Source organism: Lactuca saligna, chromosome 5, assembly GCF_052625555.1.
Source record: "Lactuca saligna cultivar CGN05327 chromosome 5, ASM5262555v1, whole genome shotgun sequence".
NCBI classification, from domain to species: Eukaryota; Viridiplantae; Streptophyta; class Magnoliopsida; order Asterales; family Asteraceae; genus Lactuca; species Lactuca saligna.
The window spans coordinates 29,907,638-29,979,726 of record NC_136421.1 but is presented as its reverse complement, the minus strand read 5'-3'; the positions used below and the strand labels follow the sequence as shown (position 1 = coordinate 29,979,726).

General features: G+C 39.0%; 2 protein-coding genes and 1 non-coding gene across 3 annotated transcripts; 1 reads left to right on the top strand and 2 right to left on the bottom strand.

Annotated features, from left to right (window-relative positions):
* The first annotated feature begins 4,401 nt into the window (after positions 1-4,401).
* On the top strand, positions 4,402-6,767 carry DEL1 (DP-E2F-like 1). The gene is made up of 10 exons (XM_078994275.1): positions 4,402-4,694; positions 4,786-4,853; positions 4,964-5,016; positions 5,112-5,189; positions 5,279-5,329; positions 5,436-5,541; positions 5,649-5,716; positions 5,795-5,867; positions 5,958-6,368; positions 6,445-6,767. The coding sequence occupies exons 1-10, from the start codon at positions 4,591-4,593 to the stop codon at positions 6,531-6,533; spliced, it is 1,101 nt and encodes a 366-aa protein (XP_078850401.1). The 5' UTR covers positions 4,402-4,590; the 3' UTR covers positions 6,534-6,767.
* A 6,897-nt stretch (positions 6,768-13,664) lies between these two features.
* ALDH10A9 (aldehyde dehydrogenase 10A9) lies at positions 13,665-18,270 on the bottom strand. The gene is made up of 15 exons (XM_078956917.1): positions 17,994-18,270; positions 17,486-17,628; positions 17,326-17,406; positions 17,097-17,245; positions 16,913-17,005; positions 16,699-16,822; positions 16,548-16,613; positions 15,247-15,313; positions 15,066-15,142; positions 14,881-14,994; positions 14,720-14,797; positions 14,489-14,640; positions 14,354-14,414; positions 14,111-14,217; positions 13,665-13,983 (listed from the first exon to the last, which is right to left on the bottom strand). The coding sequence occupies exons 1-15, from the start codon at positions 18,100-18,102 to the stop codon at positions 13,896-13,898; spliced, it is 1,509 nt and encodes a 502-aa protein (XP_078813043.1). The 5' UTR covers positions 18,103-18,270; the 3' UTR covers positions 13,665-13,895.
* A 17-nt stretch (positions 18,271-18,287) lies between these two features.
* TRNAA-CGC (transfer RNA alanine (anticodon CGC)) lies at positions 18,288-18,360 on the bottom strand. The gene has a single exon. It is a non-coding gene; the product is annotated as a tRNA-Ala (tRNA).
* Between the last annotated feature and the right edge of the window lie 53,729 nt (positions 18,361-72,089).

Here is a 72,089-nt window from a genome sequence, read left to right as displayed (position 1 = left end):
TGCATTAAAGCTTGGAGAAGGAAGAAGGATCTTGGAGGTGCAAGTAGGGGCTATAGATCTGGGATTGGGAAGATATTTCTGAGCATTTGGAGGTAATAAAGTAGTTCTTGGACTCTTTTTCACCTAGATCTATGTGTGGGTGTTGGGGCTTTTTAGCCATAATGGTATCCATTTGAGTTAGAAGCTAGATATGAAGTTGCTACTTCGGATCTAAGCATATTATGGTCTTGAGAAGCATAAAGTATCTGCCCTTGAGTTGATTATGGAGCCTCTTTGCCTTAAACCCTAGTTTATGGTGTATTTTTCCTAGATCTGCTTCTCTACATGTAAAGTTTGCAACTTTACGTGAGGAATAGGCTTGGGAAGGGTAGATCTACAGTTTGGAGTCCATGCACGACTCAAAATTCCTCTGCATGTAAGGAGATATGAATGGACTCAGCGAGTCCTTTGAGTGGACTTGGCAAGTAGCATGAAGATTAGGAGCAACTCGATGAATGGGATGAACAGCTCGTCGAATCAAATGAAGATTGCCTTGTACTCGGCGAGTCTGCTCTTGGACTCGGCGAGTCAGGTCGCGAAACCCCAAACCCTTCGAATTGAGACTCGAATCAGTGAGTCGAGTGGAGACTCGGTGAGTTGGACAAGTCAAGACTCGGAAATTGGTATACTCGGCGAGTCGAGACGCGAATGGAAGGACTCTGAACATATGAACTCGGCGAGTTACTAGGGTGACTCGGCAAGTAGGGTTGACCTGGAAGGTTGACTTTGACCAGGACTTTGACTTTGACCAGAGTTGACTTGGTTGTCTCTTGGGGTCAGTTAGACTCGGTGTTGCTTTGATATTGGTAGTTTAGGGAGCAAGGGGAGCAGGAGTTCAGAAAGTTGCCGGGCAGCAGCTAGTGAGATCATCAGCAAGTTCAGCCAGTGCAGGTGAGTTTCCCTTTGTGTGAATGGGTCTAAGGCCACAATGCCGGCCCATGTAGTTATGAGTAGAAGGTCTGGGGGTTAGCCTTAGGCACAGTATGCTAGTATGATATTCAGGACGAGGTCCATTAATAGTGGGCGGGTGCCCAAGGATTTGTTTATATGATAGTTTATACTTGTTGTCTGTGTGATACATGTATGTGCCTGGTAGGGAGGTGAGTGTAGGCGAGGTCCCGTATCTCACCAATAGCAGAGTGTGGATGGTGTTCCACATCTCATTAGTAGCAAAACAGGGGCGAGGCCCAAGTTAGGGAAGGAGTGAGAGTGGCTAGGCCCGTATCTCACTACCAGTAGGAGTGTGGACGGGGTTCCATGAGTCATTAGTATCAGGACAAGGGCGAGGCCCAGGATAGGTGAGGCCTTAAGACAGGATCAGTCGTATGAGTTTAGCTTATGTGTTGTGATATGTTTATGTGTTATTATTTGATTGCGGGCGAGGCACTGTGACAGGCGAGTCCTAAGTGAAACAGATCTGTATCCGAGCGGGGCTCGAAGCCAGGCGGGGCCGTTGTAGCGGGCGAGGCCCGAGGCAGGGGGCGAGGCCCAAGATAACGGGCGTGGCCCAATATGTGCAGTATGTGGTGATGCATGGTATGAGGTAGGGTGGGGAACTCACTAAGCTTCGTGCTTACGGTTTTCAGTTTTGATTTCAGGTACTTCCGGTAGCGGAGGGAAGAGCTTTGGGTGATCGCATGTGCACAAACCATTGATTAGACAGCCTGGAAATGTTTTACTCTGATAACGAACATGTGTTTTGGAAATTAATACTTTGTTTATGTTTTGGATTGATAATTTTGCTTTAAGTAATGTTTTATTAAAAAAAAAATTGTCTTAAATTTTGGGACGTTACAGTTTTTAGAATATATCATATGTATAATTAAGGAGGTGGATAATTACCAGTTTTGAGATAATATTATTACATTCAGATTAGGGTTATCTAGAGCATCCCCGGTGCACTATATGGTAGCCTCTCCACCCTAGGATTTTCGGCTATTCTAAACCCTCAAAATATAGTCGAAAATCTCAATTCCTTTATCCTTTCTCCTATCTCATATTATTGCTAGTGTTGGGTGTAAACCATTAGAGGCACAACATTTGTGGTGCTTGCTCTCTAAGCTTAAACAACACAAAGGTTTATTGTTATCATTCAATAACAATCAAAGGTATGTTTTCTGACCGTGGATGCTAATTTCAAAAATAGTATAGGATTCCTAGGGTTTCCCAATTGATGTTCAAATGTTGTATGTCAAATTAGAGAAAACATAAATCTTCATTTAGGGTTGCATGCACACATAAGTTTTTTGTTTGTTATGCTAAAAAAACCCATCAACTTGTGCCTCTTGAAACGAAGTTTGAGCTTTCATCATTTTTTGTTCCACCCGAATCATAATCTCGGCCTTGTTCTCTTGAACTTGCACATATGGATCAAATTTCTCTCCAAAATGATTAATAACACTAGATCCCGTAGACGTCGAACCTAATTTTTTTCTTCATTTCTTCCAACGGGCCGACGAAGAGGTTGCTCGTTTTCAAGATCGAGTGGATCATCGTTGATGTCGATGTGTGTTCGTCTGCCCGATTATTGGGAAGTGACATTCATGTTTCTTGAACGCATTGAACCAGAATAGGTTTGTGAATCTCCTCCCGTTTGTTGTATCCATTTTGGAGCGTCTTTCAATTTCAACCACGCTTTCACATATAGAAAATATTTGCGGGTTGGCGTTGTTTTTTCAAATTGGTTGAAGGTGGCCTTGAAGACATCAAAATCGTTTGACCCGCTTTTGCGTATATTTTGGAGGTTGTTGTAAATTCCTCAAAATTTCGTGCATTTTAGTCAAATACCGCACCACTTGGAGCAATTTGATCGAGATTTCAAGATTCACTTCCCGTTAACACATAAAAAATGTTTCAAACTTTCTCCCAATAACAGTTAAAGGCTTGATTATCTTCTTCAATTAGGTATTGAGAAGTCGAAACCCACGCCTCCACTAGTTTTTTCTTCTTCCTCTTTTGTCCATGACACCCTTTCTCGGGTAGTAGTGGGTCGCGCCAATTTTTTGTCATTTCTTCTTTTTTTGGTTGAGATGGTGGTGAATGTTGTGTTTCCGAAATGAAATTCGGCGAATGAGGTGGTTGTGATTGTTGTGGTTGTGAAGATTATGGATTAATTGTTGTTGGAATTGATGGAATTGTTGTTGAAAGGCGGGGAAATGTTGATATTGTTGTTGAAAAAGTGATGTTTCTTGGATAGGAAAAGCAGTTTGAAACAAATTGACAAAACCACCTTGATGTGATTTCATGATCGGGAATTGGCGAGGAGTGGTATCTAACGCAAAAGCGTTGGCGGGTTTGTGATTTTTAAACTTTTTTTTTTGTGTGTGTGTGTGTGTGTGGTGGTGGTTGGGGGGGGGGGGGGGGGTATTTTGGTTCGAATCCATTTTTGATGGTTATGTGTATTTTATGTATAGAAAAAGAAAAGAATGGTATAAGAAAAGAGGGTTAAAAGTTTGATATTTATAGATATAAAATGTTTGTTAAAAAAATAGCCGTTAAACGGCTACATCCCATTCCAAATCGAAGGATAGGTCTGATTGACCGTTTGCGTTTGCGTTCGCCGTTCAGAACACAAGCCACAACAACCACACCTGGCCACAAATGGTCGAGGCAGTGTGCACAAGTCGTTTTTGTGGTCACGTATACCACGGTGGCTCTCGTCGTTGGTATACCGTTTGACCTTATATTGATATAGAAGTAGTTATAAAAGCTGATGTGACAAACAATGTTATAACAATTTTTTTTTTGGATAAGTACTATATATTATTTATAAAAAGATAGTTTAGGCTGGAGGGAGTGGTGTCGCACTTCCTTATGAAACCGCAGTGACACGTAGGTTCTACTTCACCATTTACTACAAAAGTGTGGTTTTATACTACACCTGAGTATTTTTTTTTTTATTATTTTTTAATAAATAAAAGAGACCAATCAGAAGGAGGTAAGAAAAAGGAACCAATTACATTGTTTGAAGGAGTGCTCCCTTGGAAGGCCGCACTGACTCTCTACAGGGCGGTGTTTGTGTTTATGTGGCAAGATGAGTGCTGTCCAAACCGCACCCACTCCCTCTAATCTTATTGGTTAATGTCAGGTTTGAATACGTAAATTTTTTATGTAATGTCTAAATTCGAGTAAAATATTTTTTCAAGATTTTTTAAATGTTTAATTTGTACTCACCCTCCTAGGCTCCTACTACAATATAATAAAATAATATTTAAATAACTAATTAACCATGTTCTTCAAATCGGAGCCGTAGATTAACAAATGACACGTGATATGATTGGGCATCCCACGTGATCCGAAGCCACCAATCAGGTTCAAATGAAAAGCAGGGGCAAAACCGTCCACTCAAAAGAGCAACTGAAATCGAAAGGAGTTCCCGCCTGCAACCAGAAACAAACCCTCCATCGACTTCAGCTAAATTTTCAAAAATTTCAAAACCCTAAAACCAAATCCCTCTCAAAATCCAACATCTTAAACCCCCATATCCCATCATTGTCAACCACCTTGCATCTCTCTGTGAGCCACACGCTAGATCTACATACTGTGCGAAACATGGCGATTCCTTCGCCTTCATATTCCTTAGCTACGAAAGAACCGGCCTCTGGATCTACTACCTATTGCCGGAAGCAGAAATCTCTCGGTCTTTTATGTTCCAAGTACTACCCTTGTTCTATTGCATGAAGCCTTCATTCCGATCTATGAGTTTATAATTTATAGCTAATCATGTTCACGTATTGCTGTGTATAGTTTCTTGAGCTTGTACAATCGAGATGGAGTTGAAACTGTTGGATTGGACGACGCAGCATCAAGACTAGGTACTTTCACGTTTAGGAATTGTACGCAGTAGATTTACTTTTACACCTTTTGTTGGTTCTTGTGAGAAATTTATAGATCTTACATCTGATATCAAAATACGGGATTTCAGGTGTGGAGAGACGACGGATTTACGATATTGTCAACGTTTTGGAAAGCGTTGGTGTATGATTTCTTCCCTTTTTTATAATTCTATAAAGTTTTATGACAAGAGTTTGAGTAAATTTCAGATCTGAGTTCTTGATGTTTCAATTGAATAGGTTCTTGTAAGAAAAGCCAAAAATACGTATTACTGGAAAGGACTTGGAGCAATCCCAAAGGCGTTAGAGGAGCTAAAGGTGATTAGTTTTTGTATTCGCATAATCTAATACAAAACCATATCTTTAATCGAACCTTTTCTTTATCGTTTTACCTAATTGCGTAACAGGAAGAAGGTCTCAGAAACAATGATGAATCCGTTGATTGTAAATCTGGAAAGGTAATTACACAATGAATTTACAATTTACTTACAGTCATCCTTTCCATAACCCAACTTCAAAGGAGAACTTGTGAAATGAAATTAGGGTTGTTATTTTTCCTTTAAGGTCTGGGAAGACGATGAAGATGAAAGATTCTCCAATTCTAGTGCTTCCTTCCAGGAAAAAGCAGATCCAGATTCCATGCATAAATCTCTCGGATTGTTCAAATCAGGTTATTCCATCTGTCATAAACTCCAATCATTACTATTACCCTTTAAACTTTCAACAAAAGATGGATATTTCAAGATTTTGAAACATGTTTGCATTTGTTTTTAACAGAAAACCGGAAGGAGAAATCTCTGGGACTTCTCACTAAGAACTTCCTCAAACTTTTCCTATGCACACCTGTAAGTAAATTCCACAATCACTCTTCCATTCTATAAAATCTTGACTACCCTTTAATTATTTCCTCAATGTTCTTTTAGTCTGATACACTTTCTCTCGAGGACGCTGCAAAAATATTGCTTGGAGATGCTCGAAATCCATCATTGACAAGAAGTAAAAACTCTTGACTATCCTTTCAATTCATTAACACGAAACAAAATTACTCACTGTAGCTGATGGCATTTTGGTAATTAATCATTGCAGCTAAAGTCAGACGGCTATATGACATCGCTAATGTGTTATCTTCCATGAACTTCATCGAGAAGATTCATCACCCAGAAACCCGAAAGCCAGCCTTTAGGTGGTTGGGTATGAGAAGTCAAAATCAAAGTCAAAGTCAAACAGATAGCAAAACAGGATTAGTTCATCCGGAATCCAAGAAAAGAGCATTTGGGACTGATCTTACAAATACAAACATTTCCTTCAAAAGAAACAAAATGGTTTTAGATGTGGGTGTGGACCAGAGTGTGAAACTGGGAGTTTCACACTCTGGGTCAGACCGGTTGGATCTGAAAGATCCAACTGGACTGGTTGATGGTGAGAGCAAGGAAGTAAAGAAGAGTCAAGATTGGGAAAGTTTGGCGTCGACTCATCGGCCACAATATCACAATCAAGGTAGATTTTATATTTTTAGTTGATATGATGAATGGTTGGTAATGTAGTTTGACTTATAGTTTGACTAATGATGCAGCGTTGAGAGATTTGTTTGTTCATTACATGGATGCGTGGAGTTCATGGTATTCTGAGGTTGCGGAAATGGATCCAATAGAAGCGGTTTAGAAGGGCAGATTAGTCAATTCATTGGATTGGAAATTGATGAGAAGAGATGGCTAGAAATGGCCATCCTCAAGAGTTGATATAGTACATTGCCATAACTAGTGAGAAAGAAAGAGAGGGAATGATTTCATGTGGTGTTGTACCTTGTAGTCCAAGCCCTATTTTGGTTTGGTAGTGTTGATACTTGATTGTAGCTTTTATTTTCTTTGAAATCTCAAAAGAAAATTTTATAAAGAAGGGATTTGAAGAATGTTGATAGGTGGCGTCACGATGGATCACAAATAAACAACCCTTATGTGATGGATTGAAATTGAATAATGAGTCAAAGGATAAATTTTGCAAATATTTGAAAAATTAAAGACAAATTATATAAACATCACTATACTTTCAAAATTTTTTTGGTAAAATCATTCAAATTTAGCCATTGAGATTTTGATTTGAGAAAATTTGACAAATAACCAAAGGGAATGGAGGGTTTGAAGATTTTGACAATAAAAAAATTGATTTTGGTAAATGACCATCACTTTTGTAGAGGGTGCTCTATGGAACTTTGTGGAAGGATTAATCCTTTTGAGAAAAGTGAACAGTTTTGTGGAAATGAGGTGGAAGGGGTAAAATGACAAAATCACACACAAAAAAAATTTGGATCTCACTTTGTTTGCTGTGGAAGTGATGAATTTTGGGGAGGTTGGGGCTTTGCTGTGAAATGAAGGGAAGAAGATGAAGAAGAGATGTCGACAAAAGGCAAGGATGGTGAGGCGATTCTGATTTTTGCCATGGTTAGCTGAAGAACAGTTCTTAGAGGTGTGCTAATGAAGAATCGATCCGTAGAGCCTTAACAACTTTTCTGCAGAGCCCCCTTTGTAGAAGTATGCAAAAAAATTGTTTTTTTTCCTTGTCTTCTTGATTCCTCGTTACTATTTACATTTTTTAGAAGGTAAAAGATTTTTGCAGATGAATTCCTTGGTCATTCTATAAAACTCAAATTTTTATAGTCAAAATGTTCGAACACCCTTTGTGAGTTCCTTGGTCATTCTGTAAAAGAGTTTTTCATGGTGATTTTATTAAATCCTAGAGCTTTGAACTCTATAAAAATCACTTTAATTTTGCACTTTTTTAGTTGGGATTAATACAGAAAAGTCTCATTATTTTGAGAATTTTTTTAACAAAGTTTTAAAAGTTTTTTTTTGAATAAAAAATTCTTGATTATTTAATATAATTTACCTAAATTAACAAAAAAAATTATTTTTTATATTTGAACGACAAATAACAGATTATGTGATTTTTTCAAAATAATGAGACTTTTCTGTTCAAAAATTTTCTTTTAGGACTTTTTGAAACTTTTCTAAAAAATTTAAGATTTTCTATAGATTTCCTTTTTTAGTTTAACCATCTCAGTTTTTTTTTTATGACTTTACCATTATAAGTGATAACTTTATTTCTTTTTCTTTTTTTAAGAAAAGTCACCTTAACTAGGTACAAGGGGTTCCCCTTTATTTTGATGATATGAAAAATTGTTTGATTACTATTATAATCAATTGATGTTTTTTGATTAAAGAGCTTTTGGCCTGATGGTATAAGAAGTTGCACAAAACTATAACAACAAAATGTTTCTGGAATATTGGAATCCAAATTGGAGCCTGTTATGTTGGTTCTTTTAAGAGTTTGAAACTGCTCCTAAAACCATTTATATGGTGCTGCGTTCCAATTTTTTTGCAAAAATTCCTAATTAAATAACGATTACAACCTTTAAAATTAGAAGACTGGAAACTACAAAAACAAAATCATTAAGAATTAATGACTACAAATGATAGATTTTAATCATTACAAACCGTAAAAACAAACCATTAAAAATTAATACAAAATGTTCCGCATTTGTTTTGTTAAAATCACAACTTCAAAATGGTAGTCTTGACATCTAAACTAATACATAGTGGTAGCCTTGACAATTTATTAGTGCTCATAGTGGATAATGGATATTGTCAACCAATCCAATTAATCTTGGTCAACCAAACTGAGCCAATAAAACATTCAATTGGATCGTTTTATTTCGATTGGATATTTACCATGGTCATTCAATATTTCAATGGATATCCACCTTTACACGCAATTACGCCCACCCAAAAATCATGTATAATTAAAAAAAAAACTTAGCACTTGAGAATATAAAATTTCAAAGATACAAATGCAAATTTATGAATTGACATTAGTTTGAAGCTGAAACGCATTTACTAGACGGTTGATAGAAAATACATTCTATATATACATACATGCAATAAAGAAATCAACACAGAGTAATATCAGAGCACCCGATACGGGCCATAAACATGGCGTTATTGCAGACGTGGCTATAAGAAAACGACAGTATAACGGGGAACAACGCCCCCTTCTCGTTATTAATGTGTTTTTCGTCTCCGGTGGTAACGTGCACGAGAGAAAACATGAAATTTGATTGGGCGTTTTTTTTTTTTTTTAAAATTGTTAAGTTACCGTTTGAAAATAAATAAAAAATTAATTAATTACTTTTTTACCTATTAATACCTACTATAATATCATATATATATTTTTTCACACAATTCCTCTCCTTTCTCTATACAATTTCAATTATCTTCAAAAAAAAAATATAGATCCTCTCGATTCGTCTGACGATGACGGTGACGATATATTCTTCACTATGATGTGTCAGTACTATACTAACGAGATGCTACAACCAGACACACGGAGCTGTTCACTATTCGGATAAAACCGAATTGTCCAGTTGGACAATTTTTTTTGGTTCAGATATTCAGATTTTTAGATTGATTTTCAACAAAACCGAATTATTATTTTAGATTTTGGTTTGGTTTTGGTTTATAAAATAAAAATCAAATAGTCCCAAAAAACAAACAAACATTTATTACTTATTTATTTTTAATATATATCTATAGTTATTTATTAATTTTATAATTTATTTTTTTAAATAGATCTAAAACGTTTCACCCAAAACATTATTATGCATTTTTTCTCAAAAGTTTTCTATCTATAAAATATTTAATTATAATATACCTTCTTAGCAGTTGTTTATAAATTTCAAATCTCAACTACGTTGTTTTTGCTTCTTGTGAATTGAATAATATTATAACTATATGTCATTTTAAATGTTTCGGTTTTTGAAAACCAGATTATAAAAACTGATCCAACCGAATTGCAATTGGATAGGATTAGATCAGATTTGAATTTAGTTTTACTATTCGGATCCATGTTTAGAAAAACGAAATAATTTTGGATTCATTTGATTGGACCAAATCAAGCCGATCCAGCCAAACAAACACCCCTATAGATATAACCCCTCTACTCACAAGACGTGCGATGTTAAATAGAAACTGAGGCTAGAGCCGAACGTCTATATCGAGATTAGTTTGCAAAAAATTGTGTGTACGGATCAGATGAGTTTGAAAGAAGATTTCGTTTGAGTAGGAGTGTGTTCCTACGTATCGCCATCATCTTGGAAAACATGTATATTTTATTTAACTTTAATACTTATTTATCACAAAATAAATACAAATTTTTTCATAATATAAATGTTAGGTATAAATTTTTTCAATTGAGATATGATGTTAGATGTAACGCCCGGGTTTTCAGGGCTAAGCATTTTTGTCAATGTAATAGTCTAGGTCAACTATTGTAACTCTTTTTGAAGTAATAAATATGAAATATTTGAGTATTATGTGAATTATGTGTGTTTATGTGTTTATTATTTAATTATAAAAGTATAATTAATAAAGAATAAAAATGAGCGTCAAAATTAAAGTGTGAGATAATCCCGATATCTCTTCATAAAGTTGTAGAATATGTCTCAAGGTTTCCGTACATATAAAGAATGCCGAAATCCGAGCTATAACGAATAAGTTATGGCCCGCCGAAGTTTTACGGCAAAACCGACACGGCACCGGGAGACGTAAATAGTGAATTTACGATAGAAGACTTTTTAGCCTTAGCAGTCTAAACAAAAGTCATAGAATATGTTCAACTAAGAACATCGATAAAAAGAACGCCCAAATCTGACTTCGTATGAAGAAGTTATGATTTTTCTAAGATTCGGCTTAGCAGTGCACAGCCCGAAACTCGAATTTTAGTTCGAGCGGTTTTTGGCTTACGCGACCTAAATGAGAGTTGAAGATCTCATTCATAGGAACTCAACGGTAAAAAGACAGACGAAAACGGAGTCCGTATGAAGGAGTTATGAACTCTTCGCGGTCATTTAACAGTCTAAACTCCTCCTATTGTTAAATTTGAGATCGGTCGAGAATTAGCCGACGGAGTCTAAACGAAAGTTGTAGATCTTGATTTTACCTACGCGTGGATATAAAGAACGTCGAAAACCGAGCTCGTATGCGAAAGTTATGATTTTTCTAAGTTTGAAGGCTGATACGCGATAGGGGGTGACGTGGCACCACCAGAATTGGACACGCGGCACCACCAGAAGGCCACCACATGGACCAACTCGACGAGTCATGACTCAGACTCGACGAGTCCAGCAGAATCCTCCCCTATAAATAGAGGTGTCGGGCTCCCTCATTTCCTCACCCCTCACCCATCTTCTTTCTCTCTCTAAACTCTCTCTCTAAGCTCCCTAACCCCCCTAAAAGCCTAGGTAAACCCCCTAGCACCCGAAGGAAGCCCCGAGGCTCCCGGAGTCCCGAGAAAAGAGCCTTTCGGCTCGGGAACGCTGCTCCAGCGAAGCCCGGTTTTCGAGAAAAACCCGTTGTAAGTGAGCTGTACCTATCCTATCTTTAGTTTAGCTTATGTTTTAATATAGGAATGTTATTAGGTCCTTAAAATAATTATTTGGGCTATTATTATGAGTTATATTAAGTGTTATTAACACTTATATAATAATAATAATAGTCAAACAATTAATTTGTCACGGTTATCATTAGACTAAACCCTAGTGGTATCGATACTAGGTTTTATCGAAGGAATATCATTTTGAGAGTAGCGAAGCGCTGTCCGAGTGCTGAGTCACCACCTAATCAGGTGAGTGCATAGTTACTTTCAACTTACACATAGATATGAAGTATTTTATATAAATTACGTGCTATGTGTGCATATTATCTGAATACTTGCTATCTATGCTAGATGAACGTTGTTATACATGTTTTCAATGATTTAAACTGTATATGTATTTTATATTTACGAAAATGTTGGGGTAAAACATGGGTAGATGTAATAGGTGATGTGTGATAAAATGATGAGAGACCTCGATGTTGTTGTTGTTGATCCAGTCATCTAGCGGAGTATAGATGACGACCACGGACTCTTCTAGACAGTCCAGTGGAACACTAGCAGGCTCGCAACCTGTAGGTGTTGTGAACGATGTGTTCACCGGTGTACTCCATCCCCCACATGGTTGCCTATTAGGACATTTATTGCTGAGGAATCCCCTTAGCAGTAGTGTCCGTCCCGATGATGATCCTTAGGCTAGGTCCCTTATGATAGGTGTTTAGGGACGTAAAGTGAGGATAACGGGAACGGGTAATCGGGTTATTGTTGATTGATGAAATTAATAAACTTATTTATTGTGGGTTGAAAACCCTATGTGCTCACCAGGCTCCCAAGCCTGACCCACTCAGTTTTATGTATTACAGGTAGTGGCGCATGAGCATACGTGTGATGTTTTGGACGAGGGATTACGGATATAGGACTGTAGATATGAAATAATGTAGTAAGGCTTATATTGTACTGTTTATACTTTTGATCTGTACGAACATGACATTCCGAGTCTTTTAATGAAATACATTTCTATGGAAATGCTTTTGATTTTGAAAGATAACTCTGATTTTGAAATAAAGTATAAACAAAACCGGTCTTTTCTGGCCGTGATTTTGGGGATGTCACATTAGAGGTAGACGAGAGTTTACAACGTTGCAAAAATGTTCTGCGGCGATTTGTTTGATGGCTATGGGGAAGTCACCCGATACCATGGACGATTATATGAGAATGTCCGAAAGAACTGCAATAGAGAGTTTGTATAGATTGTCAAGAGGTTGTTGAAACATTTGAAGATGTATATTTGTGGAAACATTCGTTGCATGATTTGAAAGAATTGTATGAGGCGTATGAAGAACGACATGGGTTTCCAAGAATGATTGGAAGCATTGATTGCACACATTGGAGATGGAAAAACTATCCAGTAGCATGGAAAAGGCAGTATGCAAGCAATCATCACGGGTCACATTCGTTGGTATTAGAGGCTGTTGCTTCCTAAGATTTATGGATTTGACATGCATTTTTTAAGGTTGCAAGTTCCAACAACGATGTCAATGTCATTGATCAGTCACTAATATTTGATGATCTTCTGTTAGGAAAGGTACTGGACGCTCATTTCACAGTGAATGGAAACAAACGCAACTTTGAGTATTATCTTACGGATGAAATATATCCTGCATATTCCACGTTCATCAAGGCATTTCGTCACCTGGTCGAACCAAGAGATAAATTTTTTAAAAGAAAACAAGGAACACGTAATGATATAGAACGTGCTTTTGGAAATCTTAAGGCGAAGCGACATAGCTGAACACGCGGGCACGTCCATTAAACTTATAAACACTGATATATTATGTATGCATGTATCATAATGCATAATATGGTCGTAGAAGATCTAGGATAAAATATTGCACACTATATCACAACAGAGCCCAAACACGTTCAATTTCAATCGGGAACAACAAAATATTTACATAAAATTGTTGATATTCAGGACGTACATATACACAAACAACTTCGAGAAAACTTGGCAGATCGTATATTTGACGGTAATGATGATGAATAGTATTGTTTAGGAAAATTGCATTATTATTATTATTATTATTATTATTATTATTAATTTGGATGTCATATCTAATTTTAGTGCTATGAATTTTCTAGTTTTTAAATATTATGTTTTATAAAAATATATTTGTTTTAATTTAAAAAAAACAACTCGAAAAAAATAAAAGAGAAATGATTACATGGATAATTAATAGGTATTATAACATGCTTTTAACACGGTGATCATTTCCTCACTTGATATCATAACACCATTGCTGATGTGTAATGTAAGATGACACCAATTTGGCAACACGAAGCATAATCACATGCAATGATGCAAATATCTGAATGCAAGAAGTAGTTATCACTTATCATATCAATATCATTCACATCTGATGAGAGAGAGAGAGAGAGAGACTTACAGTAAGGTTACAAAACTTCATCAACCGAACCAAAATCAATCAACTATTACAACACATCCCTACATTCTTAACCTTTTTAAGGTAAATTTCTTTCAAATAAACCAATCTCTCATGGTTTATTTCATTTGAAATATATCAAGAGAGCTCTTACAGGTTATTGAGATGGAGGTTTGTACCAACCCCACGGTTGGTCAGAAATATATCGTGTCACCTGCTTCACATTCTGGTAGTTCTCAAGACCCCTGAAAATACATACAAAAAAAAAAAAAAACAATTTTGTCTTTGATTGAATATAAAACGTTCTTTTTTTACAATTTATAAAAAAAAAATTAGTATTGAATGTATGAAAGAAGTTTCTAGAATCATCACCGTTCTCCTAGCTCACGACCAAACCCACTCCGCTTTTTCCCACCCCATGGAGCTTGAGAAAAGCATGGTTGCGAGCAGTTGATCCATACAATACCTGCCTCTAAACCCTGTACATATATACATATACTTCATAACTAAATATATATATATATATATATATATATATATATATATATATATATATATATATATATATATATATGTTGTTATTATTATTGAAAAACTAATGATTTATATTTACACCTTTGATACACGCTCACATCTTTCCAAATCTTTGGATATTACAGCAGCACCCAATCCATAACTGTAAATACATCCATCACAAAATAAGTTAACAAATATAATATAATGAACAATCCTTGAGTTGAGTTGACTCACTGAGTATCGTTTGCTAACTCAATGGCTTCTTCTTCTGTGGTGAATGTTTTTACACAAAGAACAGGTCCAAAAACTTCCTCTTTCCATATCTCCATGGATCTAGTAACATTAGTAATGATAGCTGGCTCCATATAGAATCCTTTTTTTAAATTCTGTAATTTTTTTTAAAAAAAAATAGAGCAATGTTATTTCATCTTATGTTTGGAGACAAATAAATATTCTTTAAAATACCTGAGGACGTTCTCCTCCACATAAAATGGTTGCACCTTCACTTTTGGCTGTTGATACAAATTTCAATACCTTTTCATACTGAAATATCAATTAATCAATTAATTCTTTTAATCTGTTTTCAAAAACATATAAAAGAAATATATATATATTTAAATTGTTACCTGTCCAGAACTAACTACAGGCCCAAGCCTACAACCTTCCTCCAAAGGGTCACAAATCTTTATGTTTTTAGCCCACTTAACAAGCTTCTCTAAAAACTCTTCACTAATACTTTCCTGAAACAAGTATCATAATTATTTTATTCCACTTACACTTTCAAAATTCAAATTATTTTTTTATGACTTACATGTATTAGAAGCCGAGATGTTGCACTGCATATTTGACCATTTGTCCAGAAGCAACCAAACAGTGTCCACTCAACAGCTGTTTGTATGCCAATCAAGAAAGAAAGAAAAAAAAAAGTTACTTTCTTTTTATCATTATAATAAAGTAATATCAAATTAACATAAAATCCAGAAACAAGAAACCTTTATCAATGTCCACATCATCAAACACCACTATTGGACTTTTCCCACCTAGTTCAAGTGTAACAGGCTGAAAAGTAACCATTACAAAAATAAAATAACAAGGAAAATCCAAGTTTAATATAATGTTCTTTTCTTGTCCATTTTCTCCTTAGGGAGGAGGGAGTCGTTCCCACCGAACCCACTGCCACATCAGCTTTTCTCTTTGATTTTTCTTCATCTTTCCGAACCCACAACACACGGAAATCCTATCTTTTTCAACCCACTCAATTAAAAAAAATACTAAACAACTAAGGTACAAGTCTTAAAACATATGGTACAAGAGAAAATGAGAGAGAGAGGATGAAGTGGGTTCGTGAAACCAATTAAACAACCTGTCAAAGAGGGAGTGGTAACGGCGGTAACTCTATTGCTAATTAAGATTTTACCTTGATTATTTTGTATATTTTTTTTAATTAAGTGGGTTGAGTGGGTTGAAAACATGGTTGCAGAAATCGGGATTAATCGTGGATTAATCATTTGGCGTTCTCCAACCGTCAAGGATTAGGGCGTTAATCGGAAATTTAGGATTAATCGGCCTTGGCGGGATTAATCGGTCAACAAAAGTCAAAAAAATCGAAAAAAACTCAAAAAATAAAAATTTAAAATTCAAAAAACCAACTTTCTTTTTTTACTTCAAAGTTTTCAAATTTTCAAAATTCCAAATATTATACCAAAATGTTCTTATTTTCGTATTTCCAAATTTCCAAATTACAATTTTTCTAATTTTCTAATTTTGAAGTATATTAATATTTAGTTAATTTTAATATTTTATTAATAATCTATGGTCCCCAATTAATCCTCGATTAATCCTCGCCAATACCGATTAATCCCTTAACACCAGTCGATCGTCAAGCTACCGTCAAACGATTTTTACAACCTTGGTTGAGAAAGATAGGATTTCCGTGTGTTGTGGGTTCGGAAAGATGAAAAAAAATCAAAGAGAAAAACTGATGTGGCAGTGGGTTCATTGGGTTCGGTGGGAACGACTCCCTCCTCCCTTATCCTTAAAAAATGAACTGAGGGGGTGTTTGGATTAGATTTTTAGCTTATTGCTTATAGCTTATTTGTGGTGGGAATAAGCAATAAGCAATAAGCATGAGGAGGGATGCTTATTAAAATTAGCTTATTTAGCCTAATAAGCTGGATTTTATCCAAACACTAAAATTAGCTTATTGTGGGAATAAGCAATAAGCACCTCTTTTTTTCCTATCCAAACACCCCCTGAAAGTCTGAAACAGAAATCATGGGAAATTGATTAATACCTTAACATTTTGAGCAGCAGCAGTCATGACCTTGCTTCCTGTGGCACTGCTTCCTGTGAATGCAATCTGTAAAAGAATCTTTTTTCATCATTTTAATATTTTGGCATAAAAGAGGTGAATAATATCATTTGAAGGAAACAAAGAACTAGACCTTGTCAACATTGGGGTGAGCTGCTAATGGAGCACCTGCTTCTTGACCTAATCCAGTCAGAATATTGAGAATACCAGGAGGGAGTCCCACCTCTCTGCATATTTCACCTAATTCCAGACAAGTACTGAAATCGAATAGCAACTCATATCATATACATAATAAGCAAGAGTAGATAAAATTATAAAATACAGAAGGAATTACTAATTTTACTTACAGAGATGCTAATTCTGATGGTTTGAGTATGGCAGCACATCCAGCTGCCATGGCAGGAGCAACTTTCCAGGTGGCCATCAGCAAAGGGTAATTCCTATAGGTGAAATGAAGGAGATGATTGTTTGAACTTTGAACTTTGGATTACACCTCACTGAATCAGAAGAGAGAGGAGGTATTAAGTATACCATGGAGTAATCAATCCAACAACACCAATAGGTTCTCTGATAAGATGACACTTAAATGTATCCATTGGAAGAGCAACAGATGCATTTTGATTTCTATCCAACTCTTCAGCAAGATCAGCATTGTACTCAAAGCATCCAGCAACATCATCCTAAATGATTAAATGTCATATGGATATACTATTAAGTTTGTTAATGAAGCTAGTTATGTCATTATATGCAATTAACATACCACATCCCAAGCTGCTTCTTCAAGTGGTTTGCCACAATCGATGGCTTCAAGTTTTGCCAATTCAGATTTTTTCTCCACTATCTGTATATAGAATTTATGAATTTGAGACAAAGAAGATGAAGTAACGGATAACCACACACACACACACACACACACACACCTTTGAAGCAATAGCACGCAAATACTTGGCACGATGAGCTCCTGATGCTGATGCCCACTCTTTCCCTCCATTACGTTTAAGAGCTTCGTGAGCAGCATCCACAGCAATGTTAACATCTTCTTCTGTAGCAGCTGGAATATCCCCTGAACACAATATTTCGAACATAATCAAGTTAACATACAAAAACCCTAACAACTTACACAGCCATGAAATCAATAACAGATGTGCAAATCGCAAAAACATAAACCGCAGCGTTCTAAGTTGTAATTATTTGGAGAAATGAGACCAGAAAAGAACATTTAGAAATCTGTGAGCTGCATACAATATGCACAATACTTACATATGCATAATCCGCGAATAAACCAGAAAAAACATCCAGAAGCAAGTGAATGTAAACTGCAATGATTGGAAAGCAGGATACATATCTATAATCTGACAACTTCCAGTGTGAGTGTTTGGAGTGACGGGACTAGGAACTAGGAAGAGGAGATTAGGTATACCAAATTACCAATGATCTGCTCGGTGGCCGGATTGATGACGGGGATGCGGTTCTTCCTAACAGGTTCTCTCCACTCGCCATCGATGAATAACTGACGTGATGGTATTAGGATCGACATGCCAGATATACGGCTGATCGGTTATAGTGTGTCGGAGAGTTCGACGACTGAGCTGTGGTTGAACGACAGTAGTTAACGGCGGAATAAAAACACAACGACAGATGTGAAGAAGGTCTTAAAAACGAGCAGGCAGAGTGTAAAAATCGACTGTGTTCCGATGCAAGTCCATAGTACACAAAAATGTATGGAGGTGCGGGGAATCGAACCCCGTGCCTCTCGCATGCGAAGCGAGCGCTCTACCATATGAGCTACACCCCCAATTTGTTAGTTATTTTCCCGTTATCTTTAATATATATATATTCCAACAATATTCATTTTTATCATCTACTTGTTTGTTGAATGTTATATAGTTATATAATTTAGAGATCGAGTTTTTTTAATGAATAACCGACCCGAAACTAGATCCTAACCAAATAAGTTTTTCGGTTCGATTTTTAGTTTTGTATTTTGGGCTTATTAGGTTATTGAGTATTTCGGTCCCGTTTACCTAAATAAATGCTTAATCGGCTCTAAATGAACCGACGGAATAATCTATCATAAGGTTTTTCAATTTACTCTTATTACAATGTATACATACTGAATAACGGAAATACAAATAATTATTATACACAATAAAAGTCGTTGTGTCGTTGCATCTTATGAACATAAAAAGGATATTGAACCGACTCCAAAACTAGGTGGTTTGTAGCCGAAGGGATTTGATGTTGCCGTTCTTATCTTCCGATGCATGTATTCCGGTTGTTGCAATAGCTTTTCTCCATCTATGTAACACATGCTTTTCTACAATAAACCCACATATGGAAAGTATCATCATACTTTCCATCTCTCTCTGTAACTGCTTCCCACTACCACCCATCAATGTTGTCGATGGTTTGCCGTGTACTTCGTAATCGACCGATATGAGCAACTTTTTCTTGGGGATTTATTGCATCAAACACACTATCTAAAAGTAGCGGAATAATAAAAAGATTTACCTAAGTGCATATGTATCCATGAGTCTAGGTTTTACTAGTTTAAGCAACATACTTTAAAACCAAACTAAAAGAATAGAACACTTACATCTTGATCGTTAGATCATGTGATTGAAATTTTTTTCAATGGATAGAGAGCCCAAAGTAGAACTCCTTTAATGTAGTCAAACCCAAGACTCCAGAAGCAAACTCTATTAGGGTTTATGCGAAAGTCACCACCCCTATGAGAGAGTTATGAATTTTGTCCATTTTGAGAGAGAGAGAGAGAGAGAGAGAGAGAGAGAGAAGGGGGGGGGGGGGGGGAGAAAAACAAAAATTTAAAGAAAAGTACTTCTTGGATTGACCTCTAACATCCTATTTGTAGGTAACAGATAAATCCTCAAGAGATTCAAACTCTTAGGGTTTATCATTTCCTTATTTGAAAGGTGCTTTATCCCTATCTGGGATGTAGTTATAATTAGGCCTGGCAATCGGGTGGGGTTTGGGTTGACAGGTCACGGGTTTACGGGTTGGCGAGTCAGAAAACAAAAACTCAACCCAACCCATATAATATATAGGTTGGCAGGTCACATGTTGGTGGGTTGGAAACCTCAACCCAACCTAACCCATATAAATCGTTTAATTATATGGATTCGCGGGTTTACAAGTTAGCGGGTCTAATCCAACCCATATAACCCGTTTAATAAATAAGCAACAGACTTTAAAAAATGATGAGTTTTTTTAACATAAAGTCATAAAGTGATTAAAGTAATTAACATAACAAAATGTTTTCAACATAAATTCATAAAGTCATTAACATCTAAATAAAATTGAAAAACAAGAATATTCATACAAAGTAGATGCGTTCTTCATTCATGACTTGTGAGTATCTAATAATGATGACATGTGTTTTTTCTTTTTGATTAGGGCACTGCAAACATAGACTAGACACATACACATATGGAAGGAATACAATGATACGAAATATTACGAATACGAAAGGAAATCAAATTTCATTAATAATTAAATATATCTATTTTTTTGAAATGTAATATATATATATATATATATATATATATATATATATATATATATATATATATATATATATATATATATATATATATAGTTGACCCGTGAACCCAAACAGGTAACCCTATCCAACCCATAAAATAAACGAGTTAGTGGGTTGGCGGGTCAAAAATATCAACCTAAACCCATCTAATATTAGGTTGGATCAGTGTCGAGTTACGGGTTGGATCAATAGTTGTCACCCTTAGTTAAAATCATTCACCTCCTTTTTCTAGATGGTTCTAGAAAATTTCAGATAATTCCAAAGATTTAATTAATATTCAACCCATTTAATTAATTAGAACTATTTAATTAATTACCAAAATAATTTCTAGTTAATTTATTAATTCATTAAAAAATTAACAACTTATTTTCTCCATTTACTTAATGTTATTTGTGTCATGAAGCCAACCCAAAAGGACTTTATTATTATCTAGAAATATTACCAACTATTTAATGACTTAGACACTATTTCCAACAGTCTCACACGTAAATAAGTCGTTAACTTTGTAGGGTCTTAATACTTCTCAAATAACTAACAGAGAGTTAATTATCTAATGCAACTGCGAAACACTTAATCCTAATTAGGTTTAGACCTTAGATAAGGGATCGATTATTCCTTTTTCTAGATATCCGTATGAACTTGAGACATGGATAATGTATAATCTTTAGAGTTCAAAAATTTGCTTCCCGATAAAGATTTCTGACAATCACATCTGATTTCTAAATTGAACAAATCAATTTAGTCAGGACCCAACCAGGTACATCCGATGTCGGTACTAAATCATCATGGGGCCCAAGGATATCTCTTCTCCTGTTAAGGAAGAAGTAACAAATAAGCTTTGACTACATAGTTTTTGTCTACGAGTCTAACCATACATGGACATACCCTTTATGACTACGGGTTACAGATAGCGTTGGAGTACACTTATGCACAATAGATTTTGTAAGCAAAACCCCATATGCATCTTGGTTTGAAGATAAATGATGTTATCTTCTTAGAATTACGCGTAACAAGATCCATGAAATAATCTCTAAGTGTGGGTTGTTCCAATACTTAAAATCCTCATTTCAAGTACTCATGCAGTGTTAGCGTAATTTCTTATGCAATGTCCAATCTCGTATGGTCCAGTCAACAAACACTTATGTTGAAGATTATTATGTTGCGTCTTGGGCCCTTATGTTTTACAGCCGGATTGGGCTTGTCAATCCGTGTTTATCTAGATTAGCCTTCTTTTTCTTAGATAAACCGTTAGGGTTTTATTATAAATATATGCATGCATGTATGCGTATAGTGGTGGTCGTCACTCTCATTGATTATTGTAAACCCTAAAATCCTCTACAGTTGATGTTATTTATCGAGCTCTTCTGAGGATTGTTTATTAAATCATTCGACACCTTTTGATCCATTAGCTTGTTCTTAATTGTTTATCTGATTGTTTCTCTACCTGTTTCATAGATCTAATCGATCTTCAAGTTTGTTTCTTAACTTATCAATTGGTATCAGAGCAGGAGGCTGTGTAATCGATACACTTCTTTTCTGTGAAAAAGCTTCGATTAGGGTTATTCCGCATTCATTGATATTTATTGAGCCGTCATCTCATAATTGACGTATCTCAATATTTATTGTTTTTGCCCTAATTCGATATATTACAAGTCTGATCTTTGAACAGGTTATTCGATCAATTATGGACGAGTCGCAATCCAATCCCATCAATATTTCAAACAGCATTGGATCAACAACGAAGATTCCCATCCTGTACACCCATGATTATGAAGTCTGGGCGAATCACTTTGAAGATTATGTCATAGGATCTGAGGATAATGGATACCTCATCTGGGAAGCAATAATCTCTGGACCGTTTTCTCATTCAGCAACTTCAAGGATTATTAAAACTCAAAATGAGTATAACGATCTTCTGAAAGATGTTAAAGATGTAGCACAAGACGAAAAAGTTAAATTTCAGTGCAATATCAAAGCGCTAAGATTGATTAGATTTGCTCTTCAATCCGATACTTTTAGGCTGGTAAGTTCATGCACGACTGCTAAAGAGATATGGGACATGCTACGTGAATTATACTCTACAGACGAAGATCTTGAACACTCCATTCAAACCTTACTCTTGTTTGAGTTTGGTGAGTTCAAGCAAGGAGCAGAAGAAACGGTGACTCAAACGTTTGATCGTTTCAATCATCTTCTTAGCAAGATGATCAAACATGACATCGAAAGGAAGCTTATTGAACAGAAAGTCACGTTTTTGAACGAAATCAGGTCTGAATGGAGAGCAATCGTGTCCACTGTAAAAGCGCACGAGCAATTCAAATCCTATTCTTTGGCGAAACTGGTGGGCATCCTTAAATCTCAAGAAAAGATCGTATTACAGGAGAAAACCATGACTTCAAGTCTAGGTTCGTTGGCCCTCCTATCAAAAAGCAAAGCCGTGATAGAGGAAGAAGATCTCAACTTGGATGATTATGATCTCACGTCTGAGGACTATGCTATGATGGTTTCAAACCCTAAGAGATTCATCAAGAAGAGATTCCCCACCAACAGGAACCGAAACTGGCAAGGAAGCTATAGCTCTGAAAAGGTCAAGGATGAACCGAAAGATGAAGAATCAAAGAAGGAACCGAAGGCAGAAGGAGATTCTGGAGTAAGCTGCTATTATTGTGGAGGAAAGAATCACTATGCAAAAGATTGCGTCCTCAAAAAGATGGCAGAAAAGGATGAAGAAAATGATGAAGAGGTCGTGTTGATGAAAAAGCTTGATGAGTTAAGGAAGAAGAAATCTGCTGCTAACCCTTCCATGAATGCTTTAATTGTGCAGGGTTCGATAGCTGATGATGAGTTCGGTGGCGTGGAGGTCTGGTCAACCGACTCCGAAGATGATGAAGTGAGGAAGCCTTCACATGGAAAGGCTTATGTGGCGAAAGAAGAGAGCAGTGGAGGAAGATGCTTGATGGTGTCCGACGTTTCTCAGATGAGGGGATACAACACTGATGGTGGGAATGATGACAAGGAACAACAAAATCTGTGCTTTATTGCCAAACCACTCAGCGTGCAGTTCAGCGAACTTGATGAACTGATCAAGAAGGTACAATTAGTTTTTGTCTCATTTAAAGTCCCACAATGCTCATATGGAAAGGAATTAAAAAATGTTAATTCAAGAATCTCTCATCTAGATAGTAGTTTAACTCAAACTCGGGTCACCAATTCTAACCTAACTGATCAATTAAGCAGGGTGTCTTCGAAGAGTGAGGAACGGCGGATGTGGATCGAACTGAAGGAGTCGGAGTTAATCAAAATAAAAGATGATAACATTTATTTGCAAAGAGACAATTTAAAGCTTTTGAAACAGCGAAATGTTTTTTGTCTAATTGCCAAACGTCTTTATTCTAATATTACTCAGCTTCATTTGAATTGTGAAATAGGGCAAAAGATTCATCGCATGATTTTACCCTTTCTTGAGTTTAAGGAAGATGAAATTGATGCTGATGCATATAATTGTGAGAGTATTATTTCGTCTGAAGATGTTAATCCTACATATTTGTATGGACTGGACAAAATAGAATCTTTCATAAAATCCAAGGACCACAAGAACATGCTCAAAAATCTTTTGGATGAAAATGATAAAATGAAGCTAAGAACCGAAACCATACAAAAATTTGACTCACTGAATGTCAACTTAAGCTCAGAAAATAAGATTGATGTTGAAAATGCATCTGAGCTTAATGAAGACGATAATATGAGTGAAATTTCTGTAGAGGACACAGTTGATTGTTCAACATTTGTCAAGAATGAACCCGAGAACCACAAAAATCTTATTTCAGAAAATTCTGTGGAGTTCGCTCGGTTGTCCCAACAAAAGTCCCCGATTCTTGTAAAGAAGGCAGTCATATACCAAAAGGTTAGAACCACTCCGAATCAGGTGTACAAAGTCACAGGTGTAACCGAACATCAGACTGCTGAACTAACAGCTATTGTGAACGAAAACAATGCTGATGGCTATGACGAGTTCTTCTGGTCAGCTCCCATTGATAATGCTGATGAAACGGTAGGTCTGTCTGAAAGGACTTCATGGAAAAGCAAAGGCAGATACATACCAGAACCTTTAAATAAACCTAATGGTTTCAACGTGGCAAGTACCAGTGGAACTAAAGATGTCCCTCAAGAGAAAGAAATTCCTGCAAAAGAAGTCACATCTCCAAGTGAAACTACATCAGTTAAGAGTGAATCAGCCAATGAAAATCAAAAACATAAAGCTAATATCCATCATCAACCAAAGCAGATGAGAAATAAAAAACGAGAAAGGAATCAGAGATACAGGAAGAATATTTCAGAGAGAAAACAATTTTGGCAATCGCAAAATGCCTATTTCTCACATCAAGACAGGAATTTGAAACCAGCAAAAAATCCTGTTGGATCGACGAAGAGTAACAACAACCGAAAGCAGAGTCTCGGTTCTGAGCGAAACAATAACCGAAAGCAGAGTCTCGGTTCTGAGCGAAACAATAACCGAAAGCAGAGTCTCGGTTCTGAGCAAAACAACAACCGAAAGCAGAGTCTCGTTCTAAGCAAAACAACAACCGAACGCATAGATTCGGTTCAGAAAAAGATTTCAACCGAAAGCACAGGTTCGGTTCGGAGAGCAAAAGAGACCAAAAGTCTAGGTTCGGTTCCACTGATAATCAAAACCGAAAGAGTTACCTAGAATATCAAATCAAGAAATCATCTGAGTCTAAATTCTCTCATTCTAATTCTTCCAATCATTCTTCTTCTCAATCTCATTCTAATTCTTCCAATCATTCCTCTTCTCAATCTCATTCTAATTCTCCAATTGACCTGAAAGGAAAATCAGAGGTTTCGTCAGTTAAATCAGAGACTAAACCAAAATCTCTAGATCCCACAAAGATTAAGGTTTACACCATCAAAAAGAAAAACGAAACAACTTTATTAAAAAGAACATTTTTTGTTGACATCTCTTTTTCTGCTCCTGTTTCTGTGAAAGGCTCATGTGGACCCAAGAAAATTTGGGTTCCTAAATCTGTTTAATTTGTGCAGGTTATCAGTGACGAGCAGTTTGACGAAGAATGGTACATTGATAGTGGCTGCTCGCGTCACATGACAGGAAGGAAGGAAGAGCTAAGGGAATTCAGATCTCTTTCAAATGGTGGAAACGTCAAATTTGGGAACAACTCCTTCGGAACCATCAAAGGATACGGGATGATTACAAACGGTGATTTCTCAATCAGGAAAGTTGCATATGTAGAGGGACTACAACATAATCTCATCAGTGTATCTCAGCTTGTTGGAGGTACTGGTCTCAAGGTCTCATTCGATGATGAAGGTTCGGAAATTATTGAGAAGAAGACGAACAAAGTTATTCTTAAATCAGAGCGCAAAGGTGAAATGTTTCCCCTAAATCTCAAACCAATCAAAGGCAACCCAGCCATCTTCTTGTTATCCAAAGCACAATCTGACGAAAGCTGGCTATGGCACCGAAGACTTTCTCATCTCAACTTCAAAGATATCAACAAACTTGTCACTGGAGGTCACTTTAGAGGTCTTCCATTGCTCAAGTATGATAGAGATCATCTATGTACTGCATGTGAAATGGGAAGCAGAGTCATCAAAGTCATTCATCTATAATAAACACTAAAGTTGTTGAACCACTAGAATTACTTCATATTGATTTATGTGGTCCATCTTCTATAGAAAGCATTGGTGGTAACAAGTATATTCTTGTTATTGTTGATGACTTTTCACGTTTTACATGGGTGTTCTTTCTGAAGCTTAAATCTGAAGCGACTCACAAGCTAAAAGTATTCATCAGGCAGATTGAAGTACAACTGAAGAAGGTCGTTCGTAATATCAGAAGCGACAATGGGTTGGAGTTCAAAAATAAAGAATTTGAAGAATTCCTGGAAGAAAAGGGAATCAGTCACAACTTCTCAGCTCCCTACACACCTCAACAGAACATGATTGTCGAAAGACGAAACCGATCTTTATGTGAAGCTGCCCGAACAATGCTAAGTTTTTCTTCCTTACCTTTATATTTTTGGGCTGATGCTATTTCTGCTGCTTGTTTTACACAGAACAGATCTTATCTTAACAAGTGCTTCTCTCTCACTCCTTATGAGATCATCAACAACAGGAAGCCGAACGTGAAGTTTTTCCATGTGTTTGGTTCCAGATGTTTCATTTTCAATTCCAAAGAACACCGCAACAAGTTTGATGTCAAAGCCGACGAAGGGATATTTCTGGGTTATTCTCTTACTTCCATAGCGTACAGGGTGTTGAACAAGCGTTCAAGGAAAATAGAAGAAACCTACTACGTGACTTTTGATGATAGATATGTTAAAAAGCTAAAGGCTAACGAAGACACAGCTGGAGAAATCTTTACTCAAACTGGCCAAGTCACAGCCTCGATAGCTAATCTATTCGAGAAATTCATGGAGCTTTTTGATGAACCAGAGAAGGCCACTCTTTCTGAAGCCAGTGCAGCAGACAACAGGGTAGATCACTTGAAGCAACTTATTTACGATGCTGCATGAAGGATGAATGAAGAAGAATCAGGTTCACAAGACCCTCCCCAACACAATGCGTCAGTCGAGGGGGAGCGTTCACCATCAGTCGAGGGGGAGTGTCCACAATCAGTCGAGGGGGAGGATCCACCTTCATCCCAGCCAAGTTCACAAGTTGAGGGGGAGCTAAGGTCTCAACCTTCAACCAAAAGTGCTTCACCAACCGAAAGTGTCTCACCAACCGAACGTGTGTCACCATCTGAAAGGGCCTCACCAACCGAAGGTGCCTCAACGCCTAAATGCTCAACACCTCAAGAAACCACTATAGCTCAAGACTCACAAGACATTCCTGTAAGATCATATGTCGAGGAGGAGCATGCTGATATGTCATACGACTTCGACAGTCTGTCCGAACCAGAAGAAATGATAAATGCTGAATTAGATCCATCTGTTGATCCAAACTTCCCTCTTCTCACCAAATGGACCAGAGATCATCCTATCACTCAAGTTGTTGGTAATATCTCTGAAATAGTTCTGACTCGATCGCAACTCAAGGCAAAACAAGCATCCTTGTTCTCAAAAGTCGAATTCTGCATGTTTAACTCATTCGTATCAAAAGTTGAACCAAAGGCAGTTAACACTGCTCTTGATCACTCCGATTGGGTTCAAGCTATCCAAGACGAACTGAATGAATTTGAAAGAAATAAAGTCTGGCGTCTTATTCCAACTCCTCCAGATGCCTCGGTTGTTGGTCTCAAATGGGTCTGTAGGAACAAACTTGACAAGGAAGGGAACGTTATAAGAAACAAAGCACGTCTGGTCGTAAAAGGATACTGTCAGGAGGAAGGCATTGACTATGAAGAGACTTTCGCTCCTGTAGCTAGGCGTGAGTCAGTAAGAATATTTCTTGCCTATGCTGCTCACAAAAACTTTGAGGTCTTTCAAATGGACGTCAAGTGTGCATTTCTTAATGGCGATCTCGAAGAAACTGTGTATGTGGAGCAACCTCCTGGATTCGTGAATGAAAAGTATCCCAATCATTGTTACATTTTGGATAAAGCCGTGTATGGTCTAAAACAAGCACCGAGAGCCTGGTATGACACGCTGACTAAATTTTTAAAGATGTCCAAATTCAAACAAGGTTCGGTTGACCCAACCTTCTTTCGCAAAAAGGACGGTAACCACCTTATGATCGTTCAAATTTATGTCGATGATATCATCTTTGGCTCCACGAATCCTAGCCTAACAGCTGAATTCAGGAAGCTGATGGAGACTAAATTTGAAATGAGCTCGATGGGTCCCATTAACTTTTTCCTTGGTTTAAATATTAGACAGGGACCTGAAGGCATCTTTATCAACCAGGAATCTTACACAAAGACTCTCTTAGCAAAGTTTGGCATGATGGGAGATTCAAAGGTTAAAGTCCCAATGGTGTTCGGCACTAAGCTCACCCCATCCCTGGATAAACCGGCTGTTGATATTACACTATATCGTCAAATGATAGGCTCTCTAATGTATCTTACTGCTAGCAGGCCTGATATAATATTTTCTGTTTGTTACTGTGCTCGGTTTCAGGCAAATCCACGAGAGCCTCACATGCTTGCAGTGAAGAACATATTACATTATCGCAAAAGAACTACCTCTTTAGGTTTGTGGTACCCTTCTAACTCAGGCTTCTTTGTTCAAGCCTACTCAGATGCAGACCTTGGTGGTTGTGGTCTCTACAGAAAAAGCACCACTGGCGGCTGCCAATTCCTCGATGGGAAGTTGGTTAGCTGGCAGTCAAAGAAACAAACGTGCGTGTCTCTGTCCACTGCTGAAGCAGAATACATCGCCGCTGCTTCCTGTACCTCTCAAGTGATTTGGATCCAGAGTCAACTCCGAGACTATGGACTCAATATGAAAAAGATCCCACTATATTGTGACTCTGAAAGTGCAATTAGGATTTGTCATAACCCAGTGCAACACTCCAAGACCAAGCACATCGCACTGAGGTATCACTTCATCAAAGATCACGTGGAAGATGGAAACGTTGAAGTACACTTTGTTCGAACCACTGACCAGTTGGCCGATGTCTTTACCAAAGCTCTTCCTGAAGCGACTTTCAACAAAATTCTACAAGGCTTAGATATGATGGTAGGAGAGTCGGTCCCAAATCCTCAAATCTCTAACTAAGAATCAGGAACCGAAATAACCAGACCGCTCGGTCTCTCTCTGCTCTGAAGATTTAATGGAACCGAAGTAGACAGACCGCTCGGTCTCTCTCTGCTCTGAAGATTTAATGGAACCGAAGTAGACAGACCGCTCGGTCTCTCTCTGCTCTGAAGATGTATTAGAACCGAAATAGACAGACCGCTCGGTCTCTCTCTGCTCTGGAGATTTAATAGAACCGAAATAGGCAGACCACTCGGTTTCTCTCTGCTCTGAAATTCTAATGTCACCGAAATCCACAGATCGCTCGGTCTATCTCTGCTTCATCATTTTTTTTATGTTGTACATTTTATCTTTCTGTTTTTATTTCTTTTTCAGAAAAATTTCAAAATCACAAAAACATTTTATATCTCTGTTTTTATTTCTTTTTCAGAAAAATTTCAAAATCATAAAAACATTTTATCTTTCTGTTTTATTCCGTTTTCTTACTTATTTCCACTAATCGCAAGTCCTGGTTGGTGTAAGCTTTGCACAGATAAATACAAGTATCACCTTCGATAGTGTTCACTCAGGTATGTTTTATCTTTCTCTCAGACTAGTTAGACGTCCCTAGAAGCATGCTGTTGTATGTTGTCACAAGCCTCTATGACCTTGAGTAAGCCTTAATGATTCGATCAATACCTATCGTTTCTTCCCAATCAGGCTATTCTTTAACACTCGGTCTAGAGCTACCTTACTCTTCTCATTTGAAACATGAGTTGCTCTGCTTTGTCGCATTTTTTTAGCAGAAGGTACATTCGGTCTCTTAACCACCTCCTCAGATTCTACACTTGCCTTCGATTCCCTAAAGTAACCCTTGATGCTTTCGGTCTTAACCACTGAAGCTTATGGTTACACAACATCTGTGTTTATGATCTTGGATTTGGTTACCACGTTCCTAGTGAAACCCAACATCCAATACCTAAAATGAATTGACGGTGTGTGTTATTCTCAAAATGTTACTTGGAAATCTCATTTTCCTTTTGTGTGATCTTTTATGAAATTGTCTCCACCTAAGACATTTCTTCCCAAAGAGGTCCAGTTTAATTTTTTTTTGAGATTTTTGTTTATCCCATGCTTGTCACTAGATAATTCCCGCCTACCTGTTCAACAGATCGCATCGGTCTCACAGGTACCTCTGCCAACACTCAGTTTTATGTTAAGACTTGATGTTCGGTTAGAGGACAGCCACCCCACAGCCTATGATCAAAAGATGCCTTTCATTGTTTATTGACAGATAATTGATCGTATTTCTAGGGAAACCACACAAGCACTTCAAGTCTCTCTTGACTTTGAAGGAAGTGATTCTTGCCCTGAATCTTCTGCCTTCTGTCTTCTTCATAGACAACACTCACATCTCAAACTCCTTTGCTTTATTTCTTTATCTTTCACACTCTTATGCACGGAAATTAATTTTTTCCAACATTCTGATTGTTGTTTGGTATGTGGTTTTAAGTTACAGTTGTAACCAAACAAGGGCACAAGGGATTTCAAACGGTACAAAAATATGATTTGGGCGCGTGCAATTGATTCGTTTCACACCCACGTGTGCTGACGTATTCCTGGGATAAACCATAACATCCAATCGCGCTTTTTCAGGCGACGTTTTGGTTCCCCATCATCACGATTTTCTCTCTCCAGTGAACGGTATAAATAAGGGGTGATCGTGTTCTTTGGCATTTACCACTCACGTAATCTCTCTCTGAAAAGTTTCCACTGTTCATCTTCTTCTTCAATTCAACAATGGCGACTTCTTCTTCTGCATACGATCAAACTGCATCTTCATCTTTGCTTTCCATCAAGCCTAATCAGAATATGATTATCGAGATGACCCCTTTCTTATATGATGCGTACATGCTCCATGTGGTGGAATGTCTAAAATATTCCCCATTGCTGTTGGCACTCACGCAGGTGGAAGCCGTTCCGATGTCCCTGCTTTCTCAAGTCTACACAACAGCAAGTTATAACAAGCACAAAGATCGTATCTACTTCACCATCCATGACAAGAAATCCTCCATCTCAAAAACCAAGTTTTGCTCTCTTCTAGGGCTTGCAGTTGATTCTTCCGTCATCTCACCGGATTTTGTCACTACTACCCAACTTTTCTCGATGATGTACGAGATGGGTTATACGGATGTTCTTAAGACAATTGCGAAAGTCAAGAAATCTTGTCTTCCTTCTCAGTGGAATGGCTTGTTCACCCTTTTAATCAAGGGTTTAGCGGAGCGCTGTGGTGGTTCTGATACCACGAGTAAAGGATTTCTCACCATTCTCTATGGTCTTTACAATGGCATCAACCTAGATTATGACTCCATAATCTGGTCTCAAGTCGTTCAGAGTCTAAACACCTCCACCCGGTACTCCGAGATCTCTTGCGGACGTTTCTGGACGCTCATGATGAAGAAGGCCATGGATTCCCTAGAAATCCCTGTGATGAAGGATGCTCTTCTGGCTTCAATTGCCTCTTACCACACTAAGAAGATTATATTTTCCGATCCAAGTAAGTTTCTACATTATGGATTAATCCCTGAATCCATGTATAGGTGTGTCACGCCTCACAGCAAGATCATGGCTGACTACAGCACCAGAACTCCCTTGCCTCCAAGGGTTCTGTCTGACGAACAAAAAGCCGCCTTGGAAGCCCTTGATCAACCTGCCAACCGTGGCATGAGGGCTAGTAAAAAGGAGAAACAAGAGAAGAAAGAACCTGAATCGAAAAAGGAGAGAAAGCCCAGATCCTCCAAACGAAAACATGATGCAGATGCACCTTCTCAGTCCAAATCCAAGAAGGTTAAGAAGATGGCTAAAAGGGCCAAAGGATCCCCTTCTCTTGGCTCTGCTCCACATGACCAATCCGACACAGAGGCTGCTGCTCCTCATGCTTCTCCAACAGAGCCAACTCCTGCTCAGTCTCCTCAACAACCATCCTCTCCTGCAGCCACTCGTGTTCCCTCTCCACCAGCATCTCCCAAAATTACAAAACCACCCACTCCTCCACCTTCTCCTAAAATTCCTACCCCACCCCCATCACCGAAACAGACGGTCCCACTTTCTGTTCCTATTATCATCCTCCAACTACAACCGAACCAACCTCTTTACCGTCTTCAACCATTCCTTTCTCTGTTACTATACCTATCTCTTCTATCCCCACTCCAATCATCACCGAATCAGTTACTACCACCTCTTCCCAGCCACCAGTAACAGTCAATGTATCTGATACAGGGGCTACTACTGTGGTTGAAACCCCCGTCATCAACATCCCTCAATCCCCTTCTCCATCCTCAACCTCCGGTGCTACTTTGGGTGGTGATGATGAAGAGTTCGATTCTCTTTATTATAGCCCATACCGGATTCCCACAGATACTGATGCAGACACTCCTATTACCAGTCAGCAACTTCAAGAAATTCACGACAAACTCGATAGTCTGTTGGCTGATAATAAAGCCTATGGGGGTGTGGTGCTAAAAGCCTTTATCGAGTCTGCAATCAAGACGTATACTGATGCTTTGGATCGTTCCACCGATGCCATTGACAACTCAGCAGCTTCATGCTCCAAAGCTACACAGGAAGTCTCTGAGGTTGTTCACACAACTCAGATTTTTCTTGATTCTCTCAAAGCACATGCTGATGCTAATGCGGCCAAGCTTCAAACGTCTGTGGACTCCTTTTCGGCTATCCTTCAGGATGAAACCTCCAAGTTTGAGGCTCTGCGTGCTGACCTCAAAACTGAATCCACCTCTTTTATCCAATCTTTGGATTCACGTTTTGCTTCTCTAGCAGCAGAGAGCACCTTAAAAGAAGATCTTGTCAAGCATCAGGCAACTATTGACCTTCAGAAGATCCAACTGGCCCAGGCACAACAAGAAATCTCTTTGCTGAAAACTCAGCGGGCTGTTCTTCAAGGTTGCGCTGGTGATGTCAAGAATATGTTGACAACTGTCCTTGACACTCATGACCCCTTTTTTACCCTTTCCATCAGACAACATCTCCAGGCTAAACTCCTTCCTGCAATTAACATCTTGAGCGAAATGAAGGGTGTCTCGGAGAAGCTTGTTCTTCCGAGACAAGGGGGAGAGGAGGGTATTCCAAAGACAGAACCGAAGGTTAATTTAGCTTCGGGTTCTGGAAAACAATTTCTTGTTGAGAGCGAGTCGGATACTGATGAAACTATTGCTGAAGCTCTTCAAAGAAAGAAAAAAGACAAAGAGCTAGATGAAACAATGAAAATAGCTCGAGAGGCAGAGGCCAAAGAAAGAAGAATCAAGGAGGATGAGGATGCTCTACAAGCCAAGAAGACTCTGTTCCCAGAATGGGACAGAGACACACTCATCAATCAAGCGATTGAGTTTCCCTCCATATATTGGTTGGAACCGATTGTATTCTTTGAGTGTGAGAATACCAAAGACTCGCAGTTTGACATGCCAATCACACGAAAGGCTTTTACATTTCATTGCTTTGATGTCACTGCTAATGTCCCTCATCCAAACTTGAAGGTTGACAGAGAATTAATATATTTTTATCTGAAGTATGGTCAACCACAGTACTTGACATGGAGTGCATAGAAGATAATTAAAGTCAAGGTACTGAAACCAACACAGGCTGGGAAATTTGTGAACGTTAACTTCAAAGTCAACAGAGGAACGACCAACACAGAACATTTTATTTCTCTGGCAGATCTTCCCAGTCTGAATCCTCATGATTGGATTCTGCTATACAACATTCTTCTCTCCAATCAAAGAGAGTATGAACCGATTCTGAAACATCTCAAAAGAATGTTGGCTTCCTATATCCATGAGCTCGCCACTATGGATCAGGAAATAGCAAAAATAATGAACAAGAAACCGACCGTCAAGCCTACTTCCAAGACAGGAGACGTACACAAAATGAAGTTAGGGCAAATTGACTCTTCAAATCTGACGGTCATGTTCACAAGAGGCGACAAGCACAAGTTTCTGTTTGCTTTGGTAGACAAGCATCTGTTTTCAACAGAATGTCTGGAGCATATCATAAACATCATTCACCGATGCAAGCAGAACTCCACAGCAGACAAGAAGAACTTCACTGATATGCTTCGATGGTATATTACCTTCAGGCATCACATTCTGGCTATTATACCGAGGATTTTTGAGACGGTGAAGAAGCCTTCTGCTGTTAAAAGGGAATGAAGACTCTGTGCCAAAGACATAAAGGGGGAGATTGTTGAAGATTATTATGTTGCGTCTTGGGCCCTTATGTTTTACAGCCGAATTGGGCTTGTCAATCCGTGTTTATCTAGATTAGCCTTCTTTTTCTTAGATAAACCGTTAGGGTTTTATTATAAATATAGGCATGCATGTATGCGTATAGTGGTGGTCGTCACTCTCATTGATTATTGTAAACCCTAAAATCCTCTACAGTTGATGTTCTTTATCGAGCTCTTCTGAGGATTGTTTATTAAATCATTCGACACCTTTTGATCCATTAGCTTGTTCTTAGTTGTTTATCTGATTGTTTCTCTACCTGTTTCATAGATCTATTCGATCTTCAAGTTTGTTTCTTAACTTATCAACTTATGATAGTCTTACATTCCAATACCCACTCCTGAGAGTACGACCAAATGTGGAGTTTTGAACATAAGTAAATATTCAGGAATTGGGTTTTGCCTCATGCATATATTTATAACCTATAAAACCCACAAGTGGTATCAGAACCATTGTTTTATGTTGATTGTGCATAAAATGAATCAACCAAAATCAATGTTTATCAAAAATAAACCATAACCCTAAAATTTTTGATTTTGGCTACGGTTCTTGAAATCCTAGCCTCCATCGTTGTTTTCGAAAATATGGCTCTAAGGTTTCCTTAGGGTTTATCTTGTTTCCTTAATTATTATTTTAAATGCCTTAAAATTTGAATAATTAAATTTGATAAACCTAAACCCTAATTTTCGAAAATTAGTACGATTATTAAATTTGAATTATTTTATTAATTGTTTAATCCCTAAATGATTTAAATTAATTTAACTAAAAGTTGAATTAAAAGATAAAGATTGAATAATATTTGATTTAAATTAATTTAACTAATAGCTTAATTAAAAGATAAAGATTAAATCATGACTGATTTGATTTAATTTAATTAATAGTTTAATTAAAAGATATTGATTAAATCATAATTGCTTTAATATTAATTAATTAAAAGTTTAATGTGAATAATTAATATTTAAACATTGTATTTTGAAAAAGTTTTAAAATACATCTTATATATAATATTAAAAAGTTTAATAACTATATGTATAAGAAAAGTTAGTCAAATCACTATTAATCCTCATTCACGAAGCCATGCTATGGAGAGGGTATAAGGAAACGAGCTATAAAATGACTGTTGAATGTGTGTTGTTTTCACCCACCGCTCTCCAGTATGGTGGATGTTCGTTAGCTCAACGGATTTGATAGGACACAATCTCATTAAAAGTATAATGTTATAAAATTACTAGAACCTTCTTAAAAAAAATCCGATTCTATTTTCTTTAGGAAAATGTGAAAAATATGTTAATCCATGAAAAATACACATCATTCTTTATTAGAAGTTAGTGGATCGTACGTGGTTAACCGACACACTAATTTTGGGACTATAAAGTTGAATAATGGTACAAATCGTAAATTATCATTGTTAATGGAGCGCGTGTGGTTAAAAAGCACATTAAGTTAAGATTATAAAAGACATCGATGTTTTCAAGCGAGTTTGCATGATTATTCACATCTCGTTTGTAATCATCGGCATCCCAGTCACAAAAGTTAGTAGAATCCGATATTAAACATGCCATTGATAAGATCCAATGAATATAAAAAAATTTAGGAGTTGTATAATATTGAAATTGGTAAAAGCCTTACCTACCTAAAATAGATTCAAATTTGATTATAACATCCCTATTCAAAGTTCGAGTAGAAAATATGGATCCTAGCCTTAATTTAAAATTTGGGTTAATAAATAAGGATTAAAATCAACTAACTTGAATTATCTCCTTTTCCATTTTTAGATGTCTTATGAAGATAGAAATGATCTTCCTTGTTCTTATGGAAATGGTTTTCTATAATCTTATGAAGATGGTCTTCTACATTCCGATCAATGTGAAGATGTCTTCCCTTCTTCGAGTAATGGTGGAACTGGACATCATGCTTCTTCAACTCTTCCACCTCCTCCTTTTGTGACTCTCACAAAGTCACCTTTTCCCCAAGTTTAAAGATATAAGACTACTCCATCCTTATTGGCATATAGACATCAAATTGGAAATTTTGTATGTGCGTATGTTCTGAAAATGAAGTCGTACAGATAGAATGGGTGTCGTTTTCCCAAGGGAGTAAGCCATATATTTAGTTCTTCTCTCACTTCCAAAGTCATATAACTAATTCACTAAGAACTTTTATGTGAGGAACCTCGACATGACCCTAATTGATCCGACCCAAATGTTGATGGTTGCTGAAGTAGAAATGCTTAAGAACACATATGAAGCAAAGATGCTTATATGGTCCGATTCTAAGGTTTCCATGGACATTGGCCATGGTGACATTGGTGGTTCAGAAAAGATTTCTCTTCCCAATGGAAATGGGTCGTCCAAGATCAAACCGTTTGATCATATGGTAAAGAGAAATGCTTGTTTTGGGATCGTTTCATGTGTTAACCCCAAAAAGTCCATTTATTTCTACTGCCAATTGAAGGGACATTGGTTGCAAAGCTGCCCAAAGTACTTGAAGGATCTTAGAGATGGTACATCGATTATCTAACTCCAATGTTTTATAAGTTCCTATTCATAGACTCTTAATACATGATGTGATGATCACATTTTGATGATATTTCAAGATCTAAGTGAAAGAAAGAAACTTAAGTAGAGTAAGCTAAATCTGATCATGAGAGATGGACTTTTGTGACATGGTTCGTTGGTCATAATTTGGAGCTACTGTTAAGGAGTTAGGATAATTTAATAGATATCTATGACTTTTAAAAGATGTCTAGGAACATAGTTTTTTCTTTATGCATTGTAAGGACAAGTTCCAATTTTCTTTTTCAATAAAATGAAGTTTTGGTTCATCTGGTTGCCTCAGTTTATATTTCCTTGCAATGGTGTAAATGAATATGTTGATCATGTTTCTAATAATGACAATGTTAATTGTGGATTTGATTCTTATGATATCGCTTGTGGTACTGCTATAATCAACCACATGAAAAAAAAAATTCTCATCACCATGTTTCAATTAGACAGAGACTTGGAGTCATACAATTTGAATTGTGTGATGCATGAAAATCTTCTTCATTGGAAAATTATGACTAAATTCATTATTCACATGTTTATGTGAGACAAGTGAAAGACTAATGGATCTAGTACATGTTGATATGGACTTTTTAAATCCACCATAAAGGACGATAACTCTATTCGTCATGATTTACTAGATGATTCAGTAAATATGTTTTTGTTTATAAGATTAAACAAAATTTTAATACTTTGAAAAGATTCAAAGACTAGCAGAACAAATAGAAGAATCTATTAGGCAGAAAGATAAAAAAGTTTCTCCAATTTGAAAGGAACGGAGAAGTACTTTAGTATCATGTTTTATGATCATCTTTGTGATTGTGGAATTATATCATAAACGAAGAACATCTTAGTGAAATTGTATGACTAAGAAGAGGAATCGAATATTATTGGAAATATTTCAATCAAGCAATGAGTCATACTTCGTTCCAAATCAAGTTTTAGAGCCAGACTCTAGTAACTATGAATCATATCTTGAAACTCATTTCAAACTAAGATGGTTGAAATCACTTCGAAAAATGTATAGTAATAACGTTTTCTTACTCTAGCACATATAGAATTGGAGTTGTGATGTTTTCGTTAATAGAGAAATAAAAGATAAATTAAGGCCTATTCTATGAAGTGTTTTCTTGTTGATAATCCACACAAACTTTTGAATATATGTTTTAGCTTGTCATAGAATGTTCCTTGAGAGAAAAATCGTATGTCAAGAAGTCAATGGGAATCTTATTGATCTTGAGAGTTTCAAGAGTCAACCGACAATAAAACTTTTACTTATCATTAGAACACGACCTGAGGTTGATAACCTTCTGTGTTTGATTGACACATTATTATTTTTGTGCATTTCAAGTTGAGTTGGCAATGCTTACGAGTTCTATGTTTTTCATTTAACTGCAAAAGCAAAGCATGTTGGTCAGTGAAAGTACACTGATCAATGTGGGTGAACTGCTAACAACATGGAAGCACTGGTAGGAGCTTGTGCTGCATCTTGAGATAGGGTTTTCTCACATATTCGTGTTATAGTTCATGATGAAAGTATCATATGACTTAGGGAATGAGTTTAGAACTAAATTTATGGCCAAGTATTATGGATATAGAGAGCCCAATCTCTCCAGTTGATCCAAATAAGTTTTCATCTTGAGAACATGTGTGCTCACATTTCCAATCTCCTCCATTTTGCATCTATGAAAGGATCAAACAATTTTAAACCTTTCAGTTCTAGCTTGCTAACCAAACATCTGCTTGAGATGTTCAATAATGTCCCAGGCAGTATGATGTTCTAGAGCCCGCGAAAGATCTAGAATCATGGTAGCAAGCATGAGGCAAAAACATCAATGGAGTCATATGCATGTTTCACCAATACATCATGAGCTGCATTAGGGATGAGATTGGGTTCTTAGAGAAGTGGAGTCTCAAGAACATAATATTTATTTTCTTGTTTCAAAACGATTCTTAAGTTTTATTACCGATCCAAAAATTAGAATGAGCCGAGTTTCCTTTGTCTAAGACATATAGAATGTTCATTGGGTGATGATGTGTTATAGTCGCAGGTGGGGCCATCTACAAAATTTTAACAAATTTTTATTTAGTATTTAATTATTAAAAATCAGTATCATTTTTTCCCCAAAAACATTAATTATTAAAGTCCAGATCCAAGTTACAAATCAAATGAATGATTAACTGATTTTTATCTCATCAACTTGATTTCAACAAGGTAAAGAGTTTTTATTAATTACACCAATTTTAATTCCTAGATATATGTGATCATTTAAGAATCCTTTTGTTAATGACATGTTTGATCCCATCTTTTCCTCAAAACACTATTACTTAGGTGACATTAAGCACAAGAGATTTCCGATCAGGTCATCCAATTAGAGAAACTTGTATAATCGGCCTATAACTTAGTTATAGCAACCGCGAATACACTTGGACACCAAAAGATAATACAAATGGTTAGGTGATATTTTTCTCACAAGTGTTATGCAAATGGTAAGAAAATATTTCTATAGTTGGATAACATATACTTGTATTTTTGAAAAGGGATTTGTATGTTTTATTAATCCATTTTAAAGCATGTGATATCATGATAATTGCATGCATCCAATTAACCATGGTACCAATTTAAAATATCACATTTAAATGTTCCATATAAAATTCGACGCGGTTCAATTTTAAAGTTAATATCTAATATTAAGTTTGAAGTTGAGCATTATAGAACCTTTTATATCTTTTAATAAAACTTCCTTTTATTATTTAGACATTGTAGTTTGCGTAAGTTTCAAAATCGTCATTTTTAGATTTATTATTTAGTATTTCAAAATTTGTCGTTATTAACGTTTTTATACAACCATTTTTTTTAAATTTTAAAACAATAACTTGTTACATCTTATGTTATTATTATAAATTTTGAAAACCAAACTCCATGTGATGTTTATTTTGTAGAAAAAATATTTAAGTATGTGAAAACTAATTTATCAACCACACATAATCATCAACATTTTAAATAAACAACATAAGCATGCATTAATACATAAAACAAGCGATGATCTAGTGACACTTTTGTGAGCCAAAACAAAAGTGTCAAGTCCTTTCCTAAAGGGACAAATGGACCAAATAATCTTCATGTTGCCTTCATGCTCTCACTTGCTTGGACAATATACTTTGTAGCAATTTTATAAGATTTTTATAAAAGTTATGAACTATTATAAAAATATCATAACACCGTGGGCACCTCCAAGAATCTTCAAAATGGCAATCATCTCCATTTTGTTACATTTTATATAAAATAAAACTAATCGAATACTAATCTATTAGTTATAAAATAACAAAGAAGAAAACTAGCTATTTGTTATTACGTACCATGTGAATAATAGAATATTACAAACAATTTCAAATGTCAACACAAAATAACAACACAATTGGTCTATGGCTTATTTATACACTTTAAAGTACATATAAACATAAAACAACATTTTTTTTCCTAAGACAACTTTAAATGACAAAATATGCATGTAAACTTTTATCACATAAAATAATAATAATAAACTTATCATAGAAAATATGTATGAACTTGTTTTTAACAAAAACAAAGCTATACGTATTTTCCAAAAACCAAGATTATCTAAATAACCATAAATTCTAACCAAGCTAGCAAAATGGTCTGATACCAATTGTTGCGATTTTATTAAAAAATTATTTCTAAAACAAAAGATTTAGCAATGGAAGACTTTAAATTTGAACAACATAAAACTAGTTTTATTCGCACCAAAGGATCTACTTGCAAAGATCGATAAGAAAACAAAAACCATAGAGGAGTTTAAAGATTAACAACAACTTAATCATATTGAGTCCTTAAGGGGCGGCTTGATGGTTGATGGAGAATGCAAAGATCCAAGCAAGAATCTCTTTATATGTATCCACCCAAAAAGTCACCAAAGAGACTAATGGATGCTAGTACCTGAATTATATGGAGTTCTTCTTAAGCCTCTAAGATTTATGTTAAATAATTCTTCAAAGGAGAAGAAAATCAAGCACCAAAAAACTAGTAATCTACTTTGCAAGAGAATGGAGAAGGAGGGGAGTATAACTCTCGGCTTTTCTTGGCAAAAAGAAGAAAGAAGAGTAAACTGGTTCAAAGTCTCTACACACATTTATATACTTAGTCATTAATATGAATGCCCATGATGTCATTTAATGAAAGCATTTCTTGCAAGTAATAAGGATGGAGTAAGAGTCACAAAGTCAAAGAAGCAACCTCATGTTTTTTTGTCCTTGTAGATGTTCAAGAAAGGCAACAAGGAAGATGAGTGGAATTTACATCATCAATCTTATAATATGTACACAATATGTTAAATGGTGTACTATAGGTCCCACATCATGTATATGGTCGTTAATCATATAATATGTTTAAAATGTAACTAGTTATGATACATTTAAATATTGTTTTCTCAAAAACAATAATTACCCAATGAAATACAAGTGATGATTTAATTTATTAATAATCATATTAATTTAATAAATAATTAATTAGTGTTTATTTGTTATATGGTGTGGCCCTATATGATCAAACTGTAACACCCGAAATCAAAAAGGCCAAGAAAAGAAAGGAAAACCATAAGTTTAAGGGGTCAACTCGACGAGTCGGAGCGGGTTCCGTGTCGCAGATTAAGTGACCGACTCGACGAGTCGAGGTTTGGACTCGACGAGTCTGGTATGGGTTAAGAAACCCTAATTCCGGGACTTGGTATCCTATTTAAGCATCTTATTCTCTTTTCTGGGGCTCAATTGCGGCCCATATAGTCCAGAACCCCAAACCCTAGACACCATAACCGTTTTTGGAGCAAGATCTACCCTTGGTGAAGTAATTTGAAGCTTGGCAGAGAAGAGATTCATAGTGGTGCAAGAGGAGGCCTTGGATCCAGAGTTGGTTGAACTTTTTAGAGCATTTGGAGGTAATGAATCGTTATCCTTGGCTTTCTCCTTTCTAGATCCATCTTTCATGGAGTTTTAGGGTTTCTTTGAGAGTATGTGATGAGAAATTGGTGCACAAGTTAGATCTGGAGTTGAAACTCCAGATCTGAGCTCTATTTGGATCAAAGATGCAGAAAGCCCTGTTAGTTGATATGAAAAAGCCATTCCCCATGAGTTAAGTTCCTCTCTAGCTTGGATTTTGGTAGTATGAGACAAGAAGCACGTAAAGTTAGCAATTTTATGTTGCTAATGGACTCTAGGAACCCAGATCTATTGTTTGGAGCAAAGGAGTAGCTCTGTGACTCGAGATTATAAGAATGCATGTAAGGACTCGGCGAGTCGGGCTAGATACCAGACTTAAATCGCGTAGTAACTCGACGAGTCATATGGGTGGACTCGGTGAGTTGGATGATGATAGGCAGGAAATCGATGAGTTGGAAGAACAACGTGGCGAGTCTATTGAAGATTGCCTTAGACTTGGCGAGTTAGGTCGTGAAACCCCAAACCCTTCTAGTTAAGACTCGGATTAGTGAGTTGAGTGGAGACTCGGTGAATTGAGAAGGACAGAACTCAGAGATCAGTAGACTCGCCAAGTCATGGTCTGACTCGGCGAGTCGAGTCGCGAATGAAAGGGGTTTCTGAGCTTATGAACTCGGCGAGTCAGTAGGCTGACTCGGTGAGTAGGGTCAACCTGGAAGGTTGACGTTGATCAGGACTTTGACTTTGAAAAGAGTTGACTTAGTTGACTTTTGGAGGACTGTTAGACTAAGTGTTATATTGATATTGGTAGCACGGAGAGCTAGAGGAGCAGCGCCTCAGAGGGTTGTCGGTTAGCAGCCAGAGGGTTATCAGCAGAGCTCAGCAGTTCAGGTGAGTTTTTCCTTCCAGTAGGAACGGGTCTAAGGCCACAATGCCGACATGTTTAGCTAGTAGTTTCCGGACTTCGGTCCGATGCAGAAGCTAGTATGTTTGATGCCTTCGTGGCTCAGACAGGATTTATGTGTTATGTGTTCCGGGATACAGCTCGATGCAGTATGCAGTATATGTGTTAATGCTAGTTGATATGTTTATGTTATGCTATGTTCAGTTAGTTCCGAACTTCGGTCCGATGTAGTTAGTACGGACTTCGGTCCGATGCAGGGGACAAGGTCCCAGTCAGTTTCCGGACTTCAGTCCGATGCAGGGGGCAAGGCCCCAGTTAGTCCGAACCTCGATCCGATGTAGTGGGCAAGGCCCAGTATGTGCTTTATATGTTATTGTATGGTATGTGGTAGTTTGGGGGAACTCACTAAGCTTCGTGCTTACGGTTTTAGTTTTTGGTTTCACGTACTCAGTTTTCAAAAGAGGAGCTCGGAGAGGTTGCAGTGCACACACCATAGTCAGTTAGCCTGGGAATGTTTACTTTGATAATAAGATTATGTTTTGGATTAATACTCGGAAATTATGTTATGACTTATGATGCGATTTTTATAAATATGGTTTTAGTAATGTTTTAAAAGAAATTTTTAGTCGTGATTTTTGGGTCGTTACACAAATGTTATTAGCAAATATCATTTCATAATGATCCTCGAGCATAAAGATCTTTCAACATACTCAATACATATATACATAAAAGCCTAAAAATGTTATGCATTTATGTAACGACCCAATTTTCACGCTCAAAAATTTCATTTAAAATAATTGGTTTGTAAAATATTTATAGTAAAACATCATCTGATCATATCATTTCATAAAACATATTTCGTGTCTGAAAACCCAAAACATGAAATAATAATAACGTCAGAGTACAATCCCAGAACATCTCATAATGCGGAAATCCAATGTGTGTGTGTGTATCATATGCCACTACCGCGCCAACTCCTTCCCCTTCGCTGAAGAGGTACCTGAAATCAAAACTGAAAACTATAAGCACGAAGCTTAGTGAGTCCCCCCATCGTACCACATACCATACAATCATATCACATACATACTGCTAGGCATTTCTGGGGTGCCCGACCTACCCGGTACGACCATTCTGGGGTGCCGACCTACCCGTACGACCATTTTGGGGTGCCGACCTACCCATGTCAAGCCATTCTGGGGTACTAACTACCCTTCGGTCCTAACAACTGAACTTGGGGACTAGTCCCCTCCTACTACCTCTATCGCATATAACATAACAAGCCAGCATGCAAACATATCATCACATACTATCAGACGTACCTGGGGTGTCTGACTACCCTTCGGTCCTAACAACCGAACTCTACTGCTATCACATACAACATATCATGCTAACATATAACATATAAGGTAGTAACAAAACTAGATGATATCACAAAGACAATAATCTATCATACGTCTCCTACTGGTGGGCCGACATTATGGCCTTAGACATACCGCTACTGGAAGGTAACTCACCTCGAAAAGTAGCTGCTGAGAGTCTGCTTACTAAGCGCCTGACTGCTGAATCGGAAATCCTCCGGCTATAAATCATAAACATAAATTAGCCACTCATACACACCCTTAGGTCAGATGACTGACCCACCCGTGGTCCAAGGTCAACTCCTTGGGCAAAGTCAACTTCCAGTTGACTGGACTCGCCGAGTCATGGCACCGACTCGCCGAGTCCTTCTCCCACTAACCTGGTCCTACTCTGTAAGTCCCTCTTCCCACTCACTGAGTCACCCTTAACTCACTACTTGGGACGATAGAACCGACTCGCGATCCGACTCGCCGAGTCCAGGAATAACTCGCCGAGTCCATACAAGCAGATCTCCCACTCGCTTCCAAATCCTCACCAGAGCATCCTTTATGAGGATTTGGGTTTCTGGGACTATTGCTACACGTTAGATTGCTAATTCCGTGTGCAAATACGAAGGGTTGGACCTTCAACACATAAATCCCTCTTACTCAGTAACTGTTCATCCGACTCGCCGAGTTTGAAGAACAACTCATCGAGTACCAAGCAATCTTCATAGGACTCACCGAGTTGTTCATCTAACTCGCCGAGTCTAAGGCCATCATCAAAGAACTCGCCGAGTCCCTTGACCCATTTCCGATATAGACCAAATCTAAGACATGAAACACTGCAAAACCATAGATATATGTTCCTAGGGCATGCTTATCGCGTAAAGTTGCAAACTTTACGTGCATGCATGGCCCTACAAGCTCCAAAAGGCAAATCCAAGCTCTTTATGAGGTCATACACCCAAGGGGACCTCAATCACTTCAACCACAGAAACTTTAGGCTTCTAATACGTCCACAAGGTCTAGGTCTGAAGTTATTTCGGATCATTAAGCACAAACACATGGAGTTTGGTGTTTTAGGGCTTGGAAACCACCAATTAGGGACAAAAATGGTATCTAATGAACTAGTGATCAAGGTAGGAACTTTTCTACCTGAATGGAAGCTTCTCACAGTGTAGATTTCGGATCTACTCCCCTCCTTGCACTCTTCAACCTCCTCCTTCTTCTTCTAAGCTCCAAACTTCCTTCACCAAGAAAAATCATTCACAAGAACAATATGGGGGCTAGGGTCTCTCACTATAGCTCTCTGGAAGTGTTAGGGACAAGGGAGGCCAAGTTAGAGTGCTTAAATAGGGTGCAAACACTTGAGTTAGGGTTTTGGCCCAAAGAGTGCCTACTCGCCGAGTCGGGGAACCGACTCGCTAAGTCCAAGGCTCAGACCCCGCGTCTCATCCCGCTCCTACTCGGCGAGTCGGTTCTTCAACTCGCCGAGTCCAAGAAAAAAATGCATGAATTTACAATTATTAATTACAAGTAATATGTACCGGGAACCAGGTGCTATAAATCTCCCTGACTTATTTTAGACTTCATCCTCGAAGTCTGCTGCTCGATCCTGAAACAACTCGGGGTAGTGCTTCATCATCTCTTACACCAGCTCCCAAGTGCACTCCAATCCTTTCCGGTGCTGCCATTGCACCTTTACGAGTTCCACCCTCTTGTTCCTCAGATCCTTCGACTTCCTGTCGAGGATTGCGATAGGCCGCTCGATGTAATTCAGGCTGTCATCGACCTGAATCTCCTCCAAAGGCACCACTGCCGAGTTATCCACCAAACACCTCTGCAATTGAGAGACGTGGAAATTGATTGTGGATCTGGCTGAGTTCGGCTGGCAGATCCAACCTATATGCCACCTTGCCCACCCGGGCTACAACCCTGAATGGCCCGATGTACCTTGGGCCCAACTTGCCTCATTTTCTGAATTGGATGACGCCTTTCCATGGTGATACCTTCAGAAGAACCATATCCCCGACTTTGAATTCCAAGTCTGAACGGTGCTTGTCGGCATACTTTTCTGCCGACTCTGTGCAGTCTGAAACTTGCTCCGGACTTGCTGAATCTTCTCGGTCGTCTTGAGCACCACTTCGATGCTCCCCATGAACCTATGGCCAACCTCACCCTAACATATCGGGGTCCGACACCTCCTCCCGTACAACATTTCGAAGGGAGGTCGATCAATACTCGTGTGGTAGCTGTTGTTGTACGAGAACTCAGCTAGAGGAAGATAGGTATCCTATCTACCACCGAAGTCTAGCACACATGCCCGCAACATATCCTCAAGAGTCTGGATGGTCTGCTCACTCTGACCATATGTTTGCGGGTGAAAGGCGGTGCTAAAATGCAGACGAGTGCCCAACTCGTCATGAAATTTCTTCCAAAACCTGGAAGTAAAACGCCCATCCCTATTTGAAATCACGGATACTAGCACCCCGTGTCGCGCCACTATCTCCCTGATATAGATGTCGGCCAACTTTGTGGCCGATATGCTCTCCTGAATTGGAATAAAATGGGCGCTCTTGGTCAATCGATCCACGATGACCCATATCGAATCCACTCCTCGCGCGGTCTTGGGAAGCTTTGTGATAAAATCCATCGTAATATCTTCCCATTTCCACAACAGGATGTCCAACAGCTGCATCTTGCCGTGCGGTCTCTGATGCTCGGCCTTAACCTTCCTGTAGGTCAAACACCGCTCAACGTACCAAGCCACATCCCGCTTCATGCAGGGCCACCAATAGTCTAGACGAAGATCCTTATACATCTTCGTTGCCCCGGGATGAATAGAGAACTAGGATTTGTGCGCCTCCTCCATCAGAACCTGACACACGCCACCATGATAAGGGATCCACACTCTACGGTGAAGAGTCAATAACCCTCGGCTATCATAGTTGAAGGAGGAAACCTGTCCCACAATCCGCTCACTCTTCTGATGTTCCTCCTTCATAGCCTCCTGCTGAGCCTCCCGAATCCGCTCCAGCAGAAGAGTCACTACTGTCATCCGTAGGCAGATATCTCAGATCGGTGCTACCTTACGGCTAAGCGCATCGGCCACTACATTGGCCTTCCCTGGGTGATAAAGGATCTCGCAATCGTAATCCTTTACCACGTCCAATGACCGACGCTGCCTCATGTTTAGATTCGGGTGATCCATGAGGTACCTCAAACTCTTATGGTCCATGTAAATGGTACAACGAACCCCATAGAGGTAATGATGACAAATGTTGAGGGCGAACTCAACATCCCCCAGCTCCAAGTCATGCGTTGGGTAATTCACCTCATGAGGCTTCAGCTGCCTCGACGCGTAGGCGATGAGATGCCCTCTCTGCATCAATACCGCGCCCAAACCTGAGATGGACGCATAGCAGTATACAACAAAATCCTCTATGCCCTTAGTGCAACACCCGAAAATAAGACCCAAAAATTTTTGTTTAACAATTACTAAAAATACTAAAATAATATCATAAAATAAAACTCATACGTCAATATCTCAAACAATAGCAAAGTGTTATGTAGACTGTGTCAAACTGTATCAAGTCACATTTATGAAAAACTAAAACATCTCCCAGGACAACTAAAACTATGGTGTATGCGATGCCATCAACCCGAGCTCTTCCCTTTGCTTGCGGAAGCTTAGTGAGCTCCCCCAAACTACCACATACCATACAATACAAATAAACATATACTGGGCCTTGCCCACTGCATCGGACCGAAGTCCTTAAACTGCATCGGACCGAAGTCCGGAACTAACCAGGGTCTTGCCCTCTGCATCAGACCGAAGTCCGGAACTACTGAGGCCTTGCCTCCTGCATTGGACCGTAGTCCGGAACTAACTGCATCAGACAGAAGTCCGGAACTACTGAACATAGCATAGCATAAACATATCAACTACCATGAACACATAAATTGCATACTACATCGGGCTATAACCCGGAACGCATAACACATAAATCCTGTCTGAGCCACGAAGGCATCAAACATACTAGAATCTACATCAGACCTAATTCCGGAAACTACTACTAGTTAAATGGGCCGACATTGTGGCCTTAGACCCGTTCCTACCGGAAAGAAACTCACTTCGTGATCTGGCTGCTGAGTGTATGGCTCTGGAAGCTATCTGTTACTGCTCCGGTATCTCCTCGGCAATAATTCCACAAATACACTCAATCAAAATACTAATAACTGCATTGGGGTAAAATGACTCTTTTACCCCTGGCTAAAGTCAACTCTCCTAGTCAAGGTCAACTCTTCTGGTCAAAGTCAACTTACAGTTGACTTGACTCGCCGAGTCCCTACTCTCATTTCTCAACTCTGCTTGCTGCTACTCGTTGAGTATGGCATAAACTCGACGAGTTCCCATTTGATTCTAAAACTCAGACTATCTGCATCCGACTCACCGAGTTGTATGAACAACTCGACGAGTTGTTCTTGAATCTATGAAGATTGTCTTAGACTCGCCGAGTTGTATGAACAACTCGTCGAGTCCCTCCATTACTGAGTCTAACCTCCGACTCACTGAGTCCATTCTACTACTCACTGGTCCCCACTCGGAATCACTCAAAGGGGAAGGATCGGGGACTTGCGACTCGACTCGCCGAGTCCGAAGAACGACTCACCGAGTCACATGCATGCAATTACTAAAAACTCGATTCTGCTCAAAACCACTGCATACAATATATAGATCTGAGTTCCTAAGGTTGGTTTACCACGTAAAGTTCCCAACTTTACGTGTACATATGCATATAAAAGGATATAAAGGATAAAAAGGCACTTGGAAGAATAGATCTTGGGCTATCATGCAAAATGGCTCCATAAAGTTGATAGATCTACGTTTTTGGAACTGAAACATGGCTAGATCCGAAAGCTAATCAATCTAATATGATTTCTCTACTATGAACAAGCTAAAGAATGGATAAAATGGGCTAAATATGCTTATAAAGGAGAATCAATCATAAAAATAGGAGGAATCCGATTATTACCTCAATAAACTCTGAAATGGGTGCTAGAACTTGGATCTTCTTCTTCTCCTTTGGATCTAGCCTCCTTCTTCTCTTCAAAACTTCAAGATTTACACAAGAAATGCTCAAATACTCAATGGAATGGTTAGGGTTTGCTAAATAATGCTTTGAGGGTGAAGGAGACGAGTTTGGGGGCTCATAAGATGGTTTAAATAGGGTGCAAACTCGGGGATTTAGGGTTTCTACCTGGCAGGCTGACTCGCTGAGTACCGAATATGGACTCACCGAGTCGCCGATCTATACGCTGCCCAAGCTCACGACTCTACTCGACGAGTCGGGCCATAGACTCGTCGAGTCCCTCTGCAAACTTCTAAAATAAATAATATAAAAGCAACATACCAGAGACGGGTCGTTACACTTAGGCAGGGCTAAGATTGGCGCCTCGTATAATCTCTGTCTCAGTGACTCGAATGCTGCCTACTGCTCAGGCCCCCAACAAAAGACCACGACCTTCCTTGTTATCCTGGTCAATGGTACGGCTATCTTGGAGAAGTCCTGGATGAATCTCCGATAATAGTCTGCTAAACCCAGGAAACTTTGAATCTCGGATGGAGACTTTGGAACGTCCCATCTCATCACGGCCTCTACCTTGGCCGGGTCTACTGAAATCCTGTCCTGGTTGACAAGGTGCCCAAGAAACTGCACCTCGCGCAACCAGAACTCACACTTGGAGAACTTAGCATATAAGCTCTCTCTCATCAGGGTCTCCAACACCTCTCGGAGATGCCCCTCGTGCTCCTCCCGCATCTTGGAATAAACCAAGATGTCATCAATGAAAACTATCACAGATCGATCCAGCATCGGTTTGTACACGCGGTTCATGAGGTCCATGAACGCGACATGAGTATTGGTGAGCCCAAACGGCATCACCACGAACTCATAATGGCCATAGTGCGTCCGAAACGCGGTCTTCTGCACATCCTCCTCTCTGACCCTCATCTGATGATAACCTGAACACAAATCAATCTTGGAGAACCAAGATGCTCCATGCAACTGATCAAAGAGATCATCAATCCTCGGGAGTGGGTAACGGTTCTTCACTGTTACCTTGTTCAACTCTCAATAGTCTATACACATCCAATGCGACCCGTCCTTCTTCTTCACAAATAGAATCGGGGCTCCCCAGGGTGAACTGCTTGGCCTAATAAATCCCTTGTCTAGCAGCTCCTGCAACTGCGTAGACAACTCCTGCATCTCGGGAGGAGCCAACCGATAGGGTGCCTTGGCTATGGGAGCCGCACCAGGGACTAGGTCGATCCTGAACTCCACCTGGCGCTCCGGAGGTATCCCGGGCAGCTCCTCGGGGAATACGTCCACGAACTCTCTTACTACAGGCACCTCGTCCATTGTCGCTCTACTCGCCTCCCGAGTATCCATAACATACACGACATAACCTGCGCAAACCTGCTGAAGGTAGCGCCTTGCCCTCGCCGCCGAACATAAGGCTGGCCCTCGTTGTGGTCTCTCACCCTGAATCACCAACTCTCCCCCACTTAGGGCTCTGACTCACACTAGCTGTTGCGCGCAGTCTATCACTATCCCATTGGGGCTTAACCAATCCATACCGATAATAACCTTGTTCTCCGGAAAAGGAATGGGAACCAGATCCACCAGATAACGCTCCTCAAACAATCTCAATACACAATCCCGGAAAACCTCTGATGCTCGCACTGATCGATCGTCGGCAATCTCCACCTCTAAAGGGCAATCCAACCTACCCGAAGACTCAGGAAACTTCTTGCTAAGCGCTAGAGAAACAAATGATCGGGTAGCCCCCGAATCGAACAACACCTGAACTGGGATATCGTTCAAATGGAACGATCCTAAGTAGAGCACTTACATATAACATATCAACATTACAACAACATAACATAAAAGCATAAATAAAGAATCATACTAGTCACCACATCGGGTGCGGTGCGTGCCTCCTCGGTAGTCAACTGGAATGCCCGACTCCTCACCATTAGAGTCTCTACCTTGCCCTGTCGGCGATCAGTGATTCGCAGGGTCGCTGGAGCTGACGCCTTCACTGGCGCTAATGTTGCTGTCAACTAGGGGCAATTGGCCTTCTTGTGGCCCCTCTGGTTGCAGTGGAAGCACAGAAACTCAGATGTCTGAATAACCAGTGCAGGGGCAGTACAATCCCTGCTGAAATGCCCCGTCTTGATACACTTGTAGCAGCCCGACGATCCCAGTCTACATGCCCCCTCATGTGGCCTGCCGCATTTCTTGCAGCGGCCCGGTCCTGACCGGAGTTTCGACCCAGCATCTGATCCCTTGGGCTTCTTCCCCGAAGCCCCTGTAACCTGTCCCTCCTTTGCCTTCCTCTTCCGGATATGCTCCAGATCAATCTCCCTTTCCCTAGCCCTGGAAATCATGGAAGATAGGGTAGGGCAAGCTGAAAAACTAACATGCTCCCGGATGTCAACTCGTAGCATGTCATGGTAGCGGGTCCGCCTCATATCCTCATCACTTGTATACTGGGGCACTAGCAACGCCCTCTCCCGAAACTTGGCGGTGATCTCCGCCACGGTCTCCGTCGTCTGCCTTATATCTAAAAACTCCCTGGCCAACTGCTGAAGCTCGACAGCCGGTGCAAACTCTGCCCTGAACCTGGTCACAAAGTCCGACCAAGTCATAGCCTCTATAGCCGAGGCTCCCAATGAGTCACCAACAGACTCCCACCAGTCTCTAGCTCTGTCTCGTAAACATCCCGTTGCAAACCTCACCTTCGACCCCTCGGGGCAGAAGCTAGTCAACTGTGCAGACTCGATGTCTGCAATCCACCGCCTGGCAGCTATGGGGTCCTTCGCCCCGTGAAAATCCGGCGCACCACTGCCCCTGAAGTCTTTAAAGGACAATGTGCGAGATCCCGACTGGCCAGATGCCACGTCGCTCCTGAATGCCCTGAGGCGATCCTCCATCAACTCAACTATCCCTTCCTTGATCGACCCGAAGATAATGGGAGTCGACTCAAGGATGCATATGGTGATCTTTGATGTGATGAACTCGCGTAGCCTCTCATCCCCTAGCTCGGAACCTGATCCCTCTCCTGAACTGCCAACTGGTGGCCTTGATCGTAGTACCACTATTCTGCAATATATAAACAACAACTGTTAGCGATACTGATACCTTTCGAGGAACCACATCCACTACAGGCTCCCTGGTCTTATCTCGACCTTCCTTGGTTTGGGTACGGATCCTCTGCTTTCAGTAGTACGGGCCTATACTACCTTCCATATCTATCCGTACCTTCTTCAAGGACTGCCTTGACTCCAGCAGATCCCTTTTTACCACCACTGATCACTGCTATCTTTATCCTAGGATTACCCTTGGAAAATCTCTGACTCCACTCAAACCAATCCTCAGCTGCTGAAGGCCTCCTTGTAACGCCAATTAGCCATCACCTGAATACCATCACATGTGACGAGGCTCGGATAATCCTTCGAGTAAAAGACTCGTCCCTACAATGGTTGGACTCAAACGAGAGCTGCGTAGCAGGGCCAAATCCAACACTCTGAGATTATCCAACCCTGATCTCATGTGATGTGACGTATTCACCTAATGGCTAACTCCCATCACTTGGAGTCCCACAAAGCACAAAGCAAGCAACATTCGGATATAGGAATTACTCAAGAGAATCTATTCTCATAACGAGAAAATGCGCTAGCATACAATGCTAAACTCATACTATAAGGCATAACCTAAATAGGCTATCCTACTGCTGTTTACTCAATTTCTATCATGCAATTCTCATACGGCTGGAACACATAAAGCAGGCACGTAAGGCATCCTCCTAGGTCCTTAGTCCTATTCTAGCATGTTGTTCTACTGAAACTGATAAACATAGTATAACATTGTATGGGTACTTTGGGGAATACTTACTTGAGCTCGGCCGGTCGCGCACATCACACACTTCGTTCTTTCTTAAAACTCTTTACTTAATCTTTTATAAAAAAATTTCTTTTTTGAAATCCTTTAATCCCTCGGTTTGATTTCAGACACTCCCGAAGATGTGTCCGAATCCCTCAAACCAGGGCTCTGATACCAACTTGTAACGACCCAATTTTCACGCCCAAAAATTTCATTTAAAATAATTGGTTTGTAAAATATTTATAGTAAAACGTCATCCGATCATATCATTTCATAAAACATGAAAATAATAATAATGTCAGAGTACAATCCCAGAACATGTCATAATGCGGAAATCCAATGTGTATGTGTATGATGTGCCGCTACCGCGCCGGCTCCTTCCCCTTCGCTGAAGAGGTACCTGAAACCAAAATTGAAAACTGTAAGCATGAAGCTAGTGAGTCCCCCCATCGTACCACATACCATACAATCATATCACATACATACTGCCAGACATTTCTGGGGTGCCCGACCTACCCGGTATGGCCATTCTGGGGTGCCGACCTACCCGTACGACCATTTTGGGGTGCTGACCTACCCATGTCAAGCCATTCTGGGATACTGACTACCCTTCGGTCCTAACAACTGAACTCGGGGACTAGTCCCCTCTTACTACCTCTATCGCATATAACATAACAAGCCAGCATGCAAACATATCATCACATACTGTTAGACGTACCTGGGGTGTCTGACTACCCTTCGGTCCTAACAACCGAACTCTACTGCTATCACATACAACATATCATGCTAGCATATAACATATCAGGTAGTAAAAAACCTAGATGATATCACTAAGACAATCATCTATCATACGTCTCCTACTGGTGGGCTGGTCTCCTACTGGTGGGCTGATATTGTGGCCTTAGACCCACCGCTACTGGAAGGTAACTCACCTCGAAAAGTAGCTGCTGAAAGTCTGCTTGCTAAGCGCCTGACTGCAGAATTGGAAATCCTCTGGCTATAAATCATAAACATAGATAAGCCACTCATACACAACTTTAGGTCAGATGACTGACCCACTCCTGGTCCAAGGTCAACTCCTTGGTCAAAGTCAACTTCCAGTTGACTGGACTCGCCGAGTCATGGCACCGACTCGTGAGTCCTCCCACTAACCCGTTCCTACTATACAAGTCTCTCTTCCCACTCACTGAGTAACCCTTAACTCACTACTTGGGACAATAGAACCGGATCGCGATCCGACTTGGCGAGTTGTTCTCTCGCCAAGTCCAAGAACAACTCGCCGAGTCCATACAAGCAGATCTCCCACTCGCTTCCAAATCCTCACTAGAGCATCCTTTATGAGGATTTGGGTTTCTGGGACTATTGCTACACGTTAGATTACTAATTCCGCGTGCATACGAAGGGTTGGACCTTCAACACCTAAATCTCTTACTCAGTAACTGTTCATCTGACTCGCCGAGATTGAAGAACAACTTGTCGAGTACCAGGCAATCTTCATAGGACTCGCCGAGTTGTTCATCCAACTCGCCGAGTCTAAGGCCATCTTCAAAGACTTCGCCGAGTTCCACTTTGGGACTCGCCGAGTCCCTTGACCCATTTCCCATATAGACCAAATCTGAGATATGCAACGCTTCAAAACCATAGATCTCTGTTCCTAGGGCATGCTTATCACGTAAAGTTGCAAACTTTATGTGCATGCATGGCCCTACAAGCTCCAAAAGGCAGATCCAAGCTCTTTATGAGGTCATACACCCAATGGGTACCTCAATCACTTCAACCACATAAACTTTAGGCTTCTAATACGTCCATAAGGTCTAGGTCTGAAGTCCTTTCGGATCATTAAGTACAAACACACACCAATTAGGGACAAAAATGGTATCTAATGAACTAGTGATCAAGGTAGGAACTTTTCTACCTGAATGGAAGTTTCTCACAGTGTAGATTTTAGATCTACTCCCCTCCTTGCACTCTTCAACCCCCTCATTCTTCTTCTAAGCTCCAGACTTCCTTCACCAAGCAAAATCACTCACAAGAACAATATGGGGGCTAGGGTCTCTCACTACAACTCTCTGGAAGTGTTAGGGACAAGGGAGGCTAAGTTAGAGTGCTTAAATAGGGTGATGTGACAACCCAAGTAATTCCGTTACATTACCCCGTTACCATTAATGGAATTTTCCACTGTATACAAGTTCCGTTAATTAGAGGTCGCCAATTAAATAAATATTTCAATTATATATGTCGTTAATTCATGATAAAAGGAAATAAAAACACATAACACACATAGTCCATTATTTGGAAAAAGTTAGTCTTTATTATCACGACCACTAAATCGGGTGCGACCAAAAGCCCCGTTAAACGACAGTATAGGGTAGAATATCACTTAGCTCCAACTCCCACCCATATATAAAGGGGAGTAAACTCCATTTGGAGACTTTTCCACCCTCTCTCTCTATACTCTCTCTCTAGACTCGTTTTCGCCCCGAATCCGCAACCAAACGTTTCCAAATGGTAATTCCGCTTACCCTAACTTATTCTAAACATTATGATTTGTGTTTATAGCCCAAAAATCGGACTTAGAAGCAATGGAAAAGGAGTTTACAGCCTAAGCTCCTCCTTAGGCCGTAAACACCTAAAATGAGGCCAAAATGACCCAAACTTGTCCCTAATGGCTTGGAAATGAATCGAGGTATTAGCCTAGGAGTGTTTAAACATTAAAACACAATGATTTGAGGCATAAAAGAGAGTTTACAGCCCAAGCACATGCTTAGGCCGTAAACACCTCTAAACTATGTCAAAATGCCTCCAAAACACTCCCAAACCACCCTTAGGCTTCATACATAATTTAGGGACTTAGTAATTGGGGTTTTGATCACTTAAACACATCAAAATGAAGGGGAAAAAGGAGTTTACGGCCCAAGTATGTACCAAGGCCGTAAACTCCCCAAAACATGCCCAAATGATAGTTTTAATCCCCCAAAATGGCATCACACTCCATTATAAATTGCTTGGAAGGTATTTAGGGCTTAAAACTTCACTAAATCCAAGGTATGAGAGTTTAAGGCCGTAAACTCCCATGGGAGTTGTCCCTAGGCCGTAAACTCCAATATAATGCCCTTAGAAGCCTTTAATCCACTCATGCCTTTTTGGAAAAGTACTTAGAAAAATCCCACGAACAAGCTAGAAGCCTTAAACACCCTAGAACCCATCACCATGAGTTTACGGCCGTAAACTCATGGTGAGTAGTCCCTGGGCCGTAAACATGGTATTAAGAGTTTACTCTCGGAGGGTAAACTCCATTCCTAAGTGATACACACCCTTAAACGCTACCCGGGACACCAAAACACTTATCTAAAGTGTTTTCCGCTCCTTTGAGTGTGTATACTTGTTTAATTAGTATTAAATATACTAATTGTATGTGAACATATGTTATCATATGCTATATAGGTCATTGAGTGTGTTCGAGTCCTTACGTGACACCGAATGCCCAAACGGCACCTTCGTCGGACCTACTTACACCAGGTGAGTTCATACCCCTGAATGAACCTTTTAAATGTTTTTACATGTTTTATAGGGGGGAATACAAGTTAAACATGCCAGTTATCATATCAATCACATGTGATTGATAACCCGCATGCACAAGATTTTACCATACTGAACACTGTTTTACCGTGTAGGACACTATAATGGTTTTTCTAAAAGGTTGCCATTTGTTTCAAAACTCTTACTTATACTATTTTATCTAAATTCATTTCAAACTGGTTTATGAAAGATTTCCAAAGGTTTTCAAACATATTTTACAAAAGAATACAAATTGTGATTTTCCCCGAGTTTAAAGGCTTTTCATCAAAGTTTCCTTTCGCGAAATATGTTTTTACTTGTTAGTTACCGCTGCTTCGCTTTCATGTATTTCAAACTCCTGCTCGATAACGCTTTCACTTCGTGATGTGTTTATACATGTTATTGTCTCTATATCGCTTATACCTGTTATTGTCTCTATACCACTTATACTTGTTATTGTCTCTATTTTACTTACACTTGTAGTCGCTTATACCTGATAGACGATCTTACTTCACTTATTGTCGTCTCTACTTCGTGATACGCTTATACTTGTTCGACACTCCTGCTTCACTTGTGACCACTTCTACTTCACTTGTTAGATACTACGACTTCACAAGAATCACTTCTACTTGATACACACTCATTTGTAGTTATATGTATGTCTGTGTTTATATAGATACATATAAGTGATGATTGAAAGACTTAGGAAGGCTCGTCCGCCCTATTTCCTTTTCTTCGTCGAGATGTGGTCTGGTGGGATCGGATGGTCGTTCGAAAGTCGTTTGGTTCATTAGTTATATACTATGTATATGAGTATGGACATACATGAATTCTCTAGTCAGTTCAGTTAAAATTCTCTACCTCTAGACTCTAGTCTACACTTACATTAGAAACACACTACCCACTATTTGGAAGTCTCCACCTCTAGTTCAGCACTTACCCACTACCCACTATTTGGAAGTCTCTACCCACTATTTGGGATGCATCTTCAGGACAGGGCCTTCTCCGTCGCGTATTTGGTAACCAAAATCTCCTGTAAGGAGAGCGGACATTGTGTGTATAGATCTATACGGGATTGACACCCCCACACCCTGACTGCTAGCTACAGTCCACGGCTCACCAAGCCAAGGGGTGACAAATGTCACATTATATAGATGCTTGTAGGGCGTCTGGTACTCTAGTGTCAGTTAGTATGGTTACGAGTATCCCGGGTTACCTTATAATTCATGGCCTTAAGGTAACGGTATTTCACCGGCAATTTACACTGTATGCTGGTATCTCACTTTTCAGAGTCACACTGTTTAGACCTTGCAAGATGTATCTTTCATTTGACACTGTCTGCGGTCTGTATTCTCTGTTTTAGATCTCACGAGACGCCTCATTCATTTGATACTGTCTAGGGTCTGTAACCACTGTATTCACAGTTTTGACCTTACAAGATGTATCTTTCATTTGATACTGTTTGGGGTCTGTCTTCACTGTTTTGACCTTACAAGACGTATCTTTCATTTGATATTGTCTGGGGTCTGTGTCTCTATTTGTTAGACTGAACCAGGCGTGTCGTTCATTCGATACTTTCCTGGAGTCTATGATTCCTTTGCCTTAGTCAGCAGTCCTCACTGCTGAGGCATATGTTATTTTCCTGTTGTCTCTTGCATTCTTTAATAATCAAATTCAGTATTTTGATAATGATAGCAATTAAGGGAAAACCACTTGTTACCACATAACTGACCAGTCTTGGTAGAAGGCTGCTTTGATTAAAGAAAATATTGGATTTTCTGGAAAGAACTCTAATACACTGTAAACACTTAAACTATTACTTTATGAAGTTACTTGAATGAAATGTCACTACATACTTATGAACTCACCAGCATTTGTAAAAATGCTGATACTCGCTTTTCAAATAACTTGTATTCTCAGGTTAGCATTAGACAGGTACATCTCAGAGCTGTTGGTGAAGATAGCTTAGTACTGCGCTGTATCTATTCGATTATTTGTATTACTTTGATGTATTGATGTAACCATGTAAAACTATTACTATTAATGCAATGTTTTGTTGTACTTTGATTACTATAATTCATGTGTTGTGATACTTGACATGACGTCATCCACCCCAGAACGTTTCCGCCGTTCCGGTTTTGGGGTGTGACAGGTGAAAACACTCGGGTTAGGGTTTTTGGCCAAACAGGGCCTACTCGCCGAGTTGGGGAACCAACTCGCCGAGTTCAAGGCTCAGACCCCGCATCTCATCCCGCTCCTACTCGGCGAGTCGGTCCTTCAATTCGCCGAGTCCAAGGCAAAAATGCATGAATTTAGAATTATTAATTACAAGAAATACATACCGGGAACCAGGTGCTACAATTTATTTTTAAGATATTCAACAATTTTGTTTAATAATTTATGAAAGTTCATGATTTAAAATCCAGGCTTCCTTTGAAAACCCTGTGTTTGAAGCCATTGTGTTTTTTCCATTTAGGTAAAGTTTAGTGGGAATAATAGGATAGGATAGAAGATAACAAAAATTTTTAAATGGTGTTCGACATGAATAGAACAATGACCTTGTGAAATGAGTCCATTTCTTAAAAAACAGTTCCACCTAAATTGGAGGAACTAAATGGAGCACATTCTCATCTTTCTGACTTTTAACCAAAATATCCTCGCATTCGACATAAGATCAACTTCTCCTCCTGCTCATTTACATTATCTCTTATGAAGGGGATAATGTTCCAAATACTTGATGAACCAGCTTTAGCATGATGGTGCATTTCCCTTGACTAGAGCATATTCTTTAGCTTGATTTGGGCCATTATCACATTGCATGTACGTAAAGTTTGCAACTTTACGTAAGAAGTATGCCTTAGGAGCTTAGATATGCATTGTGGAGCTTTAGATTGGCTTAAAAATCATCTGGACAAGGAAAAGATTGAAGGGACTCGACGAGTTGCATGGCCAAATCGGCGAGTCCGATGAAGATTGTCATGCAAGGACTTCTGCATGAACTCGGCGAGTCGGATGAGATTTTCCTGACTTTTGGACACGCTTGGACTCGACGAGTTGCCTGGAAACTCGGCGAGTCGACTAGGGTTTGAAGACTTTGTGAGTTCTGGAGGAACTCGACGAGTCAGTATATACTACTTGACGAGTTGGGTCAACATGGACTATTGACCTTGACTGTTGACTTTGACTTTGACCAAGGGTTGACCAGTTGGCTTTTGAGGGCATTTTGGTAAATTGGAATTTATGGAGTTGGACCATGGGTGATTATAGGGTTTGATGTTCGGAGATACATTTGGAGGAGTTGACAGTATCATTCCGAGCTACTTGCGAGGTGAATTCTCCTCACTATACTCAAGGGTCTAAGGCACCAAGGCCGACCCTTTTTGGATTGTTATCCTGTTATGACATGTTCGTATGATATGTTAGATCAGTATCCTGATAGATAGGAGGTGTTATGCTAGTATGATTTGTTAGATCGGTATCCTGGTAGATATGATGATATATGCTGTTATGATCTGTTAGATCGGTTTTCCCATCTGTAGACTTATCTGCTTTGTGTGAGAGCCAACAGATCTGGGCATTCCAACATGTTGGTTGTGGGCCGCGAGTATTCCATCCCGAGGATGATTGGACTCACAGTAACTGGGCATTCCAACCTGTTGGTTGTGGGCCTTGGGTATTCCATCCCGAGGATGATTGGACCCATAGTATGTTGGTATTCCAACCGGATGGTTAAGGGCCTGCCGGCTTGGGGTATTTCAACCCGATGGTTGATTAGACCCACAATGTGCTGTTCATGTTTGTGTTTATGATTATGTGTATATTGATGTGTGTATGGGTATATTGGGGGTAGCTCACTAAGCATTCGAGCTTACATTTATCGATTATTGTTTTAGGTACCTCAAATGTTCGCGGAAATGCAAAGGCGTGATCGTACCGCTCCTCACTTTTATGATTAGGATTTCTAGGAGACTCTGAAGTAAAACTATTTTGAAAACAAATTTGTAATAACTGTTGGGTTTTAAATGTTTTTAAAACTTTAAATTTGACATGATTTTTATGGATGTTACAATTCATTTTCGTTTTCCCTTACAGACCCATTTTTATGATATTTTGACTTACCTTTTTGGTTTTTAACTAATATGTTAGATGGCAATACATTAAAGATAATGGTCTAAAACTAGCATTTGCCCCGAGTCTTGTTTATTATGAGTTATCGACACAAAATCCCTAAAGCTGTTAAAAAAAAATACAGGTTTATCCAAAAGTCATTTTTAAATTTCCAACATTTTCTACTATTATGATGTGATATGTTATTATAAATTTTCACGTTTGCAAGAAAATCGTTAACTTTGTAATTCTTATATGTTTTTACCGAATTTTTCATATTAATATAGTATACGTATTTGTGTATTTATACACTAAAAACTGTTTAATTAAACATTATATTTATGTTTTCTTAAAAAATGCTATTTATTTGTGTAAGTTTTTATGGCTTATTAATTCGGTTTAAATCATATTATACTTCTCAAGATGTAAAAATTTATTTTGCCTCTAATAAGTATCAAAGTACGTATTTATGTTTTTATAAAATGGCTAAAAACTAACATTCTTAAAAATGTTCTTTTACATTTTGTAAGAATAAATATATTTTTATGTATATTTCAGGTTTATAAAAATATAAATACATAATTTTATGTCTGTAAAAGTAAAAATATATTTTTAGAAGCGTAAATGTGCATCCTTATATTTTTAGAAGTATATATATATATATATATATATATATATATATATATATATATATATATATATATATATATATATATATATATATATATATATATATATATATATATATACACTTTATGTTATTAAATGTATAAATTTGTTTTTTAGAAGCATAATATTGTATTTATACATCAAAAGACACATTTATATTTTTAAAGACATAAATAAATATTTCTAAAAAACATAAAAAGATGCATTTACATTTCTAAAGGCATAAAAATACATATTTATATTTAAAAAACTATTTTTTTTTTTCTAAAAACATAAAGAATCTAAACACAAACACACACACACACATATATATATATATATATATATATATATATATATATATATATATATATATATATATATATAATTTCTACTTTAAGGATGTTAATATAAAAAATTAAAAAAATGCGTTAGTACTTCTAAGAAATTTATTTATACTACTAAAATTATTAAAGATTTGTAAAAATATATTTATAATTTTTAATTTCATCATTTTATAAAGAGAAACATAAATATGTGGTTGTTATATACATCAACTTAGATATAAAAGCATTTTAAACATTGTTGTTTTAAGCAAAAAAACAAAATCAACTTCATTTTCTACAAATTTTGTTCTAGTGAAATATAAATGAATTTAATATTGTGGAATGAAAAAGATGAACAATATATGTTTTTATTGCATTTGAGAAATAATTAACTGATATATATATATATATATATATATATATATATATATATATATATATATATATATATATATATATATATATATATATATATATATATATATATATATATATATATATATATATATATATATATATATATATATATATATATATATATATATATATATATTTCTTTTTGAACTGTATTCTATTTTTTTTTAAATGACAAGATTTAGTAATTGGGCAATGTTTTAGGTTCTTAGACATAATGAATAAAAATAAAACACATTCAAACGATTTCAAATGGTACATGAGTTTAGAAAAAATAGTAACCGAAAGATCATGATTAGTTTGGATATATTTGAATCAAAACTACACATATTTGAAATTTTTATATATACGCTTAGGTATATAACAACTATATATATTTTCTAACCCCTTTTATGAAGACGTATTTTTTACGTTTTAAACCGTATAAATAAACTAATAAACATATATAAGATTAGTATTTAAAAATATATAAATATGATATTTAATTAAATAGTTTTTAGTGTATAAATGCAAAAAAAATATAGTTCTAATGGAATATATATATATATATATATATATATATATATATATATATATATATATATATATATATATATATATATATATATATATATATATATATATATATATATATATATATATATATGAATTTTTTTAACATAAGGGTTTTTTGTTAATATTATTTCATAGCAACTCGAAACAACTCGAAAACCTATGATAACAAGTCAGAAGATAATGGTAGAAAAACACTATAAAACATTATGTTTTATGGTACCTAAAACTGATTTTAGGATAAAACTTTTTTTTTTTTTACAAACTTTTTACTTTTGTGTCGATAACATTTCTTTTAAAGCCATTATATATTTACCTTCTGGATATTTAACATAATATTCAGACAACAATATCTTAAAGATCCTAAGTTTAAATCTCTTTCCGTCATTAATAAAAACTTGATAATGCCAAATAGGAATTTCACCAGAAAGATTCAATACGTGATATGTAGTGGGCCTCGAATGAAATGCTTAGCTGGTTTTTACAAAAACAAAAGGGTTGATTTGAATTGTGTTTACAGAAAGATCCTAAGTTAACTTTTGCTTTTGGTCTGGGCAAAGCATGGGGTAGGCTAAGGGCCTTGTCAACCCTAAGCTTTCTTCCTTGTAATCATGACATTACGTGGACCACATGGGTGTCATTGACCCAAAATTATATCACGACACAGTTTATAAAAGTCATATAGAACATATATAAACTGATTTTTTTTGAAAGACAATGTTATTTTATACAACTTGGACCTATTTATGTTCCTTTGCTTCAGCCAAACGAAGGTGCTCACGGAAATCTAATAAAAATAATATATTCTTAAATTTTGGAGATATATATATATATATATATATATATATATATATATATATATATATATATATATATATATATATATATATATATATATATATATATATGGTTCAAAAAGAAATCATTTTCAACTTTAGAACCAATGAACCAATATTTTTTTAACTTTCAAAGCAAATTTTTCATCAAAAAAAAGAAAAAAAAAACTTAAAAATATAGATATTTCATAACTTTTTATCCTCCATCAATTTATATCAAATTTGATAAAAAAAATTGATATGTTCAGATGATTCACACTGTGAATTTGTTCAGATTTACATTGTAAATCTGTACAAATTCACACCCCTGTGAATCTGTGCAGATTCACATACTGAATTTGTACAAATTCATACAGTGAATTTATAAAAATTTAATGATTTATAGTGTAGATTTACAATGTGAATATGAACAGATAAAAAAAGTAAAAAAATTATCAAATTTGATATCAATAGTAAGAAGATAAAAAGTTATGAATTTCTATATATTCTTAAAAAAAATTTTCGATCAATAATAAGATCCAAAACTTGAAAAAAATAATGGTTCTTTAGTTCTATTTTTTAAAATGATTTATTGTTGAACTTTTGCCAATATATATATATATATATATATATATATATATATATATATATATATATATATATATATATATATATATATATATATATATATATATATATATATATAGGGAAACGTGAATATACATTACAGCCCCACCTAAACTTAGGTATTAAACCTCATTAAAATATGTTGTTTTACTATTTAAAGATTACGATTAAGGGATTCATGATTAACACTTGAAGATGTAGTTTTATGATGTACACAATAGTTTTGATAAGAAAGCAAGAACATTGATTATATTCTTCCTTCGTGACGATGAAAAACAATACTATTCACTAGGGTGAAATAATAAACGATAATGGAGGAAAGAAAACAAGGATGGTAAACGATAATGGAAGAAATAAATGTTATTGGGGGTGATATATTTACCAAGTGAAAACCAAATCGAGTATAATTACTAAGTTAAAACAATATATTTTAGAGGTTTAGTACCTAAGCTTAGGTGGGACTTAAATGTATATTCCTTATATATATATATATATATATATATATATATATATATATATATATATATATATATATATATATATATATATATATATATATATATATATATATATTGTTTTTACTAACTATTGTGTGCCAGAATGTACAGATCTGGACCAACGGATGAAATTAATCAATATACATTATTTGAGGGTGTATGATATTACAATGAGATAACATGTACCATATAATCACATAAATTTTAGCAAAATGGTATTTTGGACAATTAACTACATTTATAAAATGAAATTTTCAGATTTTTAGGGATAATTAATTCTCCTACTTTAAAAATCTGAATTTTGTTAATTAATTCAATTTTAGTTCTAAGGTAATTTGTATACATAACCGATTTTATTTTACCATAATATTTTTTGTTAGAATGATGTTCTTTTAGTGTTTTATTCTATTAGAATATTATTGAAGAATAACAATATTATTGAATCCATTGTTGAAAAATAACAACATTCTAATATATTCTTATACATCCGAACTTAAATACAAAATTCATACATATTCTTAGATATTAAAAGCCTTATACATTTTAATATAATTATACATATTCTAAAAGAATATCAACAAAAATGAATAAACTTCTTAAAAAATAATAACATTCTAAAATTATGCGTATGATCAAACTTTATTCATTCTTAAAGTTATTCCTATTAGGTCTTCAACGCATTCTTCCAGCCATTCTTATCATAAATAGAACAAAAACCAATAATTGTTAAAAACATGTTAGTTGCAATTAACTATCTCTTTATATATTATGGTAGAATACATATAATATGACAGAATACATAGAATACATTCTGACTATATACATAGATTTTATTTTGACAGAAAAATAGGCAATCCAAGAGAAATATCTATTACAAAAAAATATTAAAAGGTAAACAAAGATTCTAAAAGAATCATTAAATATAAATTGTAGTTACAATTTAATTCTGATAGAATATATATGTAACGACCCAATTTTTACGTCCGAAAATTTCATTTTTAAGGTATTACTTTAGAAAAAGTTAATAAATAAAAACATTGTTTGTTCACACCATAACACATCGCAACCATGTTCTAAAAAGGTCAAACCATACATCCCATCAAAATATCAGAGTACAATCCCAGTAAATCTCATAAATGCGGAAACCGAAGAGTGTGTGTATGATGTGCCGCTACCGCGCCGACTCCTTCCCCTTCGATGCAGGGGTACCTGAAAACAAAACTGTAAACGTAAGCACAAAGCTTAGTGAGTTCCCCCAACGTACCACATACCAAACAAACACATAACATACGTACTGCCAGGCTATTCTGGGGTGCCTGACTACCCGGTACGGCCACTCTGGGGTGCCGACCTACCCATACGGCCATTCTGGGGTGCCGTCTTACCCGTGTCAAGCCATTCTGGGGTGCTGACTACCCATGTCAAGCCATTCTGGGGTGCTGACTACCCATCTGTCCTAACAACCGATCCTCGGGGACTATTTCACCCCCTACTACTACGATCACATATAACATAACAAGCCAGCATGCAAACATATCATCACATACTGTCAGACGTATCTGGGGTGTCTGACTACCCTTTGGTCCTAACAACCAAACTCTACTACTTATCACATACTACATATCATGCTAGCATATAACATATCAGGTAGTAGCAAACTTAGATGATATCACAAAGACAATCATCTACCATACATCTCCTACTGGTGGGTCGGCATTGTGGCCTTAGACCCACTGCTACTGGAAGGTAACTCACCTCAAAGTAGCTGCTGAACTGATCGGGAACTAACTGACTGCTGCTGCTCCGGGAGTCCTCCGGCTGCAATTCCCACAACATACTCAATCAAACACTGCTAACTGTCCTTTAGGTAAAATGACCATTTTACCCCTGGTTTAGCTCTAAGCCAATGCTAGGGTTAACTTTCAGTTGACCCGACTCGCCGAGTGGATCACCACTCGCCGAGTCCCTAGCAAACCATTGTCCTGGGTCCCTGGTTCTACTCGTCGAGTCAGGCTATGACTCGACGAGTTCACCTTCTAACTGTCATTCAACTCCTTCATCCTACTCGCCGAGTTGTATGAACAACTCGTCGAGTTCATCTTCATCCGATGAACACTTTATGCTAAGACTCGCCGAGTTGTATGAACAACTCGCCGAGTCTGTTCTTGATCTATGAAGATTGCCTTGGACTCGCCGAGTCAGGGCATTGACTCGCCGAGTCCTAACATGGGTGAGTTCAGCTCCCAACTCACCGAGTCACCCCCTGTGACTCATGGCTCAACTCGACACATGATGAAGGGACCAAATCGGTGACTCGCGACCAGACTCGCCGAGTCGTCGCCATGCATCCACCAAATACACAGATTTACTCGATTTCAGTCCATGCCATTCATAGATCTGGACTTATAGGACACAAATCACACGTAAAGTTTCCAACTTTACGTGTGGATATTCACTAATGTGGATTTTAGGGTGCAAAATGCCTCAAAAGGGTAGATCTAGGATGAACAAGCCACATGGGGCCATAAAGCTCACAGATCTGAGCTCCTGGAGCTCAATCTTGCCTAGATCTAAAGGTTAATCCACTTATTACGAGTCATTAAGCACAAACAAGCTTGAAGAATTGCTCAAGAGTGTCCCAAATGACATCCTAAGCATAGAAACAGGGGAAAACGAGATATACCTCAAGGAAAATGTTGAAATGACACAAAGATGGCTGATCTCCTTCTCCTCTTCTTGATCTACTCCTCTTTCTCCTCAAAACCTTCAAGAACACACCAAGAACACCTCAATCTCTCAAGGAAACAAGGGAAAACGATGTTGGGGGAGTTCTGAGGGGTGAATGGGGACGAGTTAGGGCGGAATGAGGGTTTAAATAGGGTGCAAACCCTTGAAACATAGGGTTTCATCCAGCAGCGGTGACTCACCGAGTCCAGGATATGGACTCGCCGAGTCGCCCACTTAAACGTGTCCTGAGTCTCGTCCTTACTCGGCGAGTCGGACCCTATGACTCGCCGAGTCCAAGGCTAAATTAGGGCAATGCTCAAATAAAATTCACATACCGGAAACCAGGTGCTACAAATCTCCCCCACTTATTTTAGACTTCGCCCTCGAAGTCTGCTGTCTGGTCCAGAAACAGCTCGGGGTAATGCTCCATCATCTCGTCCATCGGTTCCCAAGTCCATTCCGAACCCTTGCGGTGCTGCCATTGCACCTTTACTAGCTCTACCCTCTTGTTTCTCAACGTCTTGGTCTTTCTGTCCAGTATTGCGACTGGGCGCTCAATGTAATTCAAGCTGCCGTCAACCTGAATGTCCTCCAACGGTACTACTGCTGAATCATCCACCAGACACTTCCGCAGCTGCGAAACATGGAAGGTGCTGTGGATCTGACTGAGCTCGGCTGGCAGATCCAGCCTATACGCCACCTTGCCCACCCGGGCTGCAACCCTAAACAGCCCGATGAACCTTGGGCCCAACTTGCCCCGCTTCCTGAATCGAATGACACCTTTCCAAGGCGACACTTTCAGGAGGACCATATCCCCGACTTGGAACTCCAAGTCGGATCGACGTCTATCGGCGTAGCTTTTCTGCCGACTCTGTGCAGTCTGAAGTCTGCTCCGAACCTGCTGGATTTTCTCGGTCGTCTCTAGCACCACCTCGGTGCTTCCCATGACTCTCTGGCCAACCTCCCCCCAACATATCGGGGTTCTGCACTTCCACCCATACAACATCTCGAACGGGGGTCGGTCAATACTCGCGTGATAGCTGTTGTTGTAGGAGAACTCAGGCAAAGGAAGATAGGTATCCCAGCTACCACCGAAATCCAGAACACACGCCCGCAACATGTCCTCCAAAGTCTGGATGGTCCGCTCACTCTGACCATCTGTCTGCGGGTGAAAGGCGGTGCTGAAATGTAGACGAGTGCCCAACTCGTCATGAAATTTCTTCCAGAATCTGGAAGTAAAACGCACATCCCTGTCCGAGATTACCGATACTGGCACCCCATGCCGTGCCACAATCTCCCTGATATAGATGTCGGCCAATTTTTCGGCCGATATGCTCTCCTGAATCGGAATAAAGTGAGCACTCTTGGTCAATCTATCCACGATGACCCAAATCGAATCCACTCCCCGTGCGGTCCTGGGAAGCTTTGTGATAAAATCCATCGTGATATCTTCCCATTTCCACAGTGGAATATCCAACGGCTGCATCTTGCCATGCACCGCTTGACCTTCCTGCAGGTCAAGCACCGCTCGACGTACCATGCCACATCCCGCTTCATGCAAGGCCACCAATAATCCGGACGAAGATCCCTATACATCTTCGTCGCCCCGGGATGAATAGCAAATCGGGACTTGTGCGCCTCCTCCATCAAAATCTGACGCACACCACCGTGATATGGTACCCACACCCTACGGTGTAATGTCAAAAGCCCTCTGCCATCATAATCAAAGGAGGAAACCTGACCCACTACACGCTCGCTCTTCCGATGCTCCTCCTTGATAGCCTCCTGTTGAGCCTCCCGAATCTGCTCCAACAGGGGAGTCACCACAGTCATCCTCAAACAGACGTCCCTGATCGGCACCGTCTTGCGGCTAAGCACATCGGCCACCACATTGGCCTTCCCCGGGTGGTAAAGGATCTCGCAATCATAATCCTTCACCACGTCCAACCACCGCCGCTGCCTCATATTCAGATTCGGCTGGTCCATGAGGTACCTCAAACTCTTTTGGTCCGTGTAGATGGTACACCGAACCCCATAGAGGTAATGCCGCCAAATCTTGAGGGCGAAGACCACCGCCCCCAACTCCAAATCGTGCGTCGGGTAATTTGCCTCGTGAGGCTTGAGCTGCCGCGAAGCGTAGGCAATGACATGCCCCCTCTGCATCAGAACTGCGCCCAACCCCGAAATGGAAGCATCGCAGTAAACCACAAAATCCTCTACGCCCTCAGGCAGGGCTAGGATTGGTGCCTCGCACAATTTCTGTCTCAGCATCTCAAACGCAGCCTGCTGCTCGGGTCCCCACCGAAAGACCACGGCTTTCTTCGTTAGTCGTGTCAGGGGTACGGCTATCTTGGAGAAATCCTGGATAAATCTCCGATAGTAGCCTGCCAATCCCAGGAAGCTCCGAATCTCGGATGGAGACTTCGGGACCTCCCATCTCATCACGGCCTCGACCTTGGCCGGATCAACCAGAATCCCTTTCTGGTTGACGTGGTGTCCAAGAAATTGCACCTCGCGCAACCAAAACTCACACTTGGAGAACTTGGCATACAAGCTCTCCCTCCTCAGGGTCTCCAGTACCTCCCTCAGATGCTCCTCATGTTCCTCCCGAGTCTTGGAATAGACCAAGATATCATCGATAAAGACTATCACAGACCGATCCAGCATCGGTCTACACACGCGGTTCATGAGGTCCATGAACGCGGCAGGAGCATTGGTGAGTCCAAACGGCATCACCACGAACTCGTAATGACCATAGCGCGTCCGAAATGCAGTCTTCTGCATATCCTCCTCCCTGACCCTCATCTGATGATACCCCGAATGCAAGTCAATCTTGGAGAACCAAGATGCTCCCTGAAGCTGGTCAAATAGGTCGTCAATCCTTGGAAGCGGGTATCGGTTCTTCACCGTTACCTTGTTCAGCTCCCGATAATCTATACACATCCGATGCGACCCGTCCTTCTTTCTTACGAATAGAATCGGGGCTCCCCAGGGTGAACTGCTCGGCCGAATAAATCCCTTGTCCAACAGCTCCTGCAGCTGCGTAGACAACTCCTGCATCTCGGGAGGAGCCAACTGATATGGTGCTTTGGCTATCGGAGCCGCACCGGGAATGAGGTCAATCCTGAACTCCACCTGTCGCTCCGGAGGTATCCCAGGTAGTTCCTCCGGGAAAACATCAGTAAAATCTCGAACCACCGGGACCTCGCTCACGGTCGCCTTACCTGCCTCCCGGGTATCCATCACATACGCGACATAACCCGCGCATCCCTGCTGAAGATAGCGCCTAGCCCTCGCTGCTGAACATACAGTGGGTCCACACTGCGGCCGCTCTCCATGAATCACTAACTCTCCCCCGCTTGGGGTCCTGACTCGCACTAGCTGCTGTGCGCAATCTATCACTGCCCCATTAGGGCTCAACCAATCCATACCAATAATCACCTTGTTCCCACGCAATGGAATGGGAACCAAGTCTACCAGGTAACGCTCCTCAAACAGTCGCAGGACACAATCTCGAAACACCATCGATGCACGCACCGATCGATCGTCAGCAATCTCTACCTCTAACGGGAAATCTAACTCGCCTGAAGTCTCATGGAATCTCTTGCTAAGAGCAAGAGAAACAAACGATCGGGATGCACCCGAGTCGAACAATACCTGAACCGGGATGCCGTTCACATGGAACGATCCTAATACACATGTATACACACGGAGCACATATCAATATCATAACAACGTAAAATAAAAGATAGAAGGAAGGAATCATACCCGTCACCACATTGGGCGCGGCGTGTGCCTCCTCGGCAGTCAACTGAAATGCCCGACTCCTCACCACTGGAGCCTCTGCCTTGCCCTGACGGCCATCCGTGATCCGCAGGGTCGCTGGAGCTGGCGCCTTCACTGGCGCTGAAATTGTCAACATGGGGAAATTGGCCTTCTTGTGGCCCCTCTGGTTGCAGTGGAAACACAGCAACTCCGATGTCTGAATAACTGTCGCAGGAGCAGTGCAATCCCTGCTGATATGCCCAAACTTGCCGCACTTGTAGCAGCCTGACGATCCCATCCTGCACGCCCCCTTGTGCGGCCTGCCGCACCTCCTGCAGCGGCTCGGTCCCGACTGGCCTTTCGGCTTCCCGTCTGATCCCTTGGGCTTCTTCCCCGAAGCCCCTGCTGCCTGACAGTCCTCAAGTTTCCGTTTCCGGATGTGCTCCAAATCTATCTCTCTCTCCCTAGCCCTGGCAATCATGGAGTCCAGGGTAGGGCAAGCCGAAAAGCTAACATGCTCCCGAATGTCAGCTCGTAGCATATCATGGTAACGAGTCCTCCTCATATCCTCGTCACCTGCATACTGGGGCACCAATAAAGCCCTCTCCCGAAACTTGGCGGTGATCTCCGCCATGGTCTCTGTCGTCTGTCTCATGTCTAGAAACTCCCTGGCCAGCTGCTGAAGCTCGACCGCTGGCGCAAACTCTGCCCTGAACCTAGCCACAAAGTCCGACCAGGTCATTGCCTCGATAGCCGAGGCTCCCAACGAGTCACCCACTGACTCCCACCAATCTCGGGCCCGGTCCCGCAAACACCCTGCTGCGTACCTCACCTTCGACCCCTCGGGGCAGAAGCTGGTCAACTGGGCGGACTCGATATCCGCAATCCACCGCCTGGCGACAATGGGGTCCTTCACCCCATGGAAATCCGGCGCACCACTGCCCCTGAAGTCCTTGAAGGACAGTGTGCGAGATCCCGACTGGCTAGAGGCCAAGTCGCTCCTGAATGCCCTTAGGCGATCCTCCATCAACTCCACGATCCCTTCCTTGATCGACCCAAAGATGATGGGGGTCGACTCAAGGATGCCCCTAGTGATCTCCGACGTGATGAAATCACGTAGCCTCTCCTCAATCGGCTCGGTGCCAGATCCCGAACCTGACCCCTCTCCTGACCCGCCATCTGTCGGTCTCGGTCGAAGTACCACCATTCTGCAAAACATCATAATAATCATTAGTGGTACTGCTACTTTCTGAGGGATCTCAACTACTTACAGGTTCCTTGGTCTCGTCT

Excerpts from the sequence above, each read along its gene's own strand:
- DEL1 (XM_078994275.1), top strand. The coding sequence starts at position 4,591 with ATGGCGATTCCTTCGCCTTCATATTCCTTAGCTACGAAAGAACCGGCC. Across the intron at positions 5,330-5,435 it reads TTGATTGTAAATCTGGAAAG|GTCTGGGAAGACGATGAAGA; the intron begins GTAATTACACAA and ends TTTTCCTTTAAG. Across the intron at positions 5,868-5,957 it reads AAATCCATCATTGACAAGAA|CTAAAGTCAGACGGCTATAT; the intron begins GTAAAAACTCTT and ends TAATCATTGCAG.
- ALDH10A9 (XM_078956917.1), bottom strand. The coding sequence starts at position 18,102 with ATGTCGATCCTAATACCATCACGTCAGTTATTCATCGATGGCGAGTGG. Across the intron at positions 17,629-17,993 it reads GGCCACCGAGCAGATCATTG|GGGATATTCCAGCTGCTACA; the intron begins GTAATTTGGTAT and ends TATTGTGTTCAG. Across the intron at positions 14,218-14,353 it reads GATGTGAGCGTGTATCAAAG|GGTTTAGAGGCAGGTATTGT; the intron begins GTGTAAATATAA and ends ATATATGTACAG.